Source organism: Echiichthys vipera (genome assembly GCF_963691815.1).
Source record: "Echiichthys vipera genome assembly, chromosome: 7".
Lineage (NCBI taxonomy): Eukaryota > Metazoa > Chordata > Actinopteri > Perciformes > Trachinidae > Echiichthys > Echiichthys vipera.
The window spans coordinates 5,605,070-5,676,390 of record NC_139832.1 but is presented as its reverse complement, the minus strand read 5'-3'; the positions used below and the strand labels follow the sequence as shown (position 1 = coordinate 5,676,390).

General features: G+C 41.7%; 5 protein-coding genes across 6 annotated transcripts in view; 1 reads left to right on the top strand and 4 right to left on the bottom strand.

Moving 5' to 3' along the window:
- The window catches only part of insc (INSC spindle orientation adaptor protein), a 53,308-nt gene extending 47,218 nt beyond the window's left edge, over positions 1 to 6,090 (bottom strand). The window contains exon 1 of the mRNA XM_083916849.1: positions 5,910 to 6,090. The gene's annotated coding sequence lies outside the window, so the exon portion shown is untranslated. The remainder of the gene's footprint in view (positions 1 to 5,909) is intronic.
- A 5,321-nt stretch (positions 6,091 to 11,411) lies between these two features.
- On the bottom strand, positions 11,412 to 16,573 carry LOC310949645 (calcitonin gene-related peptide 1-like). 2 transcript variants are annotated; one of them, XM_083917145.1, is made up of 5 exons: positions 16,472 to 16,573; positions 15,242 to 15,333; positions 14,115 to 14,249; positions 12,133 to 12,321; positions 11,412 to 11,803 (listed from the first exon to the last, which is right to left on the bottom strand). In XM_083917145.1, the coding sequence occupies exons 2-4, from the start codon at positions 15,325 to 15,327 to the stop codon at positions 12,159 to 12,161; spliced, it is 384 nt and encodes a 127-aa protein (XP_083773271.1). In that variant the 5' UTR covers positions 15,328 to 15,333; positions 16,472 to 16,573; the 3' UTR covers positions 11,412 to 11,803; positions 12,133 to 12,158. The 2 variants fall into 2 exon arrangements, with proteins under 2 accessions (XP_083773271.1, XP_083773272.1); XM_083917146.1 differs by having other exon boundaries at positions 12,133 to 12,318.
- A 25,027-nt stretch (positions 16,574 to 41,600) lies between these two features.
- Positions 41,601 to 46,853, top strand: psma1 (proteasome 20S subunit alpha 1). The gene is made up of 10 exons (XM_083916108.1): positions 41,601 to 41,672; positions 43,761 to 43,805; positions 43,920 to 44,021; positions 44,456 to 44,559; positions 44,658 to 44,746; positions 44,896 to 44,966; positions 45,088 to 45,217; positions 45,726 to 45,805; positions 46,138 to 46,242; positions 46,555 to 46,853. Exons 1-10 carry the CDS (start codon positions 41,670 to 41,672, stop codon positions 46,618 to 46,620), a joined length of 795 nt encoding a protein of 264 aa, XP_083772234.1. The 5' UTR covers positions 41,601 to 41,669; the 3' UTR covers positions 46,621 to 46,853.
- Positions 46,854 to 47,827: 974 nt separating this feature from the next.
- ric3b (RIC3 acetylcholine receptor chaperone b) lies at positions 47,828 to 55,586 on the bottom strand. The gene is made up of 6 exons (XM_083916226.1): positions 55,462 to 55,586; positions 53,531 to 53,757; positions 51,933 to 52,011; positions 50,792 to 50,885; positions 49,701 to 49,831; positions 47,828 to 48,414 (listed from the first exon to the last, which is right to left on the bottom strand). The coding sequence occupies exons 1-6, from the start codon at positions 55,580 to 55,582 to the stop codon at positions 47,921 to 47,923; spliced, it is 1,146 nt and encodes a 381-aa protein (XP_083772352.1). The 5' UTR covers positions 55,583 to 55,586; the 3' UTR covers positions 47,828 to 47,920.
- Positions 55,587 to 57,059: 1,473 nt separating this feature from the next.
- Positions 57,060 to 66,982, bottom strand: LOC310949817 (rhombotin-1-like). Its single transcript, XM_083917377.1, has 5 exons — positions 66,793 to 66,982; positions 65,564 to 65,777; positions 61,510 to 61,635; positions 61,079 to 61,187; positions 57,060 to 57,653 (listed from the first exon to the last, which is right to left on the bottom strand). Exons 1-4 carry the CDS (start codon positions 66,812 to 66,814, stop codon positions 61,082 to 61,084), a joined length of 468 nt encoding a protein of 155 aa, XP_083773503.1. The 5' UTR covers positions 66,815 to 66,982; the 3' UTR covers positions 57,060 to 57,653; positions 61,079 to 61,081.
- Between the last annotated feature and the right edge of the window lie 4,339 nt (positions 66,983 to 71,321).

The window sequence follows — 71,321 nt, the reverse complement described above, 5'->3', positions numbered from 1 at the left end:
GTAAATTCATGACCTCATATTCAACGGCAGGAACATAAATAAACCTTGAATGGATACTTGGTTAAGACACCACATGTGGGCTCGTGAGTGACCTGATTTTAGGGGCTATACACAAAATGAGTGAGAAAAAGAGAGCAGAGAGGGAGGGGTGGAGGACATATTAGGAGCAATTCCTCACGAGTCAACTCTACAGCTGTTTGACATTAAGAGGTGGGAGTAAATTAGGTGGGCTGGGTCCGTTTGTGTGGGTTTAGGGGAGAAGGGAAGAGTAAGAATCAGGGGTGGAGGGTAGGTCCATTGCCCAGATCTAAGCAGAGGAACACAGGCACCACTTCAGGGCAGGGTGGAATTTTTCAAGGCGTTTTCCTCCGACTGTTATTCCACCACTGAACTAAAGGCACATGCAGGGAAAATGGGACACACATGGGGTGAATGTGATAAGTAAATATCGGCTGCAAAAATTGCAAAGTATGCAGGAAAAGCTCCATATGTGCCCACACGTGGCACTTCAAAAGGCCATTGCAGTGCTATTTTTTCCACTTTGGGCACAAAAGTAAACACATGTGAGAGTTTTCTGGGTAATTAGGTCTGGAAAACAGTCTGCCATGTCTCATTTGAGATATAGAGAATATGCTGAGAAATGAAAAGTGGGATTTGACAGTGAGATATGCATCGTTTAGAAGGTGCAACACCTACTCTGAGAGAATTATTGCTGTTATTGAACCGTGGTCTCACGAACAATTTCACTTTAACTGAGTTCGATTATTATCACAAGTTAAATCAAACAACAAACAGAAAAATTCCAAAGGAACCAAAGGATTTATTTGTAAAGCATAGAGCCATGTAGTCAAGTAGCCGATTCATTGATTAAACAATCCACAGAAAATGAATTAACTTTTAGATTTTTGAGTCAAAAATGCCCAACATTGTCTTGATTCAACATCCTAAATCTGTGGATGTGCTGCTTTTTTCCATTTGTATCATTGTTGATTAAATATCTTTCGATTTTTGGACAAAAGGAACAATATGAAGATGCTACATTGGCCTTTGAGAAATGTGTGATGTGCATTGTTTCTATATTTTTGACATTTTATAGATTAAAAATTAATTTATCAAGAAAACAATTCTCAAATCAATCAATAATGAAAACACGATTCACAAAATTCTTCTGAAATTAACAGCACTTTTACATTTTCAAACATATCCATGAAACAGACATTAGTGATGGTGTTTTCCAGAAAACCACACCCATAGAGAGAAGTAGTAACTCCTCAAAACTCCCTAAGGTGCTCTAAACAGCATCAAGACTTTTTCACAAGGAGGAGGAGGAAGTGACCTCTCCATCTTCTGTGAATCACACAGCAAACAAAAGCGCTGAAGTACTGAAGCATCCATTCCCTCTCATGATCTCCCCAATGAACCGTAACAAGGGCCACAGAGCAAATACAAAAGTTGAGCAATCACAGAAATGACGGATAAACAGACTGAAGCCAACAAAGCCATGACCTTCCTCCAATTAGCAGATGAAGATGAGAAGAAAAGGCGAGAGCAAAGAAAAGGACGTCAACGCAAAAGAAGCCCCAAGCTGACGCTCTAACTCAACCAGTCTGATATTGATTTATCTCCGAGCCTTGGGTTCCCAGAGTGGCTGCCATATTGGGCCCACCTACGCAAAAATTTATACCGGCACTCTCCTAATTGAGTCTCTACTTTGAAGAAAGAGGCTCCACTGAGTCATGAATGCTATCGCAGTGATGTGTCAACAATTTTATATTAAAGCATGTACACGTGACGCATGTGCAAATTCTAGATTGTGTGATGCAAGAAACATTAAAGTGGGGTTTTCTCATCTATGCTTCAAGCTGTGCTCCAATATTATTTAAAATATATGTCAGAGAAGACTTGGTTTTTGAATTCACCCTTGTTTTCATGGCTGATACCTTTGTGTTAACTATGTATATTGTTATTAGATTTAATTCCTTGGACGAATGAATGTTTAATGTTCAATGTTCAACAGCAGGAGGTTTTTTACACAACTTTCTTTGATCGCACTTGTTTGGAAACCATAAAAACTGCCTCTTTGAATCATGTTGGAGACAAGCAGCTGGCTCCACGTAGAGAAAGATATTGTCTGAACTCCACCGAGGTCAAAGGTCAGCAACTCAAAGGTAGCAGCCCGAGCCACTGTTGTTGTTTTCAGCGTGCAAGTGTAGAAATGAACTACATTTGTCACAGAGGGACTTAGCTTCTATCTCTTTTCTTAATAGCTCTGAAGTTGTATTTTGGTACCAATGAAACAGTGTCTTAAAATGGCACCAATAATTAGTCGGATGCTGGAAATTATACAGTACATGGAAATCATGATATTAGCCTGGAGAGTCATGTAACAAAGGTAGACAGGATCTCACACTGGCTGCAGAGAGTCCTCAGTGCCGTACAGTAGCTTTCAATCAGATGTGGCTGACTATCTGCCAACATTACATCAAATTCATGTATTTTAAATATCATCTGACTGTAAATCTGACTGCATTACACAGTGCTTTCACGTCAAAGGACCTCTCATTCACACACATATCGTTGGCAGCCATGGTAGGTGCCATGCTGGGGCATGTGGGGCTCAGTGTCTTGATCAAGGACACTTCAACACTTGGACAGGATGAGGAGAAATAAAACCATTAACCTGCTCTACTGTCGCTCCTCAACTTTAGCCTTCACTACACTTTGTAGGTTCTTTGCTGTCTGAAGCAAATATCCTCAAAAATCACTTACCCAAAGTTTCTCAAGGTTACCAACTGAGTACCCAGCTCACACTTGTGTAATGTGGTATGTAGTTATCATTGGCTTATTATAGATAATGAATTAAATCCTTACATTTGTTGAATAATATTATAGGTATATTTGAAAAATAGTTTGTTTGTTTTTCCCAGAGGAAAACTCAATTAGTGGGCATCTGGCTCAAAAACTGTTGGAGGACAGAGCTGTGTCTGAAATAGCTTGCGGGGAATGCAAGACTTGTGAACCAAAATGACCCAACCTTAACTCCAACAAGGCCACACAGACACAAAGAGGAGGGGTGGAAAAATAGAAATAAAGACAAAGAAAGAAACTACCTCATCCAGAAGAAAGGAGCTGCTAATGGAGAATGACGGATGCTTGGCAGGGTCCAGCCCCCAGTGTGGGACTGGAATCAACTTGGTACCTATGATTATAGACAGAACTATATATTTTGTCTTTGAATGAGAGAAGTCTTTATGTTGAGCATAAAACCAGTTTAGTATTGAATACACAATGCTTTGGCAGAGGCTCCTCCAAAACCAGACTAGTGTGGAGCCAAGTGCAGCTTCCAACTTTGGCTGTGGTTACAAAGTTCAGTCACACCCTAGTCACCAGACGCTCTCCTAATGTCTCAGACAATAACTGTGACACGCAGACTGAGGAGAGATGATATTTTTACAGCAGAAACTCTTGAGAGAGTCTCTTTCTGTCGAGAGAAAACCTTGTTAGTGACAGCACAGCGATAGCCACACACATGCGGTTCAAGTATAGCGTGCTACGCCCTCAGCTGTTCACCAGGCAGGCCAGAGGAAAATGCACTGCAGAGAGGAACTCTGCTTCTGGATTTATCCCCAACAAGTCATGTATTATTAGATAGAAGTGCTCAACAGATGTTTAGGGGAAGTGGCTGTCATAGGTTGTCATCTGTTGATGGTAAATGAGCTGTTCCAACCGGTTTGAAGCACAGAGCCTTTTCCTTACTGCTGATGCTGAGCTATCATTTGCTTTTAGGAGGGATAAAAGCAGCAATCACGTTAGCTCGCAAAGGTTATTTTATACCAAAATGGGGCCAGTTAGGCTACATCGTAAAACTGTGTGTGACACACCAGTAATCAGTCACCAAATGCAAGGCATGCCAGTGTGCCAGGTGCAAGAAAAGCCAAAGATTAAGAACGGAGCAAGACAATAAAGATGTTTCAGCTACTTCTGGATGTATTCAGTGTTTCTAGCAACTTCAATGTCCCACATCCTCAGAGGATCAGACTCAAAACACAGCTCATTGATTTAAGTCTAGGAGCTGTCGGGATGTTCAAATGGAAAATGAGCAGGTACAGGGCAATCCCGCAAAAAATCTTCACTTAAAATCCACAATTAGCATTATAATATCCCTGCAAGCCTTGCAAAAGAAAAGAGAAAGTAAGGATTAGTAGCTCCTTGAGGCTGTAGCTAAGGCACAGTGGAGGTAAATGCTAACAACAGTATGCTAACACGTTCACAGTGACAATGCAAACATGCTAGTACCGGAAATCTTACTTTAGTGTGACAGCATGCTAACATTAGCTAATTGGCAGTGACCACAAAGTACAGCTGAGGCTGATGGCAATGGCAATATTCAGTCATAAATAAAGTATGGTGGACCAAGCGACTTGGTTTGTCTAAAAATAATGAACAAACACAGGAAGTAGAGGAAATTCATATATTTAGCTCACTAATGGTTTTTCATATAATTATACTGTGACAACATGGCTTACATGGCTTCAGAAGAACTTGAGAGAGAGTAAATAATATAATAGAAAGACATAATGACACACCTCTCTTTAATCTCTAATTGTCTCTCTCTCAAACACACTAATTTCTCAGCCACCACATCACACACTCAGAAGCCTGTAGTAAAGATCGTTGGTAGCTCATCATTATCGTCAGCCTCACTGTAATCTTTGTTGTTTTCTACACTCTGAGCTTCCATCACTCCCACGCAAACCAGATCAGGCTACTCCAAACAGTTATAGCCACGGTGGTGTTCAGCTAAAGCATGACTCAGAACCCAAACATAAAATATTTAGCATTGGCGAAGACCAAAAGCAGAGCTAAAAGAGTGTGAATATTGGACTTATATTCATCTAACTGTGCATTCATTCATGTATGATATCCTGAAAGTCATCTAGAATGAGCACTTCATCTCATCATCTACAGAAGGAGAGTTAACTCTTTCACAAAGTTTGCCATGTTGCACCACCATGTTTCTAAAGTAGCTCAGAACGGACAAACCAAACACCGCCTCTAGAGAGGGACTCTGTGCGTTTTAACGTTACCTGATGGTCATCGTAGGTCCTACTACATGCTTGGAAAGGGAGGGGTGAGTGTTGGTTGCACTCTGCGACCTCACTTCTAGATGTCACTAAATCGTGCATACAGCTGCTTTAAATGGTTAAATTTTCACTAATTTTCAGTTCACTTTGGGATGTTTTTTGATTACATACCCTCCACAATTTAGACAAAATGTGATTATTTTGAAAGTCCTAAAAACTTATTTTACCAAACGTACCTCTAATATGATCACATCATGACAACAATTCCAATGCATTACCTTCAAATTTGATTGTTTTAACACATGGCGTATAATCTGATAGCCTTTAGATTTTGGCAAAGGATTTATTTGAATTCTGGATGCTTTGGCACATGTAAGATGTTGTTGGATGATGTTGTAAAATATAAAATATTCTTAAATTTAACACATAAAATTGTCCAGAGTTATTCATCAACTTTAGAAAATCTTCGAGGTTTCTGTGATTGCAGACTTGGACGATGCTCAAGAACACTTTCATGAGAAAAAGGGCTTTGACAGTTGAGTTGCCACCCATTTTGCAGATGTTTGAAAGCACTGCAAGCACCTTGCACAATAAGAACAGCATCGCTAACTGGAGAGTACTCTCTTGTAATGTCTGTTAACGACTGAACTTCTGTTTATACGTTTATAGTTTTCTCCATGCTCCATGCTTTACAAGTCATGCTTAGATTATCTGAAAAAAAGTTGTTGTTTATACATTTTTTAAAAGTTCATGAAAAGCCTCAAAGTTCCTCTGAGCACTGTTTCCCAGAAGTTGAGATTAGATTGAAGTGGTTGTCAAACTTACCCGGTCAGCGACTGAAAGGTTAAGTGTTCCCAGGAGGGTTCATAGTTGCAGCTCGAGGTTCTTGTCTTCTTCACTGCAAAGCGTCTGTCTCTGTGCTCCCTTTCACTCGCTCTGTCTCCCGTCTTGGAGCCCAGCTGGGCCAACCACCACCAAAGACTGCTGGAGCGGGACTGCTGAGAGACTAAACGTGACTGGCCTTAAAGGTTTTCCTGGGGAGAAAAAGCCCACATCCCACTGTCAGTCAAGCACTGGAGCATAGTTTCAGCTGGGCCTCCATCCAAAAAGACATGAAACTATTCTATTTCGGTCTGCCATATGAGCAGTGGTGCTGCTCAGAGGAGGGGGAGAAAGATTCTGTGGTGGGGCATGTAATTGCAGAGTGACCAGTTATGGCGAGATGTAATTGCAGACCTCATCAGATGGAGAGAAACTGCCAACAAGACAAGGTAAAAGACTTTAAAAAAAAAAAAAGAAACAACACAGACCACATAAATAAATCAGGAGCTGGGTTCCAGATGTGGCAGCAAAGGGAGGGAGGGGAGAAGAAGAAGGAGAGGGCGGGACAGAACAGAGGGGGAGATGAAGGAACTAGCATTGCAGCAGAATGAAATCCCATTTCTGACACGGTAAAAAGGTGTTTACCTTCCCAGCAACAGTCGCACAAGACGGAAAGGGGGTTTGGGGAAGGTGAGAGGATGTCGGTCCGGCCTTATGTTGTTTCTGGACCTTTACCATGAGTGCTCCTGAGTGTCTGGTTTCACATTGGCCTTGGAAATGACTACCTTATGGAAAAATATGGAGCTCTAAAAATGAGCAGGGAAAATGAAAATACAAACGGCAGCCGGCTGGTTTCCATTATGAGAAAGACTCAGCTGGTCTGAGTTGCTGCAGTTCATATCCCTACGTATTCTTTGGTGAATAATTATCGTGTGATTACGTGAAGGGGCGGCTCCACACACACTCATATATGCACATACACAAGGGTATGTTACACTATATAGAGTCAATAAATATTAGCTTTAGCCTAAATCTGAATGTAAACAGCTAATTTCCTCCCAAATGTTACCTCATTTCCTGGCAAATTCATCAGGGGAGTGCTCATTGACTCACATTTATTTTAGGCACATTGCTATGTGTGACGTTAATGCTCAGCGAGACACCATACTTTACGGGACAAGTCCTACATTTTGGGGAAATATCCTCATGATAATGTTGCCAAGAGTCAGCTGAGAAGATTCATACCACTCACTGATATGAGGCTAGAACCAGCATGTTGTTAGCTTGACTTAGCCAAAGTTTGGAAGTATGTGGAAGCGTTTAGCCTGGCAAACAGGTGAACAAAATTGGCTACCAGCACATCTAGAGATTACTAATTAACACGTTATATCTTCTTTAATCCATAGGCTGATACAAACCCAAAGTGCTGGACAATCACGGGTTAAATGTCATAGTTCAACAGAAGAAGATGAACAAGTTTTTACACAACTAAAAAGCTGAAGGCTTGTGAATGTTCTCATTTGTTCGGGTCATCGTTATCCCCAAAGCAATGTCACTCAAAATCAACTGGACTTGGTTATTTGTCTAGGAAGACGTTTCACCTCTCATCCAAGAAGCTTCATCAGTTCATGTACACATCTGACCAGGCTGGGACTGGACCAGGACCAGGACCAGGCTGGGACTGGTCCAACTAACTGGTGTGGAGATCCAGGTATTTAACCTCTCACAAGGCCAATGATGCCACTGAAATCCTTGGTGATCCAAGTGCCGACGACTGTTGTTAGAGTGGCAGTCGTTGGTGGAAGTTGGTTTCGGCTTCGTTAGTGCTCTACTGGGTTAGAACGACAGTCGTTGGAGTCACAGGAGGCCATTTGTGAACAGTTATTTGAGGTTAGATTGCATTTCTTGCATATGTTACACGCTTGCTATCTTGCTAAATTGTTGGCATGGGTAACTTCTACGTTGCTTTTGCCTTGCAGCGATTATCTCACCATTTGAACGCCAATATCGTGTGCTGTACACCCAACCCAACCTCATGAGTTACAATGGGATAATTACTCAAGCTGCCACAATTGCATTTTGTTTCATTGGAGTTTCTGTGCTCCCAAAGTAATTGTTGTTTAATTTAAAATCAGGAAGGTGTAATTTCTTATTGTAGGCTAACTGCTGTAGCGGATGGCGGCCTTAGAATATGGAAAGTAAAACTAATTAGAGAAGGATTGGGTAACAGAAGCTAGTGAGGGAGCGGCAAACATGGATATGGCATCATGACTCAAGCTGACTGTTTCCCAAAATGTCGAATTATTCCTCTAAAACATTAAAAAGAAGCATCCACCAAAGCCTCCAAAGGTTTTGAAATTGGTTTGCGGTGTAGGTTTCTGGGAACTGGACTAGCGTCACGTCTTCTCAGTGGAGATGGGGGCTTGCTTCTTGGTTCCTCTTTATACGAACCATCTAATTTCCAACTGGAAGGGCCCCATTCAAAGCAGCTGTGGGCCATTAGGACTGCTATTCTCATTGGTATAGTGGGATTGTTAGATTACTGCTGAGAAAGAAGCTTAAAACCAAACCGACCCACGAATCAGGCCTCAACCTCCCCGTCCCCCTCAATTATCAGAATATAGAGGGGGGGGTTTATAGTTTTCCTTTCTCAGTGGTGCGGGAAAAGTTTCCATGTGGATTCTTGCATGACTCCAGACAGATAGTAAGACAGAGCGAGAGAGAGAGAGAGAGCATGAGTGGAAAGGCTGTAAAAACAACGGACAGATGAGGGTTTTGAGGCTTTCAGGGGAACATACAGTCCCAGCATAGGTCACATATTTTTCATACATATCCTCTAATCTAGGAACTAATAAGTTATCCAGTTGGCTTTGTAGCCAATCATTTATTGCTTTAAGTGTTGGTAGCTTGGACGCAGCACGTCTAGTGTTGATGCTTTCTCGCATATCCGTTGTATTTCATCACAACTAAATAAGAGGTTTTACAAAAAACCTTGGTTTCTTGTGTGCGTGTGCGCGATGATGCACACTGTGACAAATGTGTCGGTATTTGCTCCGGTGCACACTTGGCATTCATCCGTGCGACCAAATAGGATCAACTGCATCCTGTTTTTCAATTTCACCCTTATTGAATGAGCTCATTATCCCCTCAACTTCCAAACTTTGGTAAAAGACCTTTATTTATCCTCCCTTCGACTACCTTTTTTAGCTCTCTGTTTATGATTATTATGGAAACACTGCACCTCAAATACATGCAGGGAGTATTATCGTTGGCGAAACACAGCCTGTAATTATGAATCAGGGGTTTATTTATCTGTATTTTGTGCATGGTTAACATGATTGATGTGAAATTGTGATGTCTTTCTAGTCCTTACTAATGATGTCCACTTTTTATTTTTTGGTGGTTTTGTTGTAACCTTCACTCAGTGGTCCCTGAAGTAGGACACATAATTTCACTCAGTCCACTGCCCAGTACAACCAGTCCTCTGCTGATGAGGGCTCGGTGCTTCCTTCAAATTCAGTGCTACTTTCAAAAGAAAAGTGAGGAAAAGAAACATTTTCCATGCCCCGATTTGCTCAGTTGGTCCAGAATTTGGAAAGACAACCTTTTAAGGCAATTTTTCCATTTCTCATTAATCAAAAATACCTCACATTTATATATGTACAGTACAAAGAAGCCTGTCTTTTCTTTAAATTACTGATTATATTATTTAAGTATTGTAGCCTAACGCTCTTTTATAATGTGCTTTCACTTAATGATTTGCTATATACGTCTAATCACCAATTCTATTGTTTATGTATTGATTGTTTCATATTCTTAGTATTATGCTTTAATTTCATTGGATTGGTTTTTATTTTGGCTGTTGTGAAACACTTTGTAACCATGTTTTCAAAGGTGCTTTTCAAATAAGCTTTTATTATTATTAAGATATTATTATTATTAAGATATTATTATATTGAAAAGTATTGTATATTTCTTGTATTTGTATCTTGTCTTAAATTATCTAGTCTGCTGCAACAGAAAGATGTCTTTGTACTCGGTTTTCAAACTGTGCTGTGCCTTGAAATTAGTCTTATTTATGACGATTTACATAGAATTATTTATAAAAGTGTGTCTTGGAAACCGCTGCTCTGTATATCTTTGTAAACCCACGTATCCTTGTGATTAAGCATTTCTTGGTGACGTCCATTCGTGATACACCTGCAGGAGTGTTCAGCAGGTCATTGCTTTACACCTCCCTGCTGTCCACACAGCCCCAAAGGATGATGCCGTTCAAACCTCATCACGTGTAGACACTTTATATAATCATGTTATTGTCTTTATCAGTTTGTTCTCCTTTTAGTTTATAACTTGTGTGAATGAACGAGCTGAGGCGGTTAACCAAGAATTCATATTGGAGACTTCATTTTTCCTCTGAGACTCTGCAGAGCTGCACTGAAACGTCAGCCAGGGTAATTATGTTGCCACCTGTTGGAGTGCTGCTGTAAAAACAAGAGAACCCCCAAAATGTTCAGTCCCCCTGCACGTGATTGAATATTGAATGATTACAAATCTGTCACCTGGTGTGTATGTGAAGGAAGCTTGAACAAGCTGTAGTAGCGTCTAAATGCTGTATTCTGTCCCTGAATGAGTGGATTTTTCTGCACTGATGCCAAGAAGACAACCTCTAAGTATCCATTTGCACTGACTCTGATTAAGAAAAGAGAGGTGTGTGTATTTACCTCCATTGGAGCTAAAGAAGAACAAGTCTGACTGCAGGTTTAGCTGCCTTTTATTAAGCAATTACCCATGCAGTTGTTTTTTCCCCCTTGTATCATCATGTATCTCAACATAACCATGCTGCTGTGGTGTCAGCCAGAAAATACGTCCAATGAAACTGATGTGTTTACACCTGCACACTGTCGCTGCATACAAAGTGACCCAAAGTGTATGAATGTGGATTTGTTTCCAATAGTTGTGCCAAATTGTAGATGTGTGCTACGTATTTTTTGTGTGTACTTTGTCAAATTTTCTAACCAATGACTTACAAATCTATTCACATGAGGATCCACCAATCATTATCATTTATAATCCGTGGACATTATTAATCCACACTCCAGGAATTAATGTACAAATATAAGTTTCTCATAATATAATCTTCCTACTACCTAGACGCTTAAAAACCTTTTGAAGAACAACACAAGTACCCCAAACCCGAGTGTATCTAAAATACATTTTAATCTTGCTGAAATTTGTTTTTCACAATATTGTTTACAATATTAATCTGTCTTCGTTCTCTTCATCCTCAGCTCGGGTCTTCGTTAATCGTCTCGAAACAGAACTGTACAATCATGTTCATGTAAATTGTTCTACATCAAGGCACAAGACAACAGCCGTTGTGGGGGGGGCCTTGGGTGGGCTGATCTTTAATGGCGTCCCTCTGGCACACAGAAAAACAGGGTACCCTTGGAAGGAAAGGGAGAGATGGAGGATGTCGGGGGATGGATCTCAAACGGGGAGGGGGGGGGCGTAGAAGAAATGTGCTCTAACGAGGTGAAGGGAGGAAAAATAAGGTGATAACCACTGCAGCTTTCATTTTATTTTCCAATGATACTCATGTATAAAAAGAGGAACCATTAATATGTTTTTTTGTTTTTCAGGAGTTCATTTGTTCATGTACATAAACTAAAGTGCTTTTTTTCTTTTGTTTTTTTCTCTTATTTGCCAAAAGCAAAAGGTTTCATTAACAGGATGGAAATGGGGACGAGAAGTCCTGTGGCGTCTTTTTTTTCCCCCGTAAGAACGTGAAGGAGTGGATAAAGGGCCGGTTCAGTGTTTATTTTCTGCTTGATTTTTGTTTTTGTTGAGTTTTGTTCTTGGTTTTTTTTTTCTGATGTTTTCTTGTCTGGTTTCAACCTCTGAAAGACAGGAAGACAGAAAGAAAGAAAGACATTAAATGTAAATTTAAAGCTTTTGAAAAGGACAAAACTGACTGAGTTCATTATTATTTAATTTATAAACCATTAACCACACATGATTTAAATCCATTTGATAGAATAAATAGTATATAAACAGTCAAGTTCGGTATTATCGACTGACATAATAATTCTAATAATTCTATAATAGTTCTATAATATAATAGTAATAGTTCCTCATGATCACAATGAGGGATTATAAAAACAGGACAAAAGCAACGATGAAAAGGTAAAAAAAGTCACATTCAAAGAACAAAAAAAACTTTATTTACCATGTTCTTAAAGGTTTTCCGAGTGCTCACATCTGGATGCTTCTCCTCCGCCTGCCAAAGGCTTTGGCTCCGACGTTGGTGGGGACGAAGTTGCTGTTGCCCATTCCCCCCGACCGGCTGAGGAAGTCCGCCAGGCGATGAGTCACGCAGGTGGCTGTGTTGCAGGCTCGCTTCTGTGCTGTAACGCTGCTTCAGGAGAGCAAACGAGGGGTTAATGTGGAGATCTGGTGTGACACGCGACCACACAACACTGACACAGTATTTCTGCACACCGTTGATTTTTTCAACAACTTCACACCAAAGAAAAAAACAGCACCTACGAGTGGAAAATATGCATCAATCGTGCAAGATTTAATTGCATATTTTCTTTGTCTTTTTTCTTACCTTTGAACTCGATGAGAGCTTCAGAGATCATTTCAAGAATGCTCTAAAATCCTATTTATGTCCATATTTGCACATGTGTTCATGAAGTATAGCCACTTGCTGTTTTAAAGTACCCCTAAGAATGAAAATGAGCTAAGGCTTCCTGGTAGAAAAATACGTTTATTGAACAAGAAACATGGTGTCGCATGAGTGGATCATTTATTATAACGGTTTGATTAAGTGTTCTCTCTCTCAACTCTTAAATTTCAGGGGCTTTGAAATGCCATCGAATGACTCCACGCACAGTACACAGAGATCGACGTCTGGACCGGCTCCTGAATTACATTTATGAAAACTCCGTCTGATTGTTTGAAACTATAGGGACAAATCATTCTCTCCCAAAACAAAAAAGGAGGGGAAGGAGAAAACAACTGAAAAAGTTGCAGTTGCAAGATCATATTCATCTCATGTCAATCAAGCAAGTAAAACCAACATGCACTTGTCAATCCAAAAACAATGAGCAAGAAAATGGAGATAGGAAGAGGACAGGGGTAGGAGGGAAATGACAGGAAGAGTTTCAGTAAAAGGTAAAAGAGGTTCTAGAGGACGGATGAGGAGGGGTTAGATGCTGTCAAACGTCTCGCCATAGCTTGCATAGCTGTCGCTCTTGGGAGCACTGCGCTTCTTGCCGGGCGTTCCTGATCCCACGTTCGTGCGAGGGAACGTCTGCAACTTGTGCAGCTCCTGAGACAGTTTCCCCAACACGCAGGTGCTTAAGTTGGAGCACCGCTTGGTTAGGGGCCTGTCCATGCTGTCGTGGGGGACACACACAAAAACACATGCAGAGAACAGGCTCATAGGCATGGGAAAAACATGCAGGTAACACTTTCTTCAACTCATCTTCGTCTATTTCTCTCCATTCACGCAACATTTCTCTCATGCATTTCTTTCTCATGCCACCGCAGGTTTAAAAAAGTACAAATAAACCCCCCCATCCCCATACAACATCATGCTTTCCCCTCCATCATTCAAAGTCTTCCATCCCCTCATGCACCAAACCTCCATCTCCATCCCTACCACAGTCAGTCCTCTCGTCACAGCTTCTACACCCACAGAACAAACAGAAACCAGTCGCTTGCCCACTGTCATGCAACTCCACTTAATTGATTACATGCACGCTTATTCGTTCCGTTCGGCACACATTGTTCACATGCCCGGCAGGCAGGCAGGCTGGAAATAGTCGTCCATTCAAACAAAGTCAAAATCAAACTCGTCCATGCGGGAGCAGGGTCATGACAGAGAATAGGGATCTTCTGACGTTTTCTGTATTGACATATTTTCTTGGAAACAATGTGTTTTGGTCAGCTAAGAAGTACGTACCTCTACGCCTGATTGAACTGAAGTGGGGTCGCTAAAAAGACGCATTTTCAGTGGTGTTAAAGTGAAAACCAGAATATGATACGATCCCCAAAAAAGTCCAGCACGGTAACCCAAGGGAGAGCCGTCCATTTTACCTTTTACTTCCCACTCTGTCATTCTTTAGTCAAATCTTTCTGTAGCTGTTTCAGGGAGGAAATGTTAAACTGCTTTTATAAAATATAGATGAGTCATCCGCGTACCTGTTTGCCTCAGTTGCCTGCTGCTCCAGCTCCTCCGCCGTCATCTGCACAAACTCCTTGACGATGGCGTTGAGTAACCTTCGCGCCTCGTAGTCCGTGAGCGTGACTCGATCCGACATGGACTCTAAACCCGGTCTTTGGTGAGCGGGGAGGTTTAGGGGTCACGGGGGTTGGAGGAGGAAACACATTGAGATTAAGCATTACATCCTTCGCTGGAATTATCACCTGCAGTTAAAAGGAGGGGGAGGTGTGAGGGTGGAGTAGGGTGGTGGTGGTGGTGGTGGTGGAGTGCCTGCATGGATAGGATGGGTCAGGGGCGGGGGTGGCTGGGGACGTCACCAACTCTGAGAGAGGGATGACGTCTGAGTTGGAGGGCCCCCGGCCAACACGGGGGAAACAATCTGCGGAAAGTGCCCCATCTGAGAGAGGGGCTGACGTACAGCCGGCTTTAGATTTATTACAAAATCGATAGATTCATGGGAACAGTGTGGGGAGTGGCTTGAATGGGGCTTCATATAAATATATAGATCTCATTTATCTCCCCCTGAAGTGAATTACACCCTTTTCCCTGTCTTGTTTCACTTTTTTTGTTTCCATTATTTCCTTTTCAGCACAGAGGGATGTCATCCAATAGGATTAGAGGTATAATAAGATACAAAAAAAAATGATTGGATAAACATTATTTTTTTATAAAACAGTATGTAGTTAAAGGTCTTTTTAAACCTTATAACTCTCAACTGGAGACTAGATTTAATCCTGCTCGTGCAAAGTGCCCACATTTTTCAGCATAAATGATTCAGATGAACAAGAACAAACATATTTAAAATGTAATACACAATATTTGCTGATCTTTGAATGTTTTTGCAGCTCTTTCACGCTCTCACATTTCTTCATATTATTCTATCATTACTGAAAATTGTAAATGTGATTATATTTCTTTTTTAAGAAGACAAAGATTTCCTCCTACAGTTTTGGAGGTGTAGTTTTTTCCCTTTCTTCCATCCCAACGGTTGCTTCTGATCCCAACAATGGGGATTTTACATTTTACATGTTCAATATTTGGTTGCTGGAAAATGCATATCAGCTGGGCGTCTGAAGTGTATAATGTGGAATGTGGAGCGTCTCACCTGGCAGGGGCAGCTTGTGAGCAGTACATCTGGCAAATGACCAGGGCGTAGGCAACGAGGAAAGCAGAGATCTTCAACATAACCATGGTCCCCTACACAGCAAGAAAGACACCCCTACAATCAGCTCCTTGTGCACAACACTGCTGCCAATCATACTCGCACATGTAAAAATAAAGTTGGCGTAAAAACCTACAAAGCAAAAATCAACATACATCTAAAAAACACTCTTGCTAGTGTTTGATCCTCTTGTGCTGTTGGGAAGGAGTTGCAACAAGAAAAGAGAGGCTTCTCGTCACTTCCCAGAAAGGTGAGATCAGCTCTGCCCACATCTCAGCTTGCCACTATTTAGCTCTGGTCCCCTGCTGCACATCCTTGCTTTTACTTACACAAAGAAAACTTCAAATCTGAGCCACATAACAATCCTCCCACCCCCCCTCTACTGTTCTTCTGCAAAACACACTGTTCTTCCAAAACATCCACCCAAGAGCACAGGACAGGTAGTTCTCTCATGTCATGCGCTGCAGGTCCCGGAGTGTGACATGCCCGCAAGTGTGTGTGTGTGTGTGTGCGTGTGTGTGTGCGTGTGTGTGTGTGTGTGTGTGTGTGTGTGTGTGTGTGTGTGTGTGTATATGTAAGAGAGGGTAGGTGGGGGTCCTAGACTGTGCAATGCATGTAGCACTTGCTAGCGCTGGAAGAGGAGGGGTGAAAAGGGAGGAGAGGGAGGGGGGGACTCCAAGCTTGCCAACTCCCTAAGGGACCAGTGCATTAGTGTAATGAGCTGCCAGCACTCTCTCTCTCTCTCTCTCACACACACACACACACACACACACACACACACACACACACACACACACACACACACTCTAACTCTCTCAAACACACACACACACGCACACACACTCAAACCTTGTTCCTCCTGTCCATCTCTTCTTTCCCTCTGTCCCTTGTGCTTTACTTTAGTCCCTGTCTTTCTCCTCTTTACTTCCCCATTTCCTTCTCGCTCTTTGGCCTTCACGTTTAGCAGATCGGCCCCCTCACACACTGGAGGGTGATGCTGGTGACCCCAGTGGGCACACTCCAATCCCATTACCAACACCATCACGTCGCCCCAGTCTAACGCAGCAACTCTGTGTCCATATCCCCTCTGATCCACACACACACATGCAAACAGCTTAATCAGGTACGTTTATAGTTCTAGCACATCGCTCAACAGTAAAAGTCAACACTTACCTTCAGTGATAATCACCCAGCAAAAAAAAATATAAATATATATCTCTATGTATCTCTATGCAAAACACAATAAGTTGACTTTCTCTCAACTTGCAGAACAACTCTTGATTCTGTTGCATGCAGCGCCAACGCTCCAGCCTATATATCCCACCACTTGGATTTGTGCATTGACTGTGTAGGTGTTTAATTATCCGCCGGCAGCCAATCACGTCGCTCTGATGCTATGGCGAGCCAATGGGACGCCTCCCCTCAGTCCTGGCTCACTAATAAGGGATATGGCTTTGCACTGACGTCATTCCTCAGTCAGTAAGTGCTCCATTCACAAAATCCTTCAGTCATTTGGACTATTTGCTATCCCACATTTGCATTGATGTCATTAATTAAATAGGAAGCAAAGCAACCTGGTGTCTGTGGAGAAGCATCACCAGCAATAAATATTTTAAGAACCTTCCAAAAATGTTACATTGCATGCTATATCTCAAATGCCAAATCGATAAGACCCCCCCACATACACACACACACACACACACACACACGCACACACCTCCACCGCCCAACACCACCACCGCCACCACCCTCCCCGCTAAGCACTTGCAGGCGGGGCCATCTGCTGGGAAGGGATGTATACTACATGGTGACGCACTCCTGGGCTCTTCATTCATAACGCTGTTTGGATAGCACCAACTCCAGCACTACACCCACTGTGCTTCAGCTCAGTATACTCCAACAAACGCACAATCATCTTATGTAATATGGATTTGATTTTTGATCACCCACAAATAATTCACCACAACTCATGGCACTTTGCATCATGTATCAAACCATGTGGTGGAGTGTCTGATAAACCAGTTTCAAACTACGAAGCCATTTTAATCTCCTCCAACTTAAATTGGAGGATTTTTGTCAGTGTGATTCACCTGAAACACGTTTCTTCTCTCGCAGCAGCTACTGTATGACAACACCCCCCTACAGTGAAACATCAAACCACATTGAGTTAATAAAGTGATACCACAGTCAGTCCAGTAATGGTCACGGCCGCCCGGGCCTCCTCCCACACACTGAGTAAACGAGTTGTCCTCGGCAAAGACCAATCGATGACAGCCTCTGACAAGAGCCGTTTCTCAAAAGCAATTACACAACTGTTTGTCGTGCGCCATCGTCTCAATTCCCTTCCTTTTCATTAGTGTGCAGGACAGCATGTGTGTGAGTGTGTATCATTTGTGTGTTTGATGTGTGCACTCGCAGTCTCTGCACAGTTGTCAAAATGAATGGATGTACAGTAGTTTGTGTGTGTGTGTGTGTGTGTGTGTGTGTGTGTGTGTGTGTGTGTGTGTGTGTGTGTGTGTGTGTGTGTGTGTGTGTGTGTGTGTGTGTGTGTGTGTGTGTGTGTGTGTGTGTGTGTGTGTGTGTGTGTGTGTGTGTGTGTGTGTGTGTGTGTCAGAGTAAAAGAAGGGGAGGGGTTGCCTCTCCTTATCTGCGTCATAGAGGAACCCCATTAGACAGGATGAGCCTTTTAGTGCTATTGAGCCACAAGGCTCACCCATGTCAGACGCTAAATCACTGCTGGATCGACAGCTGCTGGGTCTCGAGTCACATGTACAAACCACTTTCTACCTGCGTGTCCACTGTGCTGTGAAACATGCCAGAAAACCCCTGACTTGATTCAAAATTAAAACTTTCTCTTGAGTTCAGCTTCAGCCTTTTGACCTCTCGTCCAAAACTTTAAGCCCTGTTTCATAACCTGCTCCAATGGGGTCCTGATATTTCTGCCATGTTTTACCCACTAAAGGGGTTAATTGGGGGGGGGGTTAGTTATACCTTATCTGAATTGAGGGTCTATGGGTGAAATAAAAAAGAAATTGACTTGGATGACTTTCATAGACTGTATAAAATATGTAGTCTCCATGACGTCACCCATAGGTTTCTGAAAAGCTGAAACGCAGCTCAATGTGAGTGCCTTCAGCTGGCGCCATCTTGGCAGTGCCTGACTCTGCACAACTTCTGGCTAATCCCGAAATGGGCAAAGAGATGGAGGGCTGAATGAAGCCTCCAGTGCCAGTCTATGCTAGCCACCAATGACGACACCTACCTGTCACTCCTTGATGTCCACATATTAGTGCCTTTTAAAGAACGATTCTCTCTGTCTTCAAGATCTGAACTGCATGAAACTACTGCTCTTAAATTACTTTTCTCTCATCCAGAGACTTTTCTCTACCGACCAGCGTGTTGTCATCCACAGGTTTGTATGATATCTTACAAAAAAGTTATGCAGAAAAATGTGTACGTTATCTTACAAAATATAACATTCTTTTTAATGCTGGCAACCGGATGTGGACCGCAGTGGGTACGTTTGGGTAACATTAGGTGTCAGGTGTTGTTTTGGCACCAAAAGTACCATTGCGTCATTGTTTAAGTCTGTGCAACAGAGGGTGACAGTTAGGGTTAGGCATCAAAACAATTTAGATAGGATTAGGAAAAAGGGTGTGGTCTGATTTAGATACAAACAATGGACCCCTGGGTAGAATCCCCTGTGTTTTGGGACCCATCCACCACCCAAACCCTCCTCAGTACATTGAGTTTAGTAGTCTTAGTATTACTAAATCAGGCTGTTCTCATACATTTTTCACACAGATAATACAGTACAGTTATTTGTGCATTTTCCACGTATTTAATTTTTGTGTATTTGACGTATTGAAAGCAGGAGACGTTGTATCAGACAGCGAATTCCTGCTTGAGGAGGTTGGTTGGCATGGTGAATGAGTCCCAAAACATAGAACTTTCACCTGGGTGAGTGGGGTTAGTTTTGCGTTTCAGGGTTTGTTTCCTGTTGGCGTTCATGTCTCAGACTTCCTAAACCAAACAGCTACCTTTTTTCTAATCCTAACCAAATAGTTTTAATGCCAAACTCTAACTGCCACCATTTGTAGGCTAAAACGTAGTGGTACTTCTGGTGCCCTGGTGTCTGGTCCACTTCCGGTCTGCCAGTGTCTGGCCGTCCACCTCGGAGTCGACTTCGACTATCAAATTGTTGTGCAGTAAAAAAGTTTTTCATTAGAATAAGTTGAATAAATACTTGGAATAAATATGAATTACTGTGCATTATTACAAACTGAATGAGGACAGCCTGCTCTATATTCAAACCAACCAGTCAGACATTTTATTTACGTATTTAGTGCTTTTGGATAACAGAGGTGCTTTGGCATGAAAAGAACAATAAACTATACATAAATCTTGTAAGAGTTCAGTTTTATCATCTACTCTGTGTGGTGTGGCTGTGTCATAGTCTTTCTTGGTGTTTCTTCTAGACTGTGTGTCACATGTGAGCACATCTCTGCGAGCGCCTGCGGGTCTATATATTGTATTCCTGCATGTGGGTGAGTGTCTCCATACTGTACTTACATGCTTACGTAACATGTGCTTATATTTTCAGCGTGGGTGTTCCCGCTGGGTCATCTTCACCCCAGGGAGCCGCACAGGCTGTCCTGACTCCTCAAAACTTTTCCCTCAGTTCCCGAAAAAAAAAACTTTCGACCATCAAGTCGATACGTTAACCTTTGAAGCCGGGCCTCCGCTCAGCTGAGATCAGCACAGCCCACCCTAGTGTAAGTTATTACTGGGGACACACTGACTCCTGTGTCTGCTCCTGCTGCTGCTGCTGCTGCTGTGGTATTACTGGGTGTGAACAGACATCATGCTATATGACAACTTAAGGCCTCAGCTCTCTATCGGGAATGAGGTTCATTTTTTTGTTTTACTGTGCTGTTTACAAGGACATAACGGATGTACCTTTTAGTAAAATGACCTCCTTTATGTTGATTTCTTTTGGCTGGATGACTATGAAATATTTGAGCTGTGCCTCAGGAAGGGAACCTTGTTTGTAGCAGTTTTTATTTGCCACGCTTGGGAGAGAAGGCAGGGAATTTAGTTTAGGACCCAGCTGTAAAATAACCTGAAATGTAATTAAATGTTGGAACACTGCACGCACGATGCTTTTGCCGTCTTGTAATCCCATGAACGATGAAAACAAAGAAATCAACCAATCAGTCAAATATTCTCTATAATGTTTAAAAACACAGTCGTAGAATATGATACTTGAATCCTTTTTATATGAGGTTTTTCTGAACTTGTAAATGTTCTCCCATAAAATCAGATTTGGAGGTACAGGGTTTTCCCAGGACAGAAACTCTTTCAGCAGGTGACATACGTACAAGTGCTGCTTACAGCTGCAACAGTCGGTCCATTCATTGACTAGTCAGCTGATGTATTAATTATCTATTGAAAAAAGTGTCTGATATAAACCCTATCAGTCTTTTTCAGTGCAAAAATGACAGATATTTGCTGTTTCCAGCTTCACATATTTAAGTTTCTGTCATGACGTGTGTGTGTGTGTGTATGTGTGTGTGTGTGTGTGTGTGTGTGTGTGTGTGTGTCGTTCCTGTCTCCCTGCACACCTGGAACAGGCTACCAGCACACCTGCCTGCAATCTGTTGATCACCAACCTCGGATCTTGTGCCCACGCGTTGCCAGATCGTTGTTTCACTTCTCATTCTCAGGCTGAGCATTTGTATCTTTAAGAATCTTTAAATTGTGACCTCTTAAAACAAAGCTTATGTATGTGTACAGTATTTGGATGCATGCTGTAGATGCATTGGGTTTTGGCCACAGACATAGAAACACGGTGGTGTCCACGTATACATTATATTGTTTGAACAGCCAAACAATGAGTAACATCACACTCCCATAATGGAATATTACGCTGACCAACAGTCAGCCCAATAGCTCTTTATGAAATGAAGCCACAATGCACGTTGTGTTTGTAAAAGGGGCGCGACTCTGTGTTTCTCAGCTGACAGCTGCTGTTGTGGCTCTTTCTACCTACACGGAACAATTAGAGTGAAGTCAGCTTGATATTGGATATTGGATCTTCTCAGTAACTTGTAAAGGAAACGATTTAAAAGCAGACTAATGAGCGCGTTCGTGACTGTCAGAAAAGGAAAAACAATTTACAACCACTGGTTTCATTTCGCCTACAGATACATGGAAACCACTCACGCCACATGGACATTCTGGGAAACGCCGGAAATCCCACGGATGACTGACTTTAATACTGTTTAAGATGCTTTTTGCTGTCACACTACAATTATTCTACATGACACATAAGACCGTAGCATGTGAATCACTACATCCTTAAAAACATGTTCCTTTTAATAACAAGCCCGTTAAATATAACCATCTGTTATATCTACTGTGATGTTTGCTCTTTTTATTACAGCTGCTATGGTCCATCTCATGTCATATTATGTAGCAGTAGTTATTGGTTCTGGCTCATTTTGCACATATTTACAACTACATTTTCATTCATGTTTGACATTTATATCAAACTACTACTAGTACATGTTGAAAAGATAACAAGTCCCATTTCGATGCAGGGACAATTGGGAGTTTTATTTGTAATTACGTGACCGAATGACCAAATACAACAAGCAGTGTCTCTGTCAATCTATTGCACTCTCTGTTGCCCCCAGCAAAGTATGCAGTTAGCACAAAATGGAGGAAATTATTAAAAGGAATTTTTGATTTTACACTGGCAATGGAAAAATCATGGATCAAGGTTACCTGCTGCCTTTAAAAAACACATAACTCTGCATATAATATCTATACCTCAACAACAAATTGTCCCCTATTGTCTTTTCACTCTAGTAATGTACGTGTAGGTTACAGTCAAGTTCATATGAAGAAATTTATTTTTTGATTGATTATCCTTGTCATGGATTAATCTCATGTTTTTAAATTACAACATGAATTGTTTGGTGTACGAAAAATCGGAAAATTGTGTACAAAAGAGCTTTTTCCAAGAGTGAACGGTGAAGTCTTCAAATGTCATGTTTGCCAGATTATTTTTTCCAACCAACTGTCTCATCTCATCTTCAGCCTCTTATCCGGGGTCGGGTCGCGGGGGCAGCAGCTTTAGCAGGGGACCCCAAACTTCCCTTTCCCGGGCCACATTAACCAGCTCTAACTGGGGGATCCCGAGGCGTTCCCAGACCAGTGTGGAGCTATAATCTCTCCACCTGGTCCTGGGTCTTCCCCGAGGCCTCCTCCCAGCTGTACATGCCTGGAACACCTCCCTAGGGAGGCGCCCAGGGGGCATCCTTACTAGATGATCCTGAACCACCTCTTTCCGACCAACTGTCACAAACCTAAAAATATTAAATGTAAAATTACATTAAAAAAAAGAGAAAAGCATCAAAACTTCACACTGGAGAAGTCGTAACCAGAAAATGTATATTGCATTTTTCACAGTTTTTTTCTTTAGATGAATAAAAAAAGGTTATCAAAACAGCTGCTGATCATTTTATGCTGATAAACTAATCTATTAATTGACCGATGCTTTCAGCTCTGGCCCTGTCACATGTCTACAATTACACAAGACAACTAGTAAAAGGAAGATCCCATCTCTCAAGCTGGGAATATAAACTGTGTTTGGTGTACGAAATATCGGAAAATTGTGTAAAAAAATATATTTTTCCAAGAGTGAACAGTGAAGTCTTCAAATGTCATGTTTTGCCAGACTGTTTTGTCCGACCAACTGTCACAAACCTAAATATATTAAATGTAAAATGACATAAAAAAAGAGAAGAGCATCAAAACTTCACACTGGAGAAGTCGTAACCAGAAAATGTATTGCATTTTTCAAAGTTTATTCTTTAAATGAAAAAAAAAAGATTATCAAAACAGCTGCTGATCGTTTTTTTGCTGATAAACTAATTTATAAATTGACTAATGCTTTCAGCTCTCGCACTGTCACATGTCTACAATTACACAAGACAACTGAAGGACAAGTAAAAGGAAGATAATATAAACTGTATTATACTATAATACTTGTTCCATGTCCAGAAAGCATAAATGATCATTGGGAAGACAGTGTGTGTTGATTAGGTCAGAGCAGGGTGATATGATCTATGAATGACAGTGGTCACTGTTGGGCACCTCCCCAGTCAGTTAAGGCAAAGCCTGTGCAGATAAATCACTTCCTGAAGAGAAAGGAAGGTGAAACAGCACTTAAGTCATTATCCAACTGCAGGCTCCTGTAATGGCTCTCAATCACCAAATCTAATCAGTGGCTTGCCACCACAAAGGAGGCACGCCACCTGATTAAATACAAGTTCAAGTGGTGGAACTGGTGTCACTTTGTGGTTTTACATCAGGGAGAGGTGGGGACTGTGTTTAAACACCTGGGATGCAGGGACAGTTGGAGTGGAGGATATAGCTTCAGGCAGGTGTTACGCTCTTGAACATGTCGTGCTATCAGTTAAACCGGAGGGACAAAAGTGGCTGAAAAGAAGCTCGTGCTAACATTTGGGGAAAGGTCATCAATTAAGGAAGCATGTAAAATGTCAAGGAGGATGCGAGGCTTTCTGACTTTTCGTTATTCATCCTCAGACATTAGGGAGATTACAACCAACTGTTGAAACCTCGAAGCATCAATCAGAGGCCTTCAGTATCGGAGGGGTGTCGGCCCCCTGGCTCTGACATCACTGACAGATCGGTCTGGCTTGCTTGTATCTATTCCACATTCATTCAAGAAAAAGAAGAAAACAAGAAAAAGAGACCTCAGCAGTCTATCGCTAGACACTTACAAATGCTGTGCCTGGCAGAGCAACACTAAAGAGGGTTTGTGTTTCCGAAAAGTGCCTGCTAAGAGTCCTATTCATCATGATTACACCAGAATGAATGAAGCGACCTGACCAGCAGAAATATGGTGGGATTGGACTTGAGTTGTGCAGCGATTCCGCTTGCCAGTTCGACTATATAAAACATTACTAGAATCATTCAATCATTTATTTTATCCACTCACATTTTCTAATAAAAAGGCGAGACCTCTTGCAGTCCTAGACGCTGATGCGAAAACAACTCAACTCCAATCGGGAGTCTTTTTATGGGACCTTACAGTTCAACACTGAGGTTAATACAGCACCAATCAACCATTAGATGTTGAAATATTGACAGTTATTCCAGGACAGCAGTATTCAGACTTTTGCCATCAGTTGTTCTGAACCACTCTATCAAACAACAATCGTCCATTCATATCGATGTATTCAATGTAACTCGGCTCAGCAGGTCGGTCAGACTTTGGATTTCTTCAAATGCTGATCAGTGTGCATTGGGCTCAAGTAATATAGATATTATAAAGAGTTTGGAGACTTTTTATTAAGCCTTTCCAAAATCCAAAAGCAACAATGTAAGCAGTAAAAAACCAAGTAACCAAGCGGGACATCCAAGGCCTGTGGGGTTCACTTCTACATCAGTGCAGCAAAGTAAGGAGTTAAAGCACTGGCGGTGAGCTAAAACATGATTTTCAGCTGCTCATAAATTACTCTTCTTCATCACGGAGGTACTGAAGACGACGTGGAGAGCATCATTTGACCTTTACATAAACAATAAACGTGCAAATTGTACTTTTTGCCTTTTATTTAAAAAATCCCAGAGAAAAGAGGAAGTTGCAACCAGAAAATGTCGTAAGTGCAGATTTAGAAAAAAAAACAGTTGCTATACTTCCCTTAATAATCTGTAAGTTTCCCTGACAAATGTGCCAAAAACATTAATATGAATATTTACAATTACATGTACAAAAGAAGCCATGTTTAGGACACATTCATATAGCACATTCATCACAAGCAACAGCTCCTGTGTAAACATGGGGTTAAGAGTTTTAGGTGAGGTAAGCAACTCTGTTCGGCTCCAACGTTACATGAGCTAGCATTACATTTGTCAAAAACACAAGTTATTCTTCATCCTAGAAGTCTTTTTTTCTTATAACCTTAAAATTAAAAACATACTGTTACATAATACAAGCAAATCTTTGAGCTAAGCAGCCAAACGCAGCTATAGAACAAACTGATAATATGTGGACTAACTAGCTTTACAATGCATTACAAGAATATTTGTGTTTTTTAGGGCTGCGACTAAACAATTATGTTTATTATCAATTAATCTGACAAGTTTTTTTTCCAGTAATAGATATAAAATATCAGAAAATTGTCTTTAATCTTCAGTAAGTTTACATCAACAAACATCCTGTTTTTTCCATCCAACAGTCCGAAACCCAAATATATTCAGTTCAAATGCTAAAACTTAAATCATTATAATTGAGAAACCTTTTTGTTTGACATTGTGTATTTAAAATGAGTCAGCTGGACACATTACAGATTCAGCATACAGGATTTTCAGTTAACGTTAGCTTGATTAGCTGGCTAGCTTCTAGCAAATCAAGCTAACGTGTACTTGCTTAGCTGGCTAGCTTTCCCCCAACATAACCAACAGTTAGAAATGAGAAAACCTACTTTTGTTTGACTCTTTAAATCTAGGAAACATTGTTCTGCAATTACTAAGATTTTCAAGTGGTAAATCTGCAACCGTTGTCATCTTAAACTGTATGAATGCAAAAGCTTAGCAGGTAAAGAAACCACAACTAAGTGGGCTTATGTTCCTATTCCCTCTACCAGAGACCAGTGTCGAGTTTAAATTAACTTGATTAACTTTACACTTGATGGAAACAACTTTGTTAACTAAAATTTTAGGACAGGAACAAACCGGATCCCCTGCAACAACAAACGTAGGCTACCTCAACTGCCCTTTAAAGATACCAATACTGCCTGAGATTTTGTGCATTGCAACCATTATTTTTGCTTGAATAACTCTGATTTACTTGAGAAACCGTGGAGTGACTCAGGCTGGTGCCCTGTCAAAAAGCTGAGCAGAGGCAAGCAGTTCCTCTCAAGTATCTTAAGGAAACTTGGCTCTTGTCTTTGGAGTCATTTCAGATTCAATCACACTTGATCAACTTGGACCGCGTCCCGTGGTATTTATAGAAAGTTAAACGTTATGCGGTTATAAAGCCTGGCCGAGGCCCAAGGATCTGCCATCATTTCTGCCTCTGCAGCAAAGCTGAGAGTTGGAAATTTCTGGCTCTCAGTATGACTAAAAGATGCTCAAGTTACAATGAAACAAAGAGGGAAAATCTCCATTAAATATGTATTTCAACATGTCTTTTTGTTTTAACCAACACTAAATATATTGTCTGTTCAGACTGGTTTTCAGCAAAGGTTTCAAAAATCATCTCTTTTTTCTTTTTGTCAGAGTGCACTGAGTCATTCCTCGCACCATCTTTGGTGGAAAAAAAGGATTTTTTGGCATTATCATGATGATAGTGTACAATAACTTCAAACCCCGGCCTTATAATTCTATGGTGCTGAGCAAATAGAGGCAAGAACCAACTGGTTATATTGTTTTCTTATTCATCTAATATGTATGTTTGATGCTTTCACATCTCATTAATCAGCCTGGTCACCAGGAAAACATGTTACCATTGTAAGTTTCTGCAAAAATCAATGGGTTTTTTTGTTTTTTTTGCACCATCTATGTCTATATGTGACGTACCAAGCTCTCAACTGACTCCAATGTAAAATGATCAACAAGAAAGGGCTCTGCAGGTCAGGTGACATGCCCCCGACTTTCACCTGGGAGACGGCAGTTCATGCCTTGACCTACGTAACATTAATAGCTTCTTTAATATGACAATGTTAATCATGTGTCACCCATCCTTTAGGGCGCACTCACACTGTCCATCCGTACCGTGCCCAAACAGGTTTCACGGGTAAAGTCTAGTTCGTTTGACCAGAATGCGTGCAACCGTACCGCAATGGCTCGCGATGAGGTCAATCAATGCGTGTGACGTGTTACGTGTTACGGCGTGATGACGTATGGACAGGCAAGAAGCATTTGCACGAGGCCCTGGTAGTGTGAGTACAAACGGGCCTGGCCAGCGGGGGGGCGGGGGGGGGGGGGGTACCCTAGCACAGGGCACGGTACGGATGGACAGTGTGAGTGCAGTCTTTGCCAACTAGACTGGTAGGAGTGCCTTGATCATGTAGTCTCAGTCACTTTAAGGAAGCCTTGTAGTGGTTCTCCAACACAAAGTACAAATACTTTGTTACCTTACTTAAGTAGAAATTTTTGGTATCTATACGTTACTGGAGTGATTCTTTTTCAGAAGACTTCATACTTACTTTACTTTACTTCTACTCGTTACATTTTCATGCAATTATCTGTACTTTCTACTCCTTACATTTTAAAAATAGCCTCGTTGCAAGGGACGAGTACCGAAACCAGGTTCTAAACTTTCCCCGGGGCAAGATTTTGAAATACCGTAGTATCGCTACACTCGGACGTTATCGGTTCAGCTTAACAGTCCTCGCAATCCTCCTGAACATATATACACATATGTTGTTATCTTTTTGGCTCAGTGAGAATGGTGAGTGAATCCACTCACTGCAGTCAGGTGTGTGTGGCACTGATTGGTGTTGATTAAACCCAGGTGTGGGGAGTTTTCATATACCCTGAGTCTGCAGTGCTCTGTGCTGACTCATTATCTCACCATCAGAGGTAGTGAGAGCTTCTCCTTGTTGTCAAGTGTATCTACAAACATTATCTCAGTACTTTGAGGGTATTTGTTGTCCATTGCCTGTTTTCTAGTGTATAGTAGTGGGGCTGGAGAGTTTGTTGTGACCGGTTTTGTGTTTTCTGGGTCTCGGTGGTTGAGTTTATCATCTTAGTGCTTTATTTCCTTAAGGAAGCCTGTAGTGGCTCTATACAATTTCATGGTGTGTGTGTCCCGCCCCTTGCCCCCTGAACACTGAACACCCAAGTACCACAAGCTAATGGCTTTCTTAAAATGCAACAACTTCAACATTAACAATTTAATAGAACAGAATAATCATTATGGCCTTTAGAAAAAATGTTTTTTCATGGAGGTGGGGCAGTGCACTATAGGCCCCTGTGGCGTGGCCTAAGCATTTGTCCTTAATGGCATGTTTTTCACGTACATTACATTTACTTTTATACTTTAAGTAGCTTTGAAACCACTACTTTTACACTTCTACTTAAGTAAAAAGCTCGAGTTGACACATCTACTTCAACTGAAGTCTTTTTAAACCCTAGTATCTACACTTGAATTTGAATACTTTTGACACCTCTGATTTGTAATCTCTTTTTTTTTTTAGACCAGTTGAGTGTTTGTTTCTAGTTATTGTGGGTTTTTGTTTATTATTTTGGCCCTGGAGACCCTGACACCTTATTATGCTTCCATTTCTGCTATTACAATTGGATTATTACATTTTCTATAAATAAAGAAAGAAAATATGCCACTCATTGTTACACTTCAGCAGTTTGTTTGTGACAGTTTGGTCTTTTTTAATCAAGGATTTGGGTAAAGGTGTTGTGTTACTCGTCATCCTTTTGAAGTGCTTGTTCTCCCATTCAGAGGGAAAAAATCTCAAATTGTGGACCATCAAACTTCTGACCCATGACCCTCTTCTTTCCCTTATGTCAATTGAGTCTATACAGTTCAGCTAGTATGGCAATGAAATTAATATGGTGTGTTCAGCCATCACATTTTTTTTTTCTTCCACCGCCAGAAATGGGGCAGTTTTCCCAATCAGTCAAATGCAGTTAAAAGCGTCCTTCACTCGATAAAGCCATTATTGTGACATGATGGATCCTGAAGCACAAGAGGCCATTAAGAGTGTTTAATGAATAGATTAGCTGGAGCAGCCAGGTGTCTCCAGAACAACACTTGATCACACGCCCACATAAACCTAGATGTTGGCACCAAAGTGTCTCACACCCGTTAATTGTCAGATCTCAGTAGATCAGTCATACGGTAGCTCTTCACCAGTGGGCAGGTTTTTTCAGTAGATAGCATGTTTATCGCTTCTAGCAGGGACAAAAAAGCGTTTTTGCTGAAATAAAAAATAGTAGTGGTTAGCACTGTCGCCTCACAGCGAGAAGGTTCCAGGTTCGCATCCCGGCCTGGGCCTTTCTGTGTGGAGTTTGCATGTTCTCCCCGTGTCTGCGTGGGTTTTCTCCGGGTTCTCCGGTTTCCTCCCACAATCCAAAGACGTGCACGTGTTCGGTTAATTGATGACTCTAAAGTCGCCCGTAGGTGTGAATGGTTGTCTGTCTCTTGGTCGTCTCTATGTGCCCTGCGATAGACTGGCGTCCTGTCCAGGGTGGACCCCGCCTCACACCCGATGTGCGCTGGGATCGGCTCCAGCCCCCCGCGACCCCGACCCCGGGATAAGCGGTTGAAGATGAATGAATGAAAAAATGCTGGTGCTTTGAGAAAGCCTTCAAGAAATCCAGATTTGTCTAGACCAGGGGTCTGCAACCCGCGGCTCTTGGGCCGTATGAGGCTCTTCAGCCCCTTTAAGTGACTCCCTGTAGCTTTGCCAAAAAATTATATAAACAACGTGTAAATAACGTCTTTTTTGTACAGTGGACAAGGGAACACCTGTTATCTTAGAGTTCAAGGTGATTTTTAAAAAATATTACGTGAGAAACTAAAATATGCATCACTTCCTACGTCTACAGCCCAGCGCCTTTCCCTTCAGGAGGCTAATCTGGAGTTGGTGACCCGCACTGGTATGCTAGCCGGTAATAGTAGGTAGCTGGTATGCTAGCCGCGGATAAATCCCCCCCCCCAAAAAAAATGAACGGAGGAAAATAGTTTTGCGTAGACATATTCATTTGCTTTCACATGATGATTGCTTGCCTGTATGCTTGATATGTGGTGAGCAATTAGCAAACAACATTTTATAATGACAGGTAATAATAGGAATAAAATGTCAACAGTAACAATATATAACCCTTTATCAGCTGTGACATCAAATATGTTTTGGGGCTTCAGACAAATTTCATTTGGTGGAAGAGGGGGCAAAAAGGCTCTTTTGATAGTAAAGGTTACAGACCCCTGGTCTAGACTAAAGTATTTCATCGGCTTTCCAAAACAGTCAAGAGTCAAATAGCATAAATCTCAAATTGAGCTAACCTTTTGCTATGAACCAGAATTCATCTGTCTGCTGCACTTCATCTCTGTGTATTGATTGGCAGGGCTCCCTGTCCTCGTCTGCTGCCGTGCTTGCTCCACTGTAACCAACTATGTGTAATATCAGGATAAAAGCCACAGTCAAAACTGATGACATGATCGCATCGCAACGGCTCTCACAAATCAGTCACTGGTTTTTTATACCAGCCTGTAGTCATGTAAATCAGTCATGCATGCCGGTACTAAACCCTGAGCTTTCATATAAATCCAACTTTTAAGCACACAAAAGTCACATCACAAGAACTTTAAAGCCGGGGGATATTTCAATTAGTTTTGAAGCGAGTTGGTTTAAGTAAAGTAAATTAGTTAAAGCTATTTGCTTGTCTGGTTGTCCTTTAGTTGTCTGTTGCACTGCATGTTATGTTTCTGCTTAAGCAATTCTGCTTCTTCTTTTTTTTAATCGTGTAACTGTCTATTCCTATTAATTCACCACTATTATTTTGGGACTATTATGAAATAATAGATGTGTCCACTTCCCCATATTCCAAAAAGTGAGATTCTTTTGTTTTTTACTGTCGCCTCACAGCGAGAATGTTCAAGTTCCAGGAAATATTTTTTTCCAGGTTTGCATCCCAGCTTGGGCCTTTCTGTGTGGAGTTTGCATGTTCTCCCCGTGTCTGCATGGGTTTTCTCCGGGTTCTCGGTTTCCTCCCACAGTCCAAAGACGTGCTCATGTTCGGTTCATTGATGACTCTAAATCACCCGTAGGTGTGAATGGTTGTCTGTCTCTGTTTGTCTCTATGTGCCCTGCGATAGACTGGCGTCCTGTCCAGGGTGTACCCCGCCTCACGCCGGACGTCAGCTAAGATCGTCTCCAGCCCCCCGCGACCCCGACAGGGACAAGCGGTTGAAGATGAACGAACGAATGAATGAAGGTTATATACAAATACTGTGAAAGTATCAAAATGTTCAATCTACAGAAACACAGCCTATATTAAACTGTGTTAGAAACAAGCCATCAGTACTTCTGTACGGGTGTGACGTCACAACCATATATGAAGACAAATGACGACACAGTCCTGTTACAGTCGTTCCCCGACTGCAATAACTATGCCAAGACACAGAAGGCAGATGTCGAAGAAATGCTGGCCAATCAGAGCAGTGTGGGCTTTTTTAGGGGGGCTTTTAAAGAGACAGGCACTAAAACGGAGCGTTTCAGACAGAACGTGAATATGTGTGTATTCAGTCTAGACAGTATGAACAATAACATGTTCCAATAGAAGCCCCAAAAAATGATATTTTGATTAAAATGAGCATAAAAGGCCCCCTTTAAAAGTGTCTGATATTTGATATATACGTTGAAGGCCGACTGGGTGATTGGATGGGACACATTTTTAGATGTTGATTATAATTGATATTATTACTATTATTATTTTTCTGGTATCTCTGAATGTGTTCAAGTCCAAGATAAACTCTATCACATCCAGCTTCAGGAGTGCAAATGTTTTATTTTGAGTGCAAATGTTGAAGTTAATCTTGTAAATTCTTTTAACTAATTTGAAAATTCAATTGTTATTGTATTCTAATTGTTTGTGTGTGTCCTTGTGGACATTGTGTTGAAACTTCATGTCCTGTCATTCTTGGCCAGGTCTCCCTTGCAAAAGAGATCTTGGATCAAACCTGGTTAAATAAAGGTTATATATTATTTAAATGTATATAGTATTAAAATACTATATAATATCTTTGTTGAATTTGTGTTGCTGTTGATAGTTATTGATTCTACTTCAATATTAAGTTTACTTTAAAGCCCCTTACCATCTCAGTTATATTGTGTTTTGGTTTTTGCACATTACTGACAAAAAGACACAAAACAATTTGGTGCATTCAGCTCCATCAAGGGTCACAGTCTCTGACCTGTGTGCATGTTTTGTAAATCATTTATCAATAAATGCCACCTAACACATTTTGTTACAGAATATATTTCTCACAGCTCAACTACCTTCTGCCGCGTACATTCCCGTGCCATTAAAGAGGAACTGCACCAACATAACCTGAACATTTAACTGACCGTAACCAGCCAGCAAGGAACAGAAATCCAGGTGTGACGTCAACGCGAAGCCCATTGAGCTGATGAATCACACAGCAGACTGGCTTTTGTGTCCAAAAATTCATCTACTGTGAAATAGCTCATTGTCTAGAAAAATCTGATCAGGAGCGAAAAACAAAATGAAAAGGGGGTGACTCACGATGAACCGTAAAACCTCTCCCAACTTCTTCCAGCTCCGGCTATCATCAAATCATGTGTCGTCACAGAAAAAACACTGACAGTCTGTGGAGCTCGAATCAATCATGAGGTCTGAGTTGATTTACGGTGTCACTCGTAGTTGTTTCTTGCTGCCCTTTCTATAATAACTTGTGTATATTAAACAGATTAGTGCGATCTGACAGAAGACAATGCTCTCAACTCCAAAACCAGACCACTTACATTATAAAAGAAAAGGCAGTGCTAGATGAGCAAATGCAATTAATGCTTGAATGTTTGCCGGAGAGCCAAAGTAATGATTGGATGTCTCCGTCCTGTGGGTTTGGCATCATCAGATGTTTCTGCATTGACACTGACAAGGGAGGACAAATGAACGAGTGGTTCTGGTGCATTAGGTTCCAAATGAGTCGAGGCTGGGTCATGATCACGAGTCAAACATCTTGTCTTGACTGTATTTTCCTGCTGTCCGAACTGATCAGTGTATGTATGCAAAATGTCATTTTGTCATGTTGCTGCAGCTCGGGTTGAGTGTATGTTGTGTGTTATTGTGTGAGTTACACTGAAACCCAAAACTATGCGTCAAGCAAATTGACTGACATTGCTGCTGACACCTCTCTGTATTTTTTTTTTAGTTTAGTTTAGATAGTTTATTTAGAATATGTGGAAAAAACAAAATGAAAAGGAAAAATAAACAGAGAAAAATAAATGTACAATAACAAAGTATAACAATACTTAAAAAATATAAAATATGTTTCATATCCAAAAAGGAGTGGGAAGAAGTATAAACAGCCCCTTTTAATAAATATTACTGCAGTTACTGAAATATTTTGCCTTCTATCTATAAAGTAATATTAACAATAATAATAACTTCCATTTGTCATTCTTCAATTACCCTTGTTCTATATCTAACAAAGCATAATTATTTTACAAAGATATTTATCTTAATAGAATATTATATTATTCTTTATATTATTATAATATATAACATAACACTCACATACGGAAGATGACACAGAGTACAATATAGCTACCTATATAAACATACATCTTTCATTTTCATTAGACAACAAATCTTAGATCTTTCCATAAATGATGCAAAAAACAGAGTTGTTTATTCTCTGTATGGGGACCATTTAGGACCAGACTGAGCTTTAGTCTCTGCTTTACTTTATTACATCAAATAAGTCTGTTTACAGGTGTTGGGGACTTACTACATATGTAAAATAAAACGATCTGTGTTGGCTCCACGGGGAGCTGCATGAAGTCTTTAGGATGTGATCAGTTTGAGCTGAAGACACAAGTTTGAGAATGAAAAAAGTATCTCTCCCTTAGAGAGAGGGTGAGAAGTTCAGCCATCCGTGAGGAACTCGGAGTAGAGCCGCTGCTCCTTTGCGTTGAAAGGAGCCAGTTGAAGTGGTTCGGGCATCTAGTAAGGATGAACCCTGGGCGCCTCCCTAGGGAGGTGTTCCAGGCACGTCCAGCTGGGAGGAGGCCTCAGGGAAGACCCAGGACCAGGTGGAGAGATTAGATCTCCACACTGGCCTGGGAACGCCTCAGGATCCGCCAGTTAGAGCTGGTTAATGTGGCCCGGGAAAGGGAAGTTTGGGGACCCCTGCTAAAGCTGCTGCCCCCGCGACCCGACCCCGGATAAGCGGCTGAAGATGAAATGAGATTTGTGTGTGAATGATATGTTATTGTTTGTTCATATATATATATATATATATATATATATATATATATATACAGTACATATATAGCATTTTAACCTCTCTAACATCAGTGCAATCTCCTAAAACTCCCTTTAAAACTTCTCTTTAGTGAGCTGTGGTCAGATGCATCGGACCACTAAATTGATGGATTCTGGTACTCCTGACACTGGCGTGGGCGTATTTCCTGGCATTAAAAAAAATGAAAATGATGAAAAGGGAAAAGTGTAATCACTGTAAAATAAGCTTCCTTCAGGACTGCATTTCCTTCTTACAGAGAAGAGCCTTAATCACTAACTTTTCACAGCAACCTGATTACTGTTTGCCGACATCTGAGTGACTCAGAAGCCAGCATGTAAAGCTCGCTGCCATCAGGCGCTTCAGAGTGAAGCAGTTTCTGTAGAAGGGAAAAAAAAGCCTGTGTGTCTGATACTTATTCACTGTCTATTCTTGGGTTCACAGACTGAGCAAAGAGGCTATCTATCTAGCTGCTGATATGATTAAGTGCCCCACAAATGTACTGCATTTTTTTGTGCCAGAAAAAACCTCTTCAGCCATTTGCCACTGAAATGCTGCATAAGCGCTTTCGTCAACACCAGGAAACAGACGGCAGCCAACAGAGTGTCTGCAGGACTTCCACCTCACCCTCTTCTGTCGCACGTATGCACATGGCCTTTGCTGTAGGGAATTTTTAACATCAATGACGACATACAGTATTCACGAAACCTACGGAGGGGAGGGGCTGAGATGGCGGCTGGTGACCCCTGACCCACCGTGTTATAGAAGAGCTGGCAGCTTAACGCAACCTTGGCAGAGCCGCCACCTCTCCCGCCTATTAGTCCGGTTGTTTTCCAGGCTTAAATACATTGCTGACCTATTTTAAGCAACAAGAGACAGTGAGATATGTGGGATATTTAGCCACTGTGGATGCAAAATGAAGTCTGTATTCAGTAAAGATATGTACTGATGATGTGTTGTGAGTCTGTAGCTCAGGTAAAAGCCACAGTAAAGTAAGAAAAAAAAAGCATCCGTGCGGATGCCGTCACATATAAAAGATAGATATTATCCACACTTTAAGGAATTCAATCTAAATCAGAGATAAGTCGTGACAGCAGGAGTTCGTTCTTTCCCCCGTGTGATTAACACAAACCGAAAACCATGAATGGGTAGAAGAGTCGGAGCACTCACACACTCCTCTACTCCTCAAAGCATCCCCGCCTCCCTCGTTCCCCCCCACCCTCCCGCCACCACGTGCGAGCGCAGAGTCCACAGTGTGGCTTGGACCCATCACACAGTGACTCAGGCTGCTCTCCATTTGAAAAATTAAACGAGGGGCCGTTTGGCAGAGTTAAATGAGGCCCCCAGGAAGAAAAAAAGGAAAAACACGCTGAGCTCAGCACAGCTCCTACAATCTCAATCACAAAGGAGGAGGTTGGTGCGCTGATGTAATGGCCGCCGTCGTGCTGCCGCTGCCTTGGCAGAGGAGAAGAGCTCGTCAGCACAGCCCTACTAATTCATCCCCCCCACCCCACCCCACCCCATCCCCTCCTCCTGGATCAAGGGTACATCAGATATCATTAACAACAGAAAGAAGCTTCAAACCAGACACAGAGATGAGGATGAGGCTCAGTGTGCATTTCTCCGACTGCAGAGAAGTGACTGAATCCCTTGAGATGTCAAAAAATACATCAGGATACCCTCCACTTTGTTGATCCACAGAGAATTTACAGGGTGAACTCATGTGTTAGGAAGAGTCAGGGGTCACAGTGCATCACCTGTCAGCACCTATCCACCTGTAGAGCTGCACTATCGTATAACATCCAACAACAACAGATACTTTAAGGAGCGGTGTGTAGGATTTAGGGGGGTGCATTGGCAGAAATGGAATATAATATTTATAAGGATAATAGAGAGGACAGAAGGGAAGGAGTTGGAGCCACTCACTGTGCAATTAATAATCTATACTCCTACACACCTGGACACTTATCTTCTTCTTTTTTGTGCAATAACTTAATCCACCACTTAAGTGCAATACTTTAATCTTGCTGCTCATTTCTGTCATTTACAGTCAAACATATTTGATCTATTACATGTAACTGATCTGATTTAACATTCTGGGAATTTTATATGACCTGTATTCTTACATCTACCTCTACCTACTAAGAGTTTATTGCTTACTCTTTATTGTTTTTTTTTATACTTTCTGTATTTACTTAGCTAAGAGTATATTGGTTATCCTCTACTGTATTTTTTTTATTTTTTATACCTCCCTTGTCCTCAAAGCAATTTCAGTCAAAAGCAGCTGGACTTGGTTATTTGTCTAGGAAGACGTTTCACCTCTCATCCAAGCGGCTTCATCAGTTCATGTACGCATCTGACCAGGCTGGGACTGGACCAGGACCAGGACCAGGCTGGGACTGGACCAGGACCAGGACCAGGCTGGGACTGGACCAGGACCAGGACCAGGACCAGGCTGGGACTGGACCAGGACCAGGACCAGGCTGGGACTGGACCAGGACCAGGACCAGGCTGGGACTGGACCAGGACCAGGACCAGGCTGGGACTGGACCAGGACCAGGACCAGGCTGGGACTGGACCAAGTAACTGGTGTGGAGATCCCGGTAATCCTTGTGTTTTTTTAAGCTGCTGAAAACTCAATTTCCTTGCAGGAGTTCATCCCAAAGGATTGATAAAAAGAAGTTTAAGTCTAAATCTATAACACTTTTATTAATCGCCTGAAACTGAGAATCATTGAGTTTTCGTTATCCTTAAGGGGCCTTCACATGATCAGCGTTTTGCGCTGACCGCGAGGTTGGGCGCAGAGACCCAGTAAACGGCTTAATCAACGTTGGTATTAAAACAGCCGTTAGCTCGTAAACTGCCTCTTCACAAACCTGCTGTGATGCTTATGAACCTCCAAGCATTAGGTTTTCTTCCGAATCATGAAACGACTGTATTGTAACGTTAAATAGTTCGGGAAACTCAGACACACAATAAGTTTTCCCACCATCTTTCTTTAAACGTCACACCCTATCTCTTTGGTTGTGCTTTTGAAAGGTCAGCGGAAACAAGGTCAAAGTTTCACTGATTTGAACTTTGAGCGTAGCTGCAGAGAGGCGAATGGGCGGTGAGGGCTGCTACCTTGGGCACTGCCACCTCTTCCATAGGAAATTAATAGAACGGCGCGTTTTTGGTTTGGTTTTTGGAAGCGTTTTTATCGCGTATCATGTGTAGGGGCCTAAAGAATGAGCTTGTCATATCTACATTGGGAGTGGGACCTCTTCCACGCAGTCTGCCATGTTTCTACCAGCCCGTGTTCATTCCCAGGGCGTCACATACCTCCGTTTTGCCGCGACCCTCTGCATTTCACAACTGTAAACCCATCTGCGGGCGACATGATGATGTGATGGTCAGCACTGTCGCCTCACAACAAGAGGGTTCCTGGTTCGAATCCCAGCTGGGGCCCTTCTGTGTGGAGTTTGCATGTTCTCCCTGTGTCTGCGTGGGTTTTCTCCGGTTTCCTCCCACAGTCCAAAGACGTGCACGTGTTCGGTTCATTGATGACTCTAAATCGCCCGTAGGTGTGAATGGTTGTCTGTCTCTGTTCGTCTCTATGTGCCCTGTGATAGACTGGCGTCCTGTCCAGGGTGGACCCCGCCTCACACCCAATGTCAGCTAGGATCGGCTCCAGCCCCCCGCGACCCCGACAGGGACAAGCAGTTGAAGATGATTGAATGAATGAAAACCCATCTGCTGTGATAAACACTGTTGGGGCTGTGGTCATCACCATTTAGGATGGGAATAATTTGACACCAACAACAAAAATTGAGAAATAAAAAAAAGAGAAAATTCCAAAATGCACATTTTAGTTATTTTCAATTTACAGCCATTAAAAGCCTTAATTATTTTATCATTTTAAGTCATTTTAGGGAACTTTGCAAAACGTTTAAGGACAGCGACAGATGTTGAAATGTGTTAATCATCATAAATAAACAAAGAATCATCAACACAGCTCACTTTTAAGGACTTACACACATGTATATGTTAAGTTGTGTTGAAGTAACAAGATGTTCCATTTATATTCTGGACCATTTGAAGGCGGACGCTGTCATTTTCAAACTGAATTCACTTTTTGTGAACTCTGAGACAGAAATCAGGAAGAAACTCCTCACATGTGTTTCAAGTGGCATCAGCTGCTGCTTCAAAGATAATTCATCAGCTGCAGAATTGTCAAACTGTGGCATGTCTAACCAAAGTGGAGTCACTATCCTAGCACAGCTCACTGTATATAATCATGTTTTTAAGCCCATTGTGGTTTAAGACCTCCGGTCCGGTTCTCTGTCTGCCGTGGAGCAGGACAGACGGATCTTGCACTCCGGTTTAAAGGTCATGTGTTAGTTCTCCGCCTTTATAGCTTTTAGAAAAGCTCAGTGGATACGAAATATTGACTGCAGTGCTCGCTGGCACAGAAATAACATATGTGAATTATTAAAATGGTCGGCATTTACCTTTTTTTTTTAAAGAAGCACGTGAACGGCTGCTGCCTTTGAGTTTTTACAAAGGTTTTGGACTGCTTTTTAATCTTTCTGACTTTTGATTGTATTTATTATTTATTCAGGATGTCGATCTGTGAATTCAATTACTGGATTCATTTCGTTTGTTTGACTTTTAAGGAGGACGTTAAAGATCACACAAAAATGTCAATTGAAATAAAACAAAGTTCAAATTGTTTTAATTCGCATGCCAGTGAGTTCATCTCCAACTGGTGAGGAAGAAGAAGAATTCCTTTATTCGTCCCGCAATGGGGAAATTCAATTTTCACTCTATTTTTTCATGTTACACATACACAGGCCCGAAATACACACACACACATGCACAGACAGGACCTATATACATGCAACTAATGGAGAGATGTCTGAGTGAGGGGGCTGCCAGTGACCGGCGTCCCGAGCAGATGGGGGTTCGGTGCCTTGCTCGACAGCACCTCGGCAGTGCCCAGGAGATGAACTGGCACCTCTTCAGCCACCACTCGACCCTCCGGTTCCCAGGCAAGTCACCTATGGACTGAGCTACTGCCGCCCCAATGAATTAGGGTTTTCTGAGCAATGACCAAAAAGAAGTCTGTTTCAAGTTTTATATATATATATATATATATAACATATACATTACAGTATATATATATATATATATATATATATATATATATATATATACTGTATATACTCACTGTTCTTTAAAATGTTAATATCATGACTATCAACATAATTATGAGCATTGTGTACACACTTTACAGACTTAATTTGCTGTCGTACTTTTATAAATACCTTGCCGTTAAATGTTCGTTTACCTTTGTTGTCCTTGTTTTTTAGGTACATGTCTGTTTCTGTGTACGTAGCTTGCATTGAGAGCAACTACAAGTTTGGTCATTAAAGCTGACTCTGAAGTTAAAACAAAATTATCCTGAGTCAGTACGGTTCTGCATCAGTTCAGTGTAAATCTTCCATGTACAGAAAAGGATTTCCATGATCTTAAGCTGACTTTTCCATAATTGACATTGGCAGACAATGTGAATACACCTACAAACAAGCATAAACCAGCCACCGCTGAAGGGGCAACATCTTCATCTTTCTTCTGGGACTATTTTTAATGTCTGCCTGCAACAGCACTGTGCTACTTGTCAATGTCCACAACCAATGGTGCACCCAGTGTCTTCTTCTAATTTATTGCTGCCACCCAGTGTTCATGCACACACACTGCACCTGTACGGTCCGTGCATAGAGGGAAAAACAGATGCAAGAATTAGGGAGCAAAATACTTTGAAATGCACTTTAGTTCCTGTTCTTCACAATCATTAACATACAGCAATTAAAACTGCACACACGATGTGTTAGTTTGTTTGTTTTTCTCTGAAATCAAAGTATTTCAAATATATTTGTGTTAAATTAGCCTGACAATGTGGTTGTTTTGTTTGAATCATAGACTGTAAAAAGAAGAGTTGCAGTGGTTCTCAAACTTTGTACATCCCACCTCATAAAATATCAGGCTCTCTCAAGTCCCACCACTAAGACCAATGTTCAAATACAGCAGCGTAGACCTGCACTATTCAGCTACAGACAGGAAGGTTTAGTCCTTATCAGAAGTATTATGATTATTTATTGTTGACTGTATTCAGCCACAGACACGCTGTAGGAAGGGGAACATCAGAACTGACATGTCAGTGTTTTCAAACCAATCATTTGACCTGTTTACTATCCTGTCATCACAGTTTAGCTCGTCATGAACGTGAAAATAAGACAGGAGATTCTAAACTGGTTTTAAATTATGTTTCAAGGATCTTAAAAGTTTAAGTATTTTCTTCGACAGTCACATCAAATCAGTAACAAAATCGGCCTACTATCACCTTAAAAATGTAAAAAGACTTAGAGGGCTCATGTCAGCTCAAGACTTAGAAACACTTGTCCATGCCTTTATAACCAGTATGCTAGACTACTGTAACGGTCTCCTTGCAGGTCTTCCTAAAAAAACTGTCAGGCAGCTGCAGCTCGTTCAGAACGCTGCTGCTAGAGTTCTAACAAAGACCAAAAAATGTGAGCACATTACACCAATTCTTAAATCATTACACTGGCTTCCTGTACGTCAGAGAATTGATTTCAAAATCCTCCTGCTCACATATAAATCACTTCATGGTCTAGGCCCGAGGTATATCACTGATATGCTCCCACTAGATAAGCCTTCTAGATCACTAAGATCCTCTGAGACCAATCTTTTAGTGGTTCGCAGAGTAAACTCAAATCAAGGGAAAGCATCTTTCAGTCATTATGCAACAAACAGCTGCAATAAAGTTCCTTTCAGCCACTCTGACCACTTTTAAAACTAGACTGAAAACTTTTATGTTCACCTCAGCTTTCTGCTGAATCTTTGCACTTTTAACGTCCGCACTGTTTTTATTATTGTCTATGTTTTTATCCTCTTTGTCTTTCTGTAATGCATTTTAAATCATGACATGTTGTGCTGTGAAGCACTTTGAGTCTGCCTTGTGTATGAAAAGTGCGTTACAAATAAAGTTGCCTTGCCTTGCATAGTACTATATTCATTTAGTAATTCATGTTTCCCTTTTTTATTTTGGACATCCCTTCAAGTAGCACCAAAGAGAGCTTGAGTACCACCAGTGGAATAAGTACTAGAGTCTAAAGTAAAAAATATAGTTGTATGAAGCCACAGCTCTACTCAATCGATCACTGATCTTAAATCGGGGCTCTGCTGTTTTCCCCTGACGTCGACGTTCAGGAAAGCAAATCGAGTTCGGATCCAGGCGGGGGAGACGACACACTTTCTGTAGCAGAGATGGTGAGCATGAATGAAATATTAGATACTTTAACCAATTCAACGTTAATAATATGCTGGGAAATATTTCACAGCGTGTTAAGGCAGAATGTTTTATGAAGAAACGTAAAAAAACGGGGTTAATTTACTCCAAAGCTAACGTTAGCTAGCTAACTTTTGACTGCACTGTGAGTAAGCAAAACACCGTCAGTTAGCCATTAGCTGCACGGATGCCGGCTAAATGTCCAAAGAAACTAATATTTGTCGGATCACACTACCACACTGTCTATAAGCAATCTGAATTATCTACATTTTAGCGCACTAATAGTTTATCACTAATATATATTGTGTTGCTGATTAGTGAGCTGGTAAGATGGTTAGCAGGCTAACGCAGATAAGCTAGCAGACGTTAGCCAGCATAGGCTGAAGTTAGCATCAAAATGAAGTATCATGCCTTTTGCTTTCGTTTTCCCTTTAGCTGAGCAGCCTTTGTCGTCGCATTCATAACTTATTTTGTCTATTAAACACGTCTGACTCCAGACACTGGCCACTGTAGTAGTTTAACAAACTGTTGTAAGGTTACAGTTTATCCAGCCGATGTTAGCTAGCTTTCCGCAGGACTAGGTTTAAGTGGTTACTACCTAGCATTTATTTACATAGCCCAAACGTTATATTACGTGTCCCAGTGGGCTTCACAAACACTCATTTATGGAATAAAGCGGGCAACCATTATCTATCAAGCCAGAAAAAGTGCCTTAAATACAATTAAAAGCAGTGTGTTGAATGCACACAAACAACTGGAGACTAGTCACAGACTTAAAACCATTAAAAATAAAAACAACACAAAAGCAAAATGCATAATAACAAATGGAAACAATGTATGGTTGATCGTAGGTTACGGGGGAAAAATAGTTTTAATCCTGGATTTAAAAATGGCAGATCTGGCCTCCCTAACAATTAAAGAGGAGCACGGTGAGAGAAGGCTCTGCTGCCTGCATTCATTCATTCATCTTCAACCGCTTGTCCCTGTCGGGGTCGCGGGGGGCTGGTGCCGATCCCAGCTGACAGCGGGCGTGAGGCGGGGTACACCCTGGACAGGACGCCAGTCTATCACAGGACACATAGAGACGAACAGAGACAGACAACCATTCACACCTACGGGTGATTTAGAGTCATCAATTATTGTCCCAGGGCGTTTTTAGTAGGACAGCATTTGGGGAACGAATGGTGCATTCAGGTTAATATGGTGTGATAAGGTCAGATTAATATGATGGAGCTTGTCCATGCAATATTTTGTATGTAAGCAATACTACTGTAAAATCCATTTAGCCTGTATAGGGAGGACAGAGTGGGTGTTATGTGGTCAAATGTTTTGGTTGTTGCGAGGATCCTAGCAGCCGCAGTCTGAACATCTCCTCGATTCCCATGTCACTTGTTGTCTTCTGATAAAATTTAGGATTCAATTCACGATCCTCCTCCTAATCTATAAGGCTTTGAGTGATCTCGCTCCAGAATATATTAGTGAACTATTAATGGCGTATACCTCTGCTAGACCCCTCAGGTTTTGATAGTTGTACATCATACAAGACTAAAAATATGATGGGACTTCATGTTAGCTGTCCTTGATCCCAGGCTGTGGAGCAGCCTCCCTCTGGGACTCAAGTTCTCAAACTCTTTTTGCTGAAGACATCTTTTTTCTAAATGCTACGTGCAGGACTTTGTAACCCAGGTTGTTAAATTGGCTCTATAAATAAGTTTACAATTTTTTGTTTTGAGAGGATCCTAGCAGCTGCAGTCTGAACAAGTTGGAAGTAACGTTATGGTGCTCGTATTTGGTATTATTGTATTCTATGACGCCACTTGGTAAGTGGCTCCACACAAAGCTGGGTTTATCAATTATTCAGTCATGTTTGTAATTTAAAACCCGGGTCTAGAAAAGTCCAGGCTGCAGACAGACAGAGCCTTGTGTTGTCCGTAACACACAACGTTAGTCTGTGAAGGAGAAAACCCGCTGATAATGCAGGATAACTACGTAAGCTCAGGTCGTGTGTGTTTACATCATGATGGTTTTAAATGTCACTTTCAAATGATGTGCTTGTTTTTTTCTTTCAGTTCCGCAATCAGTATGACAACGACGTGACAGTATGGAGTCCACAGGTCAGTCTGTTTGCTTTAACCCCTGACTCCTCAAAAGAAAGTAAATGTCTGTGTATCACTGACATGCCATAGCATGACGTGTAAACATAATTATCCATGTTCACGTTGGTCCAGGGTCGTATTCATCAGATCGAGTATGCCATGGAGGCAGTGAAGCAAGGCTCTGCAACCGTAGGACTCAAATCCAAATCCCATGCAGTCCTGGTTGCACTAAAGGTACAGTTAATGAATGTTTTGTACTCATAGGATTTTCTTTACTCTATTACATTTAAACGCTGTTTCGAGCCAAGTTTAATTCCAATATTAAGTGTTGCACTTTTCATGTGGGGACACAGAAAATTGTGGGCAAATTTAATTATGTCTGTCGTTTAAAGAACATTTAAATGTATTCTAACACACAAAGACACAACAAAGCATGTAGCAGATTATTAATAGGACCTAGAATTCAATAAGATGACATACTAGGAACTTGAGCTGGTGTTTTGTGCACAGCGGATACAGAAATATACACATAGAATACAGTAAATGTTAAAGTTACACACAATTAGGACATTACAAATGTATAAGGAGAAGAATGTACAAGTTAAATAATATAGAATATAAAATAGGACATGTATAAGATCTTGCCTGATGTCTTCATGTCTCTGCAGAGAGCCCAGTCTGAGCTGGCCGCCCACCAGAAGAAGATCCTCCATGTCGACAACCACATCGGCATCTCCATTGCTGGACTGACTGCTGATGCCAGACTGCTGTGGTGGGTCACAGATGGTCTGAATAGAGCTGTGCAGTGAACCTGTGTGAATCATTAAATCAAATTAGTGTTGAATTATACTAACACCCTCTCTTCAACAGTAACTTCATGCGTCAGGAGTGCTTGGACTCAAGATTTGTGTTCGACAGACCCCTCCCTGCATCACGTCTCGTCTCTCTTATCGGCAGCAGTATCCTGACTTCTGTTAGCTTGAATCTCTGTAGTAAAAATGTGGTATTTTTAATATATATATATCACAATCTCAGTGGTTAAGTTGGCCAGTTTTCCTTGTGTGAAATAACTGTGAATGGCAACAGTGATCCTTAACTGACACTTCAGAAACTCAAATCCCTACACAGAGGTATGGAAGGAGGCCCTATGGTGTCGGACTCCTCATTGCTGGTTATGATGTAAGTTTGCTCACTCAAACATCTGACTTTCTTTTATTTATCTGTTTATTCCGCCCTGTGAAAGAATAAAAGTCCTACACATTCATGATTTAAAGTATTTAAATAGTTCTTATTCTTGCAGGACATGGGACCTCACATCTTCCAGACCTGCCCGTCAGCCAACTACTTTGACTGCAAAGCCATGTCCATCGGAGCACGCTCTCAGTCTGCACGCACCTACCTGGAGAGATGCATGGAAAAATTCTCTGACTGTAAGATAACACTTATTTCACTGGCTTTGTTACCTCGTGGATGTTTTTGTAATTTGCCAGGTTTTATCTAGTTTCTGTTCATGGATTTGTCACGCCTAATTACAGTGTCATACTTTGTGACATGATGATACAGCATGTTTTCTTTTTATTGGATAAAATAGATTTATATGAAGTAACCACACAATAAAGCCTATTGCCTATACTCCTATGTGAATTCAACATTTTACAAATGAAAGGGATTTTCTCATCGAATTAAGAACTTTAATGCAAGATGAACAAGTTCAAAAAATGCACTTTTACATGCATTCACACAATAGAGTAAGACATCCATGTTAATGAGCTTATTATCAATTTAAATGTCATAAGTGTAACACAATATCTCAGTTTTCATCACAATATGATTCCATTGAATGATAAAAAATCATCATACTGAATTATCGCCCAGCCCTCCCCCACTTGATGATTGACAAGTGGAGAAGCATTAAAGAACGTGTTGTTTTGTTTTTAGGTAACCTGAATGACCTGGTCCAGCATGGCCTCCGTGCTCTCAGAGAAACTCTCCCCGCCGAGCAGGACCTCACTACCAAGGTACACCAACCCTCTCCACTCCTGTCTGTGACGCTCTGCAAGAGATCAATTAGGAGACATGGACTCTGCATGTGATCAAATCTGTCTGTCTACCAAGACTGAGCTATGAACCAAACACCAGAGTATTAAACAGGGGTTGTAGGACAAATATGAATGCAAAACCTCCCCCAATAGGGGAAATGTTTAAAACTTGTAAAAGGAATCTAAATGGATTCAAAAGAATATGACATTATTCAGTAAATCAAAGCCCAACCCTGTTTGGCATTGAGGATGTCTTTGAAATGTAATCGTGTATAAAGGCCATTTCTCAGGTATATTCTTCATGCTTGCAGAATGTTTCCATCGGCATCGTGGGGAAGGACATGGAGTTTGTCATCTATGACGATGACGATGTTGCCCCGTTCCTGGAGGGACTGGAGGAGAGGCCACAGAGAAAGGTACGAGTGTAGATTGCAATGATTTATCAAGTGCACCTTGGACTTGTGCTTGGATTTAATTTGAGGTTTATTGTTTGTTATTTTTCAGCACACTTCCACATGATTATTCCAAACTGCAGCTCTGTTTCTTCTGAACACTGTTGGTTAAATTGTAAATTGGGCCAGGTTAGACAGTTGGCACTTAGTAAGATGTAATTCCAGCTCAGAGTTCCTGTTTTTGATCCTTTTTAAAAGATTGAATATTAATTTCATTATTGGTTGGACCCCGATGTTTGCATACTAAATCCCACTTGTGTGTGTTCTGTGTGTCAGGTCGCCCAGCCTGCAGATGAACCCGCCCCTGCTGGAGAGGTACCCGATGAGCCAATGGAGCACTGAGGCCGACCCTGTCCATCTACTTGCTGTTGTCAGAGCGGAGCAGGCACAGACCCAGATCAACCTGACACTTAAGCTGCGACTCACCAGATTAGATCCTCAGAGGGGGAAAGTTGTTGTAATGTGCCACTCGCTAAACTGTCAATCCAAAATATTCTGCTAACATCAACCAATTTGATGTTACTTTTGTATGAGTAAAGTGTACCATTATACAAGTAATAAACTCTTTTTTTGAATTGTGCTGCAGCTCTTCGTTGCCTTAGTTGCCTATTTAATACACAAAATACCTTCAATATCTGGACGAGCAACATTGCATGCAACAGACAGTGTGAGTTTCAAGAATCGGAGGCATTATTTAAGTTATTCCCAGTATTTTAATCACTAATATGCACCATACTCGGGTGCTTTTCTGAACAGTGAATAAATAGTTTATAAAAGTAAAAATCTTTAAATAATAACACAAGACAGCAGGTCTATTAAAGCTTATAAATGTTATCGGGACAGAAGACAAGATTTCTCCATCAGACACTGACGGGGAAGACAGAGGGATCTATTTACCCCCCCTTTAATTTAGTGCCGTGCGTTTATTGTGTCTCTTCAGGACGTTAAATGGGATTCTGGGTCCTGAAGAAGGGAAGTAGGAGTCGCAGGAAGATCGACATATATTCTGACAGGTTAGAAAAGGCACGATAACCCCAGTAAATGACAGCGATGACGGTGATTCCTCTTCTCTGCAGATGACTTCTTTCCGGTGTTTCTGAATATGTTCCTTCGTAGAACAAGCGTGTGTTTTGAAGTGTCTTGATTCAGCTGTGTTTGCTGGTTATTTCTACATTTTAAAACCTTTGTTTCAGTAAAACACCACTTTTAAATGACATAAAATCCTACTGCAGGAAAAGAGGCTGACAATTGTGCAAAAAGACATGAAACATGATAAAAACAACCTCCCCAAAAAGAGCTAAACACTGTTTGTCGCAGCCGTGGTGTCCACCCTTTACATCAAATCTAGACCTGGAAGCATCTTAATGTTACTTTAAATTACATAACAACTCAACTTACACATTATGCAGACTGGTTATTATCGTATTCGTGTTTATAAAGGAGGGCCCTATATTTTCTTAGGAAACATTTAAGTGTAAGAGCTGTTTTAGGACCATAGACGTAATATACTAAAGCTGCTATAAGTCATATAAAATGGCGCCCTATACACACATTTTCTTCTTCACTTCAAGTAAAGATAAACCAGGCTGGTACCACACACCATCTGATTTCAGGCCCGGGCTGGAGTTCATGTGTTGGGGAGTCAGTGTGAGGCTTTCTTGGCTCTCCTCCTCTTGTTCCTCCGTCTGACGGCGCTGCAGGACGTTTCTGTCTCCGTCGTCCTCGTGAGGGTGTCCATCTTCTCCTGCTCCATCATGGACGTCATCTTCAGCGTGAGCTCCAGCTCCTCCAGGACTCCAGCCAGGTCCTCCTTTGGGACGCCCAGGTCGATTTCGCCCCCTCCCTCCTTGCGTTCTGCACACTTCTTGTTTACGGCAAAATCACTCTGGGGCCCCACGTCCTCTCCACTTAGCGCTGTGAAATCAGATTCTTCTTTCAGTTTACTCAGATCCCCTGCTCCCTCAGCAGCCTCTCCTCCACCTGTAACCTCCTCAGGGAGGTTTTCCACGTTGGCTCCATCGGCTTGTGTTCTCTCGGCCTCTGTCTCCGTCTCCGTGGGTGGACTGTGGTGATGCTGAGTGTGCTGACAAGAGCAGCGGGTATGTTCCCACTGCTGCTGAGGCTCCTCGGGATAATCTGAGGGAACTTCAGACACATTTGATGAGTCATTAATTGTTCAGCTTTCCCTTTAACGATGTTTCTACCTGTGTGTCAGAAATCTGCTGCATAATCAATGTGTGTGTATAGAGTCCTGCACTGGAACCTGTAACACCAAAAATCAATAAAAAATAAAACAATGATTCAAGGCACTTTTTACAGAACATATAATGCACAAAATAATGCTTTTTAAAACATTTAAAATGGTGTCTTATAGCTTTATTATTTATTTAAAGGGTCAGCAGTTGACTGACACTGGACATGATGTGTATATAGCTATTTATTTGTATTTATTCTTTATTTTCTCACTGTTCATTTCTAAAATTGGTTGATGTATAACGTATAATAATCTTGGGTGATATAAAATGGGCGGCACAGTGGTGTGGTGGTTAGCACTGTCGTCTCACAGCAAGAGGGTTCCTAGTTTGAATCCCGGCTGGGGCCCTTCTGTGTGGAGTTTGCATCTTCTCCCTGTGTCTGCGTGGGTTCTTTCTTCCTCCCACAGTCCAAAGACGTGCAGGTGTTCGGTTCATTGATGACTCTAAATTGCCCGTAGGTGTGAATGGTTGTCTGTCTCTGTTTGTCTCTATGTCAGCTGGGATCGACCCCAGCCCCCCTGCGACCCCGATAGGGACAAGCGGTTGAAGATGAATAAATATTCTTTAATAAAGTTATTTATTTAGGAAAGCAGCTTTCTCTCATATAAATGCAAAATCGGTGCACAATCTACATAGCAAAGTTTTAATCTTCGTTACCTTTCTATCCCTATATCGACTGCCATATCGGTAATCTGTGAGTTTTCCTGTCTAATATCAACCGGGGTCTATTTGAGACTGGTTTCCTGTCGTCCAGGAAGTCCTTTGGTTTGAGTTCATGCAAATACAGAAACAATATTAACTTGCAGAGAGACTTTGAAAGAAGCCTGCGAAAGGTAAATCACTACAAAGATCGTAGTGCTGCTTTTATCTTATTTTTGCAGATAGTTACATGATTTTATTTTTTCATTCTTCTCAGATCTCTTCCTTGTTGAAATGTATATTATTGCCTTTAAATATTCAAGTGTTTGCTGAGTTGAAAAATCCAACCAAAAAAAACAAAAACATGAAGCAAACACACAAGATATGAAAAGGATAATCTGAATTCGGTTGGGCATCAAAAAGATTCACTACTTGATGATGGATTAAACCACAAGCGCCTGAATGAGGACAATAAATGTTGATGCCACATTATTAACTAGCTTCTGTGTGCGAGCAGCGTCTGTGTACCTTCCCAGTCCTCCTGGTTCTTCTTCTCTGGAGCCACGTCGTCCACCATCTGGCCCTCTTGCATCACCCGGGTTATCTCCGACAGCTGCTGCAGGAGACTCTCCTCCTGATCCGCCGTCACCCCCTTCACCCTGCAACAAACGCAGAACAGCCAAACAACCCTGAACATATTACACACATGTAAACTTGAATAACCAATGCCATGAGTGAGTGAAGTCAAACCTTAAAGTTACACATTTGACTCACCCTTCTTTGCATTTCTCTACCACGCTAATGTGCTGCCTAATTTGAGAATTTCTGCCAGAACTAACAAGAAGCTTCATTTTTTAATGTTTTTTTAATGATTTTGTACATTTTTGATGGTTTAGTTGTCAACTATTAAATGAAATGAAATTATTCACCAATTATTTTGATAATAGATTCATCAGTTTGAGTCATTTTTAAAGAAAAAAACTCAAAATTCTCGGATTCCAGCTTCTTAAATGTGAATATTTTGACATTAAAACTGAATATATTTCAGTTGTGGACAAAACAGGATATTCATGGATGTCATCTTGGGCTTTGGGAAACATGTTTCACCATTTTCTGATATTTTAATGACTTAACACCTAACCGATTAATCGAGAAAATAATTGAGAGATGAATCGACGATGAAAATCATTCTTAGCTGTAGCCTAATTTTAACACGACAGCACAATATTTGCGAGGAACTGGCTTCAAAGCTGATTACAAAGCTCTAAAAAGAATAAATACGTCCACACGTCTTAATTACAGCCTGCAGCTGTAACTAATAACAACAGATAACAAATGTTTTCACCTTTTAACTAATAAGACTTTGCCCAGTCATTGAAGTTAATACGTGAAAGTGTGCATTAAAGTGTAGAAGAACCAGCGCCCAGTAACACGAGAGACGGAACAAACTACAGGGTAATTATCTCTGTGTTCATACGATAGGGGAGTGTCAGGTCTGCCTTTTGTCTTTGCTGTGGAGGAGATCAGTGCATGCACGCATGTTATTAAATTAACAACCAGAACAAATGAGCTCAATCAAACAAATAGACACACACGCACACACACACACACACACACACCTGTCAGGACTGTGGTGAGCGTTGGAAACGATCTTCTCCATCACCAGCTCTGTTTCCCTCAGTTTCTCCTGCAGCTGAGCCAACTCAAAGTCAGCTGGAGGGACAAAAAAAAAAAAAAACGAGTCAAACACACGATCTGAGCTCAAACAAGTGAAACACTGACTTCATGCAAAAGCTGGCAAATGTATTTTCACAGCCTGCAATTCATCTTGCTGTACGGTGCGCCGTGGGAAATCGATATGCCCGAAAACAAGCAACATTAATTTATTTCTCATCATGTTAATGCACTTTAAAAATGAACGTCAGCCTCAGAGATTTATGACACTGGGTACGACTTAATGCAGACGTTTCATTAATTTAAGGGAAATGTTCAGTGATGGGTTACGTCAGACTTTTCCCTGAATGTTTTTTTACTCATGTGATCAACATATTTTTCTATTGTGGAATAATTTTATTACGTCAGCATTTCAGGAGCTCTTTTGGCAATCACCATAACCCTTTATCTTCTTTGTAGTTTATGTCTTTTTGTCTAATTTTTGCAGTTATTCTTTTTTTGGGGGGTAATTTCATGAACCTTCGTTTGCCCCTGAGACTCTATTGTTTCTCTCACTGTGTTTTAGCACTGTATAATAAATAGCATATACCTTTTGTACGACATCAAAGCGCTGCAGTGGAGAATATCCTCAGAAAATGACATAACATTACAGTCATTTGGAAAGTGCTTTAGTCCAAACATTAAGGAAAATAAGTGCATTCAAAAACTAAAGAAACAATTAAAGAAATCTGAAGTGTAGCGCTGTTTTTTAAATAAATGAGATGGTGGTTCAGGATCATCTGGTAAGGATGAACCCTGGGCGCCTCCCTAGGGAGGTGTTCCAGGCACGTCCAGCTGGGAGGAGGCCTCGGGGAAGACCCAGGACCAGGTGGAGAGATTAGATCTCCACACTGGCCTGGGAACGCCTCAGGATCCCCCAGTTAGAGCTGGTTAATGTGGCCCGGGAAAGGGAAGTTTGGGGTCCCCTGCTAAAGCTGCTGCCCCCGCGACCCGACCCCGGATAAGAGGCTGAAGATGAGATGAGATGAGATGGAAGTCAGCTAAACGCTAAAAGAATGAGTATAAATGACGCTGAACGCTACTCACTGATCTTTCTCTTCATGTTTTCTGCCCGGACCGAAGGGAACCGGCTCTCTGCTGGTTTGTTGTTCCCCTTCGAGGTGATCTAACAGGGAGACAACAGTCGGACAATAACACGGTTAAAAAGCTCAAAACAAACCCCACAGCCGACCGTCCACTTGCATACTGACAGTTATATCTTCATTTTTTACAGTCAATGTTTATTTTCCTTTTTGGGTTAATTTTACTGCAATGTTAAATACTTCAGCCACAGCTGAGTATCATTTGAAATTAGTTTATGCTAATGTTGAACACCGTTTTTGATAACTTATATAAACACCGACCTTTGATAAAACCCTTTTTTTAATCCAATAAAATAAGCCAAATTTCTCAAAAGTTAAATATTGGCTTCACACAAGTAACCGTACTAAACTGTGCCTAAAAGAATGGTCTGACATTGGATATTTAAACTCTTGACTTTAATAATTATTAAACGTCTGATCAAAGAATTAATCTAGAAGAAGAGAAGTAGTCAGGTGACCATCTGACCATTCAATGGCAGCTTTCGGTGCTTCAGTTTTCAATACTCAGTGTTACAGACAGACCAAAACAGTACATTACATTAAATTTCATTTATCTGATGCTTTTATCCAAAACTTATAATAAGTGCATTCAACCATGAGGGTACAAACCCAGAACAGCAACAATGAAGTAAGTGCATTGGCTTCAAATAAGCCAAACTACAGAGTGCCACATATAAGAGCAGGATGTAAGAGCAACTTTTTTCAATATCATTAAAGCAGAATCCAATACCCATATATGAATGCCTCTGTATTTTAATAAATAATCTGGCATTTTAGGAAAATACACTTAGTCACTTTCTTGCAGAGTAAGTTAAGAAGATTAAAATCACTCTCAGAACTGTACAGTAACAATGATCTAGTTAGTTAACTAGAATTACCACCTCGTGGTTTTATGCCTCCACCAACCAGTGAAGCCGCAGTTTACATCCAAACTGTTCAGACTTACTTAACATTTATAGCAAAGACTTTATTTACAAATTTAACAAAAAGGTAGTAAGTGTATTTTGGTGAATACATGGATGCTTCACACACACGTTTAACCTGACAAGACGCACAAAAACTCTGAGGTCTATGGAAAGATTTGGAAACAAAGACACGCATCGCGATGACGTCATCAATGCGTGTGACGTGTTACGGCGTGATGACGTATAGGCAGCAAGAAGCATTCGCATGAGGCCCAGGTAGTGTGAGTACAAACAGGCCTGGGCTGCGAGGAGGGGGCGGGGGGGGGGGGGGGACAAGTACCCTAAAGCACGGGGCACGGTACGGATGGAAAGTGTGAGTGCGCCCTAAGAAACGCGGTTTATCTCGTTTTTCTTTTTTTATTAAAATGACCTCTTGTGGTTGTGCGAGTCTTGTCATCACTGTCAGGGTTTCAGGAAGCCAATGGAGACTCCAGACATTTACCAAAATGTCAAACTATTAGTTTTACATTCAAAGGAATGCTTTAAGTGTGTGGAATTAAAACTTTCAAGTCAAGGCTGAGAGTACTTTGTGAGTCCATTATTCAGGAGGTGTGCTGCTGAGTCCTCAGTGTTTCACCTTAAACAGTATGTAGAGGATGTAGAGTAGGATCCCGAAGCCGTACACGGGGATGATCTGACCCGCCAGGTTGGATTTGCCCCCAGTTCCCACTCCCATTCCTGCGCCCTTGGCTCTGGCTATGGCCTCGGGGTTGTGGGCTCTGGAGAAGCTGGAGCCTGCAGCAGTCTGGCCTCGAGCCTCCGGAGCCCCCTGACGGTGCATCATCGGAGGGAGGCGCCCTGAGCCTGCGGGGGGGGGGGGGGGGGCATGATTGTCATCTAATTTTTATATAAAAAAAATCTAACCTTTATATATAAAATGACAAATATGTTTTGGGTTTTGTGGGTTGTTTAAAGGCCTAAAATCTCAGTGGACTGACATTTTTATTTCTGCTGAACACTTTTCTAAAGCAGTTTCAACAAAAACTAAACATTATAAACTTTCATGAGGGTCAGATTTATTATAGACTATTTTCATTTTGGATACTTGTACCTTATTAACTGGCAAGTGAATGTATTTTATTTATTTTCTACATTAAAGCAGGTGTCACGGTCTATTTGGCGCCTGTAGATTGTTTTCATTATGGATTAACCCGCTGTTTAGTTTTCCCATTCATCGATTGACTGATGGAAAATTCTTAAAATTGTGTGAAATGCCGTCACAATTGTTGTTTTGTACATAGTTTCAGCTGTACCCAGGCTACTTGAGGCGTATAATTTAAACAAAACATCTTATTTTATAGCTCCTCATATGATTTGTGTGCAGAAATCTTTATTTGTAAAGTAACAAAAGCTAACAGATAAATGTAGTTGAGTTAAAAGGTGCAGTTAAAGCTCAAGCTGAGGACTTAAAGTAGGTCAGGGTTCGTACCTTACCTCCTTTTCTGAGTTCAAATTTAAGCATTTTCTAAGCACCTTCAAGGTCCATGTTCAAGCTTTTCCAGCACCTTACTGCTGTGGTAAAATCCTACATATTCCTACAGTTACAAACGTGAATATTTGACCCTTTTTTTGCTATAAACAACTAAAATTTTGTATGTATTATACAGCTTTTTGTTGTGAAAGAAATGCAGATTCAACTTCAAGCATTTCCAAGCACTTCATCTTAAACTTAAGCACTTTTCAAGTCTTGAAAACACAACATTCACTTGTTCTACTCTCTGTCAAGTTGTATGAGAAGTTTCCTTAATGTTCTAGTCTGGGCTACATGTCAACTTGGGCCTAAAGAAGATAACTGTGCTCCCTTGTTGAAACTATAATACCAATCTCACATAGTTTATGCTACTACAGGTGAGCGGGATCTGCTAAGTCCCAACAGGGTCTGGCCCCTACTCTATGTTTGTACACTCTTTGGACTTATAAGCCCTGATGACTAATGGTGCACTTTTTCTGTATATAAAACAAAAACTGGAGTGGCATTTATTTCTGCTTTACTGTAGTTACCGTGTGGATGTATTTTACTGTCCATTCCAAATAAAGATACAATTAAAAAAAAAGAAAACACAACATTCAAATTCAAGCATTTTCGAGGATTTCCAGCATCTTTACGAACCATTTAAAATAAAAGATACACATTTGTACTTAAGTACAGTGCTGCTTGAGTAAATGTAGCCTACTCAGTAGAGTGTGGTCTATACCTGCTCTGTAAAGTGTCCTGAGATAACCTTTGTTATGATTTGGCACTATAAATAAAATAAAATTGAATTGAATTAAAGTACAGCAGGTGTCACGGTGTCTTTGGCGCCCCCTTCAGGGAGGAAATGTAACTGCAAGAGCGCTGACACCCCGGTGATGTTCAGTGCACATTGTGGGTTAAATAACGCAATAAATCCACTTTATATTACATGCTCAGAATTAAATAAATTATAATCTAAAATCTTCCATCTAAAAAAGCCACCACACGTCGAGATAAAGACGTCTTATAGAGGAAACGGGGAAAAGGTGACGCACCCTCCGGCCGCTCCGCAGCATCCTTCCTCCCGCGGGACAGCAGCATTTTGGGCAGCAGCAGCGCGACACACAGCACGAGACACGTCGCGAGGGTCACTTTCTGAAACGTTGACATCGCCATACCGACAGAGTGAACGGTGACCTTCCTAAACGGTGGTGTCTGACGGGTTACCGGGGACGAAACGGAGACGTTAGCTCGGTTGATGTCGTTTCTCATCCATCGGTTGAACTTCCTTGTTGTGACTCGAGGACCGGAAGTGCTCGGCAGCTGCAATGGCTGTGTTTCACCGCTGGGTGGCGCCAAAGGACAATTCCACAGTGAGGCAATTCAAAGTGCTTCACACAGAACATATGAGTCACATTCACATTACTATAGATATTATTATAGTTATTGGAAGTGTCTCTGTCTCTGTCTTTGTGTCTGTCCTTGTCTCTCTCTGTCCATCTGTCCGTCTTTTCTCTCTTTCTCTCTCCTTTTCTTCCTCTCTCCACTGCAGACAGATGTGCGTCCTCCACAGAGCTGGGTCTGTCTGACGTTCCTGTCTGTTATAGGGAAGGCTTTTAACGCCACCGTACTCTACGGGGGAATTGTTGGGTCTATGTTTATCATAAATAAGTCATAGAGTGTGGTCTTTACCTACTCTGTAAAGTGTCCTGAGATAACTTAGGTTATGATCTGGCACTATAAATAAAATTGAATTGAACTGGATTTCACTAGAAAAAGATCAGAGGTGTTACCGGATCAGCAGTGACATGAATGTAAACACATGGTATTAAAAAGGTATTGCACCCGCGTGCACAACAGTCTGTTCAACGCACCGTTGTGGCACAAAGGCAACTCCCCATTAGTGGATTCACCATCCAATAGATTTGAAACTAGTTATTAATTATCTAATGAGGACTGCTCGCCTGTGTATGTATCCTACAGGTGAGTATGTATGTGTGTGTATGTTGCCTTGTGTTTGTTCAGATGTAGACCCAGTACCGCCAAATCGATGGTGACGGATATTACGGCTCTGTGGTCGGAGCCAGATCTCAACATTTGCGAGAGCCGTTCAAAGTGGCTCATCGTTCTTTTATTTAAATACTTTTTTAAGGGGTGGGCGTCACAATTTATCTGCAAATATCAACCAAGCATGTTTTCAGTGTAGCAGCTGTCACAAAGGGTCACGAAGCACTCGAGCAAGCATGGGGAAGGCACTGTGGATCGAGAGTAGGCAGTGAAATTTGGGCACGACGACACACAGATTTATTGTTTACTGATGTGGCTTTCAAGTACGACTCGGCTCCCTTTGTTCAAACCAAAGAGCCGCTGAAAAGAACCGCTTAGTTTGCGAATGTCTCATCACTTCCGGTCCTTTTGCACTTTTAAAGGCTGCAAATATGAATCAGCGTGCTCCAGTTTATTTTCCCGGGTCATTTATTGAACTTTTGTTGTTGTTGTTTTAAAGAAAGCATTTTGGACAAAGCATGACTGAAAGCAGAGTATTCTTTTAATCGGCTATATCGTCTAAAATGCCTTCAAATGACTCGCTCTGTCACAGCACAGGAACAACGAGCACACGAACTGAAATGAAAGTTCAGTTTAATTAGTGGAGAAAAACAGTTTGAGATCAGAGTGAAAACCAAACTACGGTGAGTTCGAAGCACCGCTTCACTTCGGTCGAGTCTCCGGAGCGGTGAGAGAAACAGCTGATCGTCCTCAGTTGTTGAACTGCATTTAAACAGTATTTTTATATATGTGTCGGTGTCTTGCGTGTCAGATGGGCGGAGTTCACCGCAAAGGACAGTTCAGCTGCTGCCAGAACAATCAGAGAGGAGTTTCAAAAGTCAACTCAGTGTTTTTTTCTGTGATGGATGACTTGGTTAATGCTGTGCGTGGCCCGATTGGCTTCCCTCCATCCGTCTTGTATTTAAAGTTTGGTGAGCAGAGTCTTCATTGGAGTCTTCATTGGATGCAAAAAAACGTCAGAACCATCTCCATCCACATTAAAGATCCTCCCGATAGTTTCCATTTTCTGCTCGATCTCTGGTCCGTCCGATCAGAAACGTTAAGATTCCACGCAGCTCTGTAAAGTTAAGAGTTCAATCGTGGGGAAACGTGTCCCATCAGTGTTGTTTCCACACATGCCTCAGTCTGAAACAGGAAGCTGATGAGGACTCTGACTGCTGTGATGGCTCACAGTTCCCCTCTGCAGAAAGAGAGAAGAAGAAGAAAGACATCTCGAGGTCACTGTGTGGTTTAAGAGGTTCAGTGGAAGACACGTGACCTGCGTTACGTGCCACTTATTAAGGTATAATAACAGAAAAGAGTATTTCTCTTATAAATTGTGGTTTATTATGAATTAATGGTTGTGTGATTTGCTGCAAGGGTGATTTCAATAGGAGATACTATTTTTCTCTTTTGGAAAAACACACTAAGCTCTTTTTTTATTATTATTTCAAAGAAAAGTGTCACACCGCGGTGAGGTCTGTGCTGTCTTTGGGTTTTTGGGGGCCGCTGTAGCTCAGTCCTTAGATGACTTGGCTGGGAACCGGAGGGTCGTTGGTTTGAGTCCCTGTGTGGACCATGAATGGAGCGTGGACTGGTGGCTGGACACTGGTGGCTGGGCACTGCTGAGGTGCTGTTGAGCAAGGCACCGAACCCCCAACTGCTTGGGGCGCCGGTCACTGGCAGCCCCCTCGCTCTAACATCTCTCCATTAGTTGCATGTATATAGGTCCTGTCTGTGCATGTGTGTGTGTGTGTTTCGGGCCTTTGTGTGTGTAACATGAAAAAATAAAGTGAGAATTGAATTTCCCCATTGTGGGACAAATAAAGGAAGGACATCTCCCACCTGTTTTCCATTCAATATTTTGAGCATTTAAAAATGAAGGTAGAATCAGATTTTTATTTATTTATTTGAACATTTGTTATCCACATTTAACCCTGTAGCATGAATGTCATGTTATCAAGTTACTATATAATTGAAGAAAGACAAGAACCAAGAATAATACGCCTATAAAAAGCAGTGGTCCGGTGGTCCCATTTATAAGTCTCTGACAAAAGTTTAAATACATCTATTAAAATAATCCAACATCAGCAAAGCTACTCGGGTCTTGAGAGAACCGCTAGAAAGAGTTAGAGCATCTAGAAAGCCAGAAAAGCTTCACCGTGGCCACGTTGCTGTAACGCAGACTCTCGTTTTAACGCGCTCCAAACAAAATATACCGCGAATGACGTTCAAAGAGGCCCCGTTTCTCACCTCAGCTGACAGTTAAATTCAATAAAACCTCCGAGTTATCGAAGGTATCAAGGTTTTAATGTAGAAAAAGAAACGCGATCTGCCAAAGTCTGGAGTTGTTTCAACATGAACTCTCGAAGACCAAGCAAAAGCACCAATAAAGAACCAGTCTCAGCTTCCAGAGCGCATCAAGTGTCCAGTGTCCTTGTGTATTTTATGACCTGCAGTTGTACAGCTAGTATCATAATGATGGGTTGGGCTGCTGGTGGCTTTGAGGTTTGTTTTTGAAACCTTCATAACTGTGGATTTAAATGTGGCGTCTGCTGCACTTGCTTTCAAACCCATCTGCCGTCACAGCCGACCGTCGCTCACGCCCATCAACAGGCTCTCTGACTCCCACTGGATTCATTTGTCTGCTGCTTAAAGCTTTTTAAAAAATGCAACTCTGCGGCCTCCAATGAGAGCCAGCACTGTGATCGCCATAGAAGAAAGTGCATACTTCATGCTCTTCAGGGTCAACGAAGGAATGAGAGAGGACAAACAACTATATCATGTTAATTGAAGTCTCTGTTTATAACAAGGGTGTTAAACTGATCCAGTAAAGGGCCGTGTGGCTGCAGGTTTTCATTCCAACCAATCAAAAACACACCTGGTCCAACAAATCAACTGTGTGAAGACAGTTCAGGTGATGGAGTAAGTCGAGTCAGGTGTGTTCTTGCTTGGTTGGTTGCCTTTAAAGGCCTGCAGCATAAAAAGTGAGACTCCCATGTCTTTAAATATTATGAAAGCACCAAAACGCTCAATCCAGAAAGAAATGCGCACAGCCCGTATTTAGAAACTGTCTTTAAACGAGCCGCCGGGACGTCCCAACTTGTCACACGCTGCTGTTTGTCAGTAACTTTTGGCTTCACTTGTCAATCAGTGACCCTATGCTTCAAACGCATAGCGCTCCACTACAGTCACTGTTTCAAACATGGCAACGCAAACAAAACTACACAGTTAGCTTAACACATAATCACCTGGTCGAGGTTAGGAAAAGGTCCTGGGTGGGGTTCAAGTAAGTGGTTTTTGTATAATGAATAAGTATAAAGTGACTACAGTGGACGTAGTCTGTGCCAATGGGCCCCTGGGCACAGACATGTAAGAGGCCCCCCACCCTGTCCACGTAGGAACAAGATGCCCAAATTCAAACAGTCTACTTTTAATCATTTTGTGGTCATTTTGGGTCTCTTTGTGGTCCTTTTACGTCCATTTAGAGTTGCATTGTAATTGTTTTGCATCTATTTTTAGTCATTTTGCATTCATTTTAAATATTTTTAACATATCTAAGTTGTTCGTTTGCTTCTCTCTGTGGTAATTTAAAATTTAATTTTAATGTTTTTTTACTTGTCTTTTTCATCGTTTTTGTCTCTCTGTGGTCGTTTTGTGTCATTAGGCATCTCTTTGGGGTCGTTTTGCAACTTTTTGTGTCTTTGTGGTTATTTTTGGTAATTTTCTGTATACTTGTGGTCATTTAGCCCAGTGTGTGGTCATTTTGTGGGGGGTTTTCAGCAACATTTTATGAGTTGGGGCCCGTTAGGTAATCCATCCATGACTACAATGAGTCTGGTTTTTGTTTGACCCATCCATCACCCCACTCTACATCCTAACGCGGTGTTTGGCACTCTTAATCCTGGAGCACCTTATATCACCACCTACGGGTTTACAATTAAAGGGCTGGTGCGTTTGACGGCCTCAACAAAAGACAACCTGGGAATGACAACAGAGTGGACTGTAGGGAGAAAGTGCAGCTACAGTGCTGTTACAGTCATTCCCCAGCTGAAATGTGCATGTGCGAAAAAGAAACACTGACCAATAAGAGCAGACTGGGCTTTTTTCAGGTGAGGGTCTTAAAGAGACAGGCGCTAAAGCAGAGCGTTTCAGACAGACGCTGAATACAAGTATATTCAGACGGTGGGAATGAGAAAACAATGTGTTTTTTCAACATTAAAGGATGAAAACATGTTCTAGCAGAAACCCAAAACACAAGTATGAACCTGGAAATGATCATAACAGGTCATAGTAAAGTAAAAAAAAAGCTTTAAACCATGTTTTAATAGAGTTCCTTTATCGGTTGAAACCATAGACAGCTGCCTTTTTTGAGACATTCATTTTCATGTGTATCCGTACTAAATGTCACATATTGCACACTTTTTTAAAGAGAATAAGCTACAACATATTCCAGCTAATGTCAGCAGCCTCTGGTTTGAAGTCTCATGTCTACATATGGTCATATTTGGGATGAGCTTTGTGAGCTCGCTTGTATATCTTCCAGACATCCCAGCGCATGTTTTAGCTCAAACTGTCAGAGCAGCTGTCGCGGGACTGTAACTCATCGTCATCAGAATATATTACCTCTTATTGAGTCTGCCTGTCCGTGCTGCCATTAAGATGGCCTCCTTCATAGTCCAGCTGGCACAGGATCATGTTGTTCTTGAGGAAAAACTTGTCTCCCACGCAAAATCTGCAGAGAGAAATAAAAATATGGAATTGGGTCTCGGCTCTTTGCTCGCGCTGAAGTGAATCACGAAGCCCCCCGGAGGAACATTTCAGGCATATTTTCAGCACTGCTATGGTAATCAGAAAATTAATCTTGCATGATTGCTGGCTGATTAACTATCCAAGTGATATACAAAGTTTTTAACCCCTGCAGGTTTGAAACTTCATCACATTCTGATTACAATGCATCGACGTTACATCCATAATGACCAGTGAGCTCACCAGTGCACCTCCCAGATAAGTCAACTGAATTTGATCTCCCTGGCTAATTGCTCCCCTAATCTTACCTCTGGCGGCAGAGCTGACAGGCGAAGCAGTCTAAATGGTAGACGTTGTCTCTGGCTCTCATCACCATCTCAAAGGCAGGGATCAGCTTACTGCAGGCTGCACAGTTCCCTGTCACCCCAAAGAGCCTGCAGAGGGAAAGGAGGGCGACAAGCAGACCTGTAGTCTGGACGCACTTCAGATACATTTCAGCCAAAAGCTGAATAGGAAAAACAACACTAAAAATAAAGGGAGGACAGGCATGAAAAGTCCTTCAATAGGACCCTGTTACTGAGTCACAGATGCTGCTCATGCACTTTTTGCAGATAATAATAATAATAATCACTTGTTTTAAAGTGGTAAACCGCACTGCATTAGCTGCTAACGCTAACGTATGGATTGTAATTAAGAGCAGCTACGTGGGAGGAAACGTTTCCCTCAGCCTTCTAGTTATAATTCTCAGTAGAAGGAGGAGAAATTACTAAAATTAAACTATGCTATCTTCCACACCGCAGGGGAACTGCAATAATAATAAAGCTCAAGTAAAACTGCAGTTGTAGCAGTTAAATGTAAAGTCAAAATGAACTGATGCAATTACAGTGAGTTAATGTTAGCTAATAAACGAGAGTCTACAGCTAATGCTAACATGCTGATGTTTACTGTTTGTCTATGAATATAAACCAGTCAAGACACTTTGCTGCACACCATTGAGCCTAAAGGGCCTGTTTGAGGTTCCAGCCTGTTAAAGGAAGGTTTCGGTCACCGCTGTTGCTCATGGGGGAATTATTGGGTCCCTTGCATTAAATTGAATTTAATCAATCTTATTTTGGGGTGAATTACAGGTGGGGAGCAGCGACCGTAGGCTTCATTTGACCCACCTCAGCTCCGTACACGCGACATCTCTTTGCCTCTTTTTGGATTAGCTGGGAGGCGTCGCGTGCACCGCCAAGGATGGCGACGGCCGGAGCCACCCACACTGAGCTTCATTTTGACTAGAGGTCTAGAAGCCACCGGTGTACATGGTGTGATTAAAGGTCTCGCAATGCAGTGAGAAAGCTCCCGTGTCATTCCAATATTCCTCCGTTATGCAGGATTACTTCTTTACTTTTTACTTTTTTTATCTCTTTTAAACAAACATCTGTCGTTGCTGCAGGAAGCTTCAAACGCTTCCCTTGTTGTTGTGAACCTCACAGTGTGTCGAATGTGAAAGCTTTCATGAACTAGATATGACTCAGATTCCCCGATACGAAAATGTCACAATTTAGATGAAAATGTCACTGACTTTAAGAACCAGACGGATGTTTTTTTTCATCTCAAAGGACATTACAGGCGAGAACGTGAGTCGGTCTCTTACACGTTAGTGAAACTCACAATTTATCTGACACCATTTGAACTGTGTCCTCACACTACCTGAGAACAAACCCTGCGTTGTTTTTGAACACCCTGTGACTCAGTGCTGACCAGCTGCAGATTGCTTCACCTCACATTCACCTCTAAGAGAACGAAACAAGCGGCTCTCTGAGAGCCTGACACACATGAAGATAAGTTACCGCTGCTGATTTCCATATTCCATTAGAGGCCAGATAGAAAAGGGAGGTTTGGGAGGAACCGCTATGAAAAAAAGACATCAGCGAAAAAAGGGAGAAAGGCAAAGAGGCGGGCATGTGTCTCCCACAGCTTTGAACGACAAATGAGGAAAAAAACGTCATCAAACGAGTGAGCAACACGGGAACAAAAGCGAGTTCTAATTAACCGAATGTTCTGATCTAACGAGCCTGAGTCCTGAGCGGGCACCTGGTGGGGCTTTTTCCTTGTCCTTAACGAGGCTACGCAGCTCAATGCTAATTCTCTACTAATGGTCCAATTAAAAGAAATCACATGGTTTTAATCCCGCTCTTCAAAGGCTTTCGGTCTGCACCCTCGCAATGATGAGGAAAACAGGAGGCAATCTAGCCAATTTAACTGTCAAAAGGGGTTTTGGTCTCTTAAGTGCAGCGCGGCTAATGAGAGACTTAGCTCCAACCAAATCCAGCTGGATTGTACATGAGACTAACACATGAGTTCAGCAATGTGGCTGAGATATCAGGAGTTCTCCTGCTGACCTAACACCAGACGTCGTTATTCCAGGCAAGAGAACGAAGGCTACATAACTCTCAGAAGGGCCGTCTGAGCCGGGGGGTTTAGGTTTGTGTATTAGCGGTGTCATCGAGATTCATAGTCAAAAGACTGTTTAAATCCAACGTGTATTTAAGTATTCATAAAGTCGTTGTGTAGGCCGAGTGATTCACAGGCCTCAGACAGAGCTGTTCGGACGATCTACAAACATTTATCTTTATCTTAAGGGTTTTTAAAGAGCGCTTAAAGTGCTTCAAGTGTTATAAACCTCATGCCTCCATTACATAGCGGATAGCCCACGGTAACTACAAGCATAATGTGGTGTCTCGGTGATGTGGAGTAAGGTCTTTAAAGCAATAGTTGGCTGAAAGTTAAGAAACCGATACCACTAAATATGTAGCCGGGGCCAGGAGACAGTTAGCTTAGCATAGCATAAAAGAACAGGGGGGGGGGGGGCGGGGGGGCAACTAGCCTGGCTCTCTTTAACTAAAGTCGTTTTTACAGATGAACCGGGACAATGTCGGGAGAAAGAAAACTTTGATTAATGCGAGGGATGGCGGTGCCCAGGTAGAGCGTGCAGCCACGCAGAAGGAGCCTGTTCGTAATTTGGTCATAAACAACTGAGTCTCTTGCTTTTCTTAAAATGTTCCGATGACCCCAGCGATGGTTATTGCAGATAGAAGCTTGCGAATCTCGCTGTCTCTCCAGTTTTTTACACTTTTTGTAAACCACCTGTTTTCTTCGCCGTCTGAGTTTTTTCTTTTCTTCCGCTGTTTGCCGCAGTTTGATATAAATGTCATCAACACACTCTTCTTTCTCCGCGAATACACCAGAGAATGAGCTCAATCCGAGATGAGGTCTTTGTACACAGGAGCTGGGAGTAGAAACTCTGTTTGATGCCCGGTCCAACTGAATCGGACATTTGCGTTCACACATACAGCCCAGCCGGGTTATGTCCAGATAATCTCAGTGTTTGCAGTGCATGTGTGAAAGGGGCTTAAGCTACCAAAACTCCACCTGCAGCACCTCTAAGGCTCAATAATTGTATCATTATGCATCTTGTTTGTTTAAAAATATAACGTTAAAGATGACAATTCAGTCAAGAGACTCTAGGAAGTAACAAACACATTTTCCAAAAGAGGCTGAACTATTCTTTAACATCCTCGAGAGCATTGTTGCATAATTAAATCTTTGCACACGGTGCTGGTTCAGAAAAGGTCACTGAACAGACGATCACCCGGTTGATTGTCTTCAAAAGATCTGATTGTAGATCTGCTTTTTTTATAGCGTTGATACCTTCGACACTATCAACTATGGATATCGTATTGTTTTGAAACACATAATATTGAAAAGTCTCTATACTTTGAAGAAGAAAGGAAGGTTGTTAAAAGTATCAAAGAGGTCAAATTTGCATGAAAATGTATTAAAAAGCTTCAGACTAGAGATAAGAGCACAATGTAATACAGGGATCATGCAGCCAACCACACATCCCGACACAAGATAGACCCTTTTTCAAGTAGAAGGCAGAAAGTATCCACTGAAGACTTCAACACGCAGTGCAGAGTCCCATTACGATGACTCAATATGGACTCAAAGTAGCTCATCCATACACGGTTCAAACACGCTCGGACGTGTTTTGTAATGTCTCTCAGAAACGTGACACACCTTCAGAGGGATTCTGACTGAAAGATTTACTAAAACAGCCTTAAGGTTCTGCAACTTTTAATTTGACACCAGATAGTTTACACAGTCACAGTGATCCTCATTTGGAAAGCTAACTGTTGCTTCATTGTCTTGTGATGTATAGTAATGGTATTGTACAGCCTGCTTCTGCTCTTTCCGTCTCAAACACTATCCGCTAACATTATTAACATTCCGCAAACTCAGTGTTTGCTGGGATGATTTGTTTTGAAGCTGCACCTGGTCATTTTTTCAGTCCAGGTACACCTGCAGAAGCCTTACCTCAGGTAGTCCCTGCGGCAGAGGATGAGGTTCGCCCGGGTGTAGAGGGTGGAGCCCACGCGGCCCAGTCGGCAGTCACAGCAGGCACACTTCAGGCAGTCCTCGTGCCAGTACCTGTCCAAGGCCTGCAGCATGAAGCGGTCCCGGATCTTCCCGTTACAGCCGGCGCAGCCCCTCGGCTTCTCTCTGGACTGGAGGGACACGAGAGACACACCTGACGGGAGACGACAGGTTGACGGAGTGACAAAGACAGATGGGGGTTACTTTAGAAAGATGATCATGACTGACAACTGAATTTATGTGTTTATCCACGCTACAGAGACACAATTAGTAGTATTGGTATATCACAGGAGACACAATAGTACGGATACATTTAATAGTTAAAAAGTCACTGTTGAATATGACAGACACTACTGACATTATAGTAAATGTCAGTGTGAGTATTGTGATCATATCTTATAAAAGAAAATAACCAGTTAGGTCATCATAAAGTCTAGGCTAAGATAAATGTAATCCCATTCCCCTCTATAGGAGTATAATATTGGAAAACAAATGTTTAAATTTAATATTGGACACACAATATATGCAGTCATTATTATTATTGGTGTTATTATTGTCATCTAATCTTTAAGTTCCTGTAAGAATATAACAGGAGTCAACTTCCTTATTTCTCTTCATAAAGGTATTTCACAGATTATTTCTTTATTTTAAGATAAGACAAGATAAACCTTTATTGTCTTACACACGAGCACAGAAAAATCAAACAAACAGCACATGTCAGTAGAAAACCGTGCAAATGCAGACTCAGACAAGGACAGACAGTTGCACACAATCCTTCCTAATTCTCAAAACCTTTTCTGTTGACCAATTTTATATTTTTAGGGGAGACACTGCAGGTGACTAGGGTCAAATCTTTGATAGATATCACCATGACACTTCCTGGTTGACTGCTTTTTGTAGTAGAGTAAATTTGATCACATTTCAGAAATTAAGCATCATCTAATGCTTACTTTTGGTGAGTAAATGAGAAAATAACAGGCACACAAATAGACAAAGTGTCGTAAAATAAAAATCTAAATGTGTATTTCAGTTGTTTCTTCTTGTTGTTGATTAAAGGAAGCAGAAAAATTCACACTTGACCAGTGCATGAAAAAATGACACTGTCCCCCAACATGCCTAGATAAAGGAAATAACAGAATTAAACACATCATGCCACTGTATATACTCACTCTCCTCCTTGTCCAGCACCATCCTTTCTGGGGGAAAACAAGAATCCAACAACAGGAGAGCCTCGAGATAACACCCCGAGGAGCAATAATAAACACGGAGGGCTCTGACACTCGCTCAAACTTCAGCTCCGCTCCTCATTACCCCGAGGAAAGCCCCGAGAAACAGCCACTGACTGGGAAAAAAAAATATACATGCATTAAAAAGAAAAAAGAGCCTTGCGGGTTGGTGAAAACAGCGTCCCCGGGTATCACCTTGCAGGAAGGAGAGATGTCCTCAAATCATGAGTGAGTCTGTGTCTTATCTGGGCTGATGTCAGTGCAGAAGCATTTCAGTATCTGCAGGCTGCGGCTGTTCCCCTCAGATGAGCTCCTCTGAACAGACTGAGCCTCCTCCAGAGCTCCCTCCCCCCTCCTTCTCTCACACACACTCTCTCTCTCTCTCTCTCTCTCTCTCTCTCTCTCTCTCTCTCTCTCTCTGCAAAAGAAAAAAAAAATCTCCCTCAGTCAAATGTGGGGCTTTTTTTTATTTTTTTCCAACGCTGCGTGCTAATTATATAAAGTCATTATGCTCAGATCTGATAGTAACCGCCCCCTCCCTCTCTGAATCAATTATTCAATAGACAGTCACACACCAGGACAGCCCGGGCCTGAGGTGTTTTAGAATGAGCTTATTCAACTCCAAGGACACCAATTATCTCCAGGGCGCCCTGTAGTCAAAGCACGGGCTTTTCAGCACGGCAGATGCAGCGCCTTCTACCGCGCACGTTCACATGCGCGCGTCTGTGTGTGTGTGCGTGTGTGTGTGCGTGTGTGTGTCACGTGTGCACTTTGTAACAAAATAGTAAATGGTACATGCACAAGCCTATTAGTGTTACAAAATAAAGGTCAACTGCATCACACGGTGAAGGAGTATAGCAATTATATGAATATTATTGATATAGAAGACTTAAACGCTTGAAACAGTCACAGGTTTCTCACTTAATCCTTGGATATTATAGGAATGTTGCAGCGATGTACTGTGTGGAGAAGCTGCATCACCCCCGGTGTAGTAGGCTGTCTGGTGGGGATGGCTCGTGGGTCACTAAGGTCAATCCTGGACTCACAACACTTCAATCAATCAATCAATTCTACTTTATTCATCCCGGAGGGGAAAGTCTTGAATTTAGTTTCATTCATTCATGCATTCAATCATTTATGTATGGCTCTTGACCGTAGAATCATGGTGTTGAGCACAAAACATTCAGATAATAACAGAACAAAACAATGGTGTACGGCATGGGCAAAACAAAAACACTACTTAAAGTGCAATTCTGGCGCAAAATCGGCACTTACATACATCAAATGAGCCATCGAGACAGTTTTTTTCATGTATGAACTATTAACAGCCTGACGTGGCTAACACTGATTAGCTCGGGGCAGTGAAGGCATTAAAACGTCTTTTTTAACCACTAATTCTGCTCAAAATAACACCAAACTTCTGCAGCAGCATGAGAAGAGTCACTACACATAAAACAAAGCACCAATGGGCTCCTTCCTTTGGGATTGACTTTGGTAATCCACTTAAATGGACTTTACTATGAGAGGAGCTGGTACTGGGACCTGTTAACTTAGTTTGCTAACTATGTTGTTGGTGCTTTGTTTTATGTGTAGGGACTCTTATCATGCTACTGCAGAGGTAGTAGGTAATATTAGTGGTTCAAAAAGCCGTTTTAATTGCTGTGTCCGTAATCGCGGACAGTTATGCACTGTGAGCCCTATGTACTGACGCAATCGGTACACTCAATTCCCCAGTAAGTGCTGTCTGTAAGCACCCACTGCCGCCCAGCACTTACCGGAAATGACGATCGTATTTCTTCTTCTTTTTATTTTTCCAAAAGATTTTCCAACAACTCTTCTGACTCAGCAAACCGCCAAAAATCCTTGTGATCCTTTACATTTTTTAAGTGACTCTAGTTGTTGCCGCTTCGTTACTCTGTTGCATTTTCCGCTACATAGACAAAATAACGGTGACTGAGGGCATTGAGTGTCCATCGATCCACACTCAACGGTTCGGCCATTTTTGAGTGCGCGACCAGATAAATGCAGTACACTGCATTTTACCAACTTCTGGCGTGACCGCACTTCCATCCTCAAAAAAGCCAGTTTGAGTATTGAAGTGCATGATTTGGAAACCAGTACATGCCTTCACCCTACTGCCCCGAGCTAATCAGTGGTAGCCATGTCCAGCTGTTAGCGACTGTTAGCAACTCAAAACAGAACACAATTGTTATTAGCAACACTCACTGGTAGCTGATAGTGAACTGCGCCTGTCACGTGTGCTCGTACACTCCATAGCTGAGAGTGAGTAACTACCAAAACAGTGAGACTGAACATAATTGGCCAGCATCATGTTGGTATAAAATAAATAAAGTACAATTATGTTTACAACAATGCTAGCTTGCTCCATCAGCCAATGCCGCAAACTAGTTGCTGGCTGTCCACCTTCTCCAAGTCCATCTCCAGGCCGCTGCTGCAGGAGGTATAACTGAAATGTGTGCAGGTTAATTTGTTGACGTTAGCGTACTCCATTTCTAAGCTAACGTTAGCTAATGTTGCACACTGTTGGCTTTAGGGGTCCTTAACCTAGAAGTCAGTCGACAGTCGTCAATTTTTAAGTTATGTTCACCCATTAGCAAGAAAAACAGAGAAGGTCTAGACGACATTCTTTGATTTGCAGGGACCCAACAATTCCCCCAATGAGCGCACAACAAGTTGTAACAGCGACACAGAAACATTGGTTTTGAAACAGTGGCGAAGAAAACCTTCTTGTGGCAGGATCATCGGACAGGCTCTATTGTGGACGGCCATCTGCCTTGACCAGTTGGGGTGAATAGGCAAATGTAGCTCAGTGGTAGAGTGGGTCGTCCTCCATTTGAGAGATCGGCGGTTCAATCCCACCTCCCCTGGTCCACATGAAGTTGAAGTGTTCTTGGGCAAGACACTGAACCCCAAATTCATGCAGCACATGGGTGTGTAAATGTGGTGTGACTGGTTAGATTGGATGGTCTGTAGATGTCCACTGCCATCAGTGTGAATGTCTGTGTGAATGGGTGAATGTGACAAACACTGTGAAAGCACCTTGAGTAGTCAGAAGACTAGAAAGGCGCTTTATAAGTACAAGTCTGCTTACCAAGTCCATTTAGAAACCTAGAGGTGCACATCTAGCATGAGTTTAAGTCCTCCTTCAGGAAGACAGGGAGTAAAGTGTCGATAAATGCTCCAGTGTCCAGTCCAGACATCAGATCAGATCTCCTGAACTCTTCTTCATTCGCCAACAGCAACCACGATAAAAACATGTGTGATAAAAACACTGTAGTTCTTGGATATTATCGTAGTACTATACTTTAAATACACTAGCAGATATAGGTCATTATAAACTACACCGATCATCTCTAGGCCTGTGACCTATAGTAGATCTAGGATACAGCAAGTCCTGAATATTTAAGGAATATTGCATATGAAACCAGCTATAAAGTCATATACTTATTAATAAACATACGACAGAATACTCATTGTAGTATTATTAGAATATCGTAAAAATAGCAGCCTTGAGTCCCAGACCTACTGTAAGTCACTATATTTAGGATTTGGAAATCAAAATACCAAGTATGGTAAAGTCATTATTTAAAGTTAATCTTGAGCACCACAGGCACATTATTAGTCCCCATGGATAGATTATTGGAAAATTATAGTGATTTTCATGGGGGGGGGGGGGGTTTCAAGGCCGAGTCCATAAACAACACTGCGGCCTGCTTTTCCAAATAGATCATCCGGCTCTAAATCCTCCTCATTAGAAGCTGTGGCATAAACAACTGTTCTAACATGGCCCCTGGATCAGGTCACACTAATTAACCAGCAAGATCGACCGACAATTCCCTCATTATCCTTCCTCTCATCTGATCGCATATAGGCCGTCAAGACAGCTAACGATCAACCGACTAATTAATCAGCTGATGAGGTGCAAGTGAAGCTCCAGGTTCCCTCTTCATTGGGGAGACACATGGGAGCTAATTAGTTCAATTATTAATGCTTCTAATTAAATAGTTTCTCTGGGTAATCATGGTTGAAGTCTCATCCTCAGTCGGCTGCGGTGATAAATGGATCCGCGGTGCATTAGACCCCTCTTGTCCTTTATTTTGACATGCTTAAACTCCAATGCAATGCCAGGCCCTGACTAAACATTACAGGCTATTCACAGGCCCAGGACCCCATTAGGCTAATTGCGCTAAAAGCAGTCTGGGATTGACGTTAAAGGTGAGCTGTGGCTTGGGCTCTAATTAGCAGTCTGTGAAAATAGGAAGGCCTTTCCTTGCCATCTGCTGCAGCTTGCATTGCCGTCATGTCCTCTGTGTGAAAAGGGCAGAGACAAATTTAGGCGGTGTTTTGTGTGGAAGGGCCGTTTGTCAGATATAATGCCACGAGAGGCCACACGGCACATTTCATACAGTAACAGCTGAATTTAGAGAAGAGGACGGGAAAACTGCTGCAAT

Coding starts and splice junctions, on each gene's coding strand:
- LOC310949645 (XM_083917145.1), bottom strand. CDS start 15,327: ATGGTTATGTTGAAGATCTCTGCTTTCCTCGTTGCCTACGCCCTGGTC. Junction 14,250..15,241: donor TCACAAGCTGCCCCTGCCAG/GTGAGACGCTCC, acceptor CGCTCACCAAAG/ACCGGGTTTAGAGTCCATGT. Junction 12,322..14,114: donor CAGGCAACTGAGGCAAACAG/GTACGCGGATGA, acceptor GCTCTCCTGAAG/CAGCGTTACAGCACAGAAGC.
- psma1 (XM_083916108.1), top strand. Junction 44,022..44,455: donor CAGTCCTGGTTGCACTAAAG/GTACAGTTAATG, acceptor ATGTCTCTGCAG/AGAGCCCAGTCTGAGCTGGC. Junction 45,806..46,137: donor AGCAGGACCTCACTACCAAG/GTACACCAACCC, acceptor TCATGCTTGCAG/AATGTTTCCATCGGCATCGT.
- ric3b (XM_083916226.1), bottom strand. CDS start 55,582: ATGGCGATGTCAACGTTTCAGAAAGTGACCCTCGCGACGTGTCTCGTG. Junction 53,758..55,461: donor TGCTGCGGAGCGGCCGGAGG/GTGCGTCACCTT, acceptor CCCCCCCCGCAG/GCTCAGGGCGCCTCCCTCCG. Junction 50,886..51,932: donor AAACATGAAGAGAAAGATCA/GTGAGTAGCGTT, acceptor TTGTCCCTCCAG/CTGACTTTGAGTTGGCTCAG.
- LOC310949817 (XM_083917377.1), bottom strand. CDS start 66,814: ATGGTGCTGGACAAGGAGGAGA. Junction 65,778..66,792: donor GGTGCTGGACAAGGAGGAGA/GTGAGTATATAC, acceptor GTCTCCCGTCAG/GTGTGTCTCTCGTGTCCCTC. Junction 61,188..61,509: donor TGTCAGCTCTGCCGCCAGAG/GTAAGATTAGGG, acceptor TTCTCTCTGCAG/ATTTTGCGTGGGAGACAAGT.